This window comes from Oryzias latipes, chromosome 18, assembly GCF_002234675.1.
Source record: "Oryzias latipes chromosome 18, ASM223467v1".
In the NCBI taxonomy this organism is placed as follows: Eukaryota; Metazoa; Chordata; class Actinopteri; order Beloniformes; family Adrianichthyidae; genus Oryzias; species Oryzias latipes.
Window position 1 is genome coordinate 23,824,935 of NC_019876.2, and position 70,944 is coordinate 23,895,878.

The following is a 70,944-nucleotide window of genomic DNA, read 5'->3' on the forward strand; positions in this document are numbered from 1 at the left end:
GAAAATTCCATCCATCTTCCTCCGTTTATCCGGGACCTGGTCGCGAGGGCAGCAGTCTAAGCAGAGATGCTCCGATCCGCCTGTCAATCTCACGCTCTTGTCTTCCCTCACTCGTGAACAACACCCCCAGATATTTAAACTCCTCCACCTGGGGTAAGGATACTCCACCCACCAAGAGATGGCAAGCTACCTTTCTCCGGTCAAGAACCATGGCCTTGGATTTAGCGGTGCTGACCCTCATCCCAGCCGCTTCACACTCGGCCGCAAACCGCCCCAATGCACGCTGGAGGTCCTGGCTCGATGAAGCCAACAGGACAACATCATCTGCAAAAAGCAGAGAGGAAATCCTGTGGTCCCCAAACCAGATCCCTTCCGGCCCCTGACTGCGCCTAGAAATTCTGTCCATAAAAACTATGAACAGAACCGGTGATAAAGGGGGGCCCTGCTGGAGTCCAACGTGGACCGGGAACAGGTCTGACTTACTGCCGGCTATGCGAACCAAGCTCCTACTCCGGTCATACAGAGACCGGACAGCCCTTAGTAAGGCTCCCCAGACCCCATACTCCCAGAGCACCCCCCACAGGATACCACGAGGGGAGGTGTCGAACGCCTTCTCCAAATCCACAAAACGCATATGGACTCGATGAGCGAACTCCCACAATCCCTCCAGCACCCTAGATAGGGTGTAGAGCTGGTCCACTGTTTCACGACCAGGACGGAAACCCCACTGTTGTTCCTGAATCCGAGGTTCAACTATCGGACGGACTCTCCTCTCCAGTACCCTGGCATAGACATGCTGCAGAGACATGTCAGCCAAGACACTCCCACAGCATCCAGAGACTTGAGGTACTCAGGGTGGACCTCATCCACTCCCGGGGCCCTGCCACGAGGAGCTCATTGACTACCTCGGTGACTTCAGCCCGGGTAATAGACAGGCTCACCTCAAAGTCCTCATTCTCTGCTTCTTCAAAAGAAGGCGTGTCAGTGGGATTGAGGAGATCCTCAAAGTATTCCTTCCACCGCCTGACAATGTCCCCAGTCGAGGTAAACAGCCCCCCACCTGCACTTAAAACTGTGCCTGTGGAAAACTGCTTTCCCCTCCTGAGGCGCCGGACGGTTTGCCAGAATTTCTTCAAGGCCATCCGATAGTCCTTCTCCATGGCCTCACTGAACTCCTCCCAGACCCGAGTTTTTGATTCTGCAACGGTCCGGGCCGGAGCTCGCTTAGACTACCGATACCTGTCAGCTGCCTCTGGAGTCCCACAAGCCAGACAGACCTGGTAAACCACATTTAGAGAACTGTCCCCCACCCGAAGGCGGAGGGATATGACCCTCTCGTCCACCGAGGTGAACTCCAACACTTGCCGGCTAAGCTGGGGGCTCATGAGTAAGCCCACACCAGCCCGCCGCCTCTCACCTTGAGCAACTCCAGAGTGGTAGAGAGTCCAACCCCTCTCTAAGGACTGAGTTTAGAGCCCAGGCTATGTGTGGAGGTGAGCTAGACGGTATCTTTCAACCTCTCGCACCAGCCCAGGCTCCTTCCCTCCCAGAGAGGTGAAATTCCATGTCCCAAAAGCCAAGTTCCATGACCGGGGTTTGGGCCGCCGAGGCACCTGCCTTCGACTGCCACCCAAACCACAATGGTGGGCCCACGGGAAAGTTGTCCCACGTCGCTCCTTCGGGCTGTGCCCGACTGGGGCCCGTGGGAAAAGCCCCGGTCACCAGGCGTTCACCTGCGAGCCCCAACCCTGGGCCTGGCTCCAGAGTGGGGCCCCGGTGACGCCAATCCGGGCGACGTAATCGGGTCCTTGTTTTTACTCGTCATCAGGGGGTTCTGAATTGCACTTTGTCTGTCTCGTCACCCAGGACCTGTCTGCCATGGGTGACCCTACCAGGGGCTTAGGCCCCAGACAGCTTAGCTCCTGGGCTCACTCGAGCTCTCAAACTCCCCCACCACGTTAAGGTGGCGGTTCACAAGGGAGTGGAAAATTGTCTCATGGAATGTCACAGAGTTTTATGCTAAACTAAAGGAATGTGAAATGCCAACTAAAGGAATGTGAAATGCCAACTAGAGAACTGTGAAATGCAAAGTTAAAGGAATGTGAAATGCAAAGTTAAAGGAATGTGAAAGCAAAACAAAGTATTTGAAAGTAAAAAAAAGGGAAAATAAATATCAATACTACTGCAAGAGTTGTCTGACTGAAAATGCAGAAATAGAAAATGTTTCTGCACTGAGACCATGTGACTCTTCACATCCCAGAAGCTGATCTTAGTGGTTTAGAAGAATGAAGATATTTGCTGTTAGAAGAGAGGACACGGATGAACAAAGAGCAGAACTACTATCAGTTAGTCCACACTGTGAGTATTCTAGACTTACCAGAATGAGAACATTTTCATTTCTTGGTGACTGAAAGAAGTTCACTGCTTTGTGGACAATCTGGACATGAAGATTTCTCTGCAGCACATTTGAAAAAGACATGAAATTGTCTGATAGGTGCAGCTGCATTTGAGATCATCTGCAGAGGTTTGATTGTTCAGGCTGGTGTTCCTGTTCCAATAGTCAATCCCAGTTCATGACAAGTGTCTGCAAAGGATTCAGCTTTGGTTTCAGAAAACTACTTTGATTGTTTTAGAAGCAAATTTTTAATTTGCTTTTTTTCTCAAATTGAATTTAAACATCATTAATAGCAATGATGATTAAATGTCAGTCAATTATAATTAAAAAAACATTAAAGGTAAGATTTTTATGTTAAAATTTCCATAGAAACAACTTTTTTCTTGTCTTTATTACATTAGTTAAAATAATTTTTGTCTTCCTTCTCAGTCAAGGACGTTGTGACAGTTGTGTTATGGTTGTCTTGACGAAGGAAACTAGAAGTTAGTGAGTCTTTTCCATTCAATATTTACAGAAAACATCATGTTTTGTTAGTTTCTCACAGTTCTTTGCTTTTCCTGAAACACACTTTCGTTTTTCTCTTTTCCATCAGGATTTTCTCATCAGTGTGATTTGATTGTGAGGATGGGACACACTCTGCTCTGTAAACTGGAGTTCATCTGTGAGTTTTTCAAAGGACTTTTGCTGTTTTCATCACATTCATCAGGAAAAATGTCAAACCAAAGAAAAACTATTTTTGAACTAAATTGTTAGAATTTCATGTTTCAACTGCAGCTGTTTTCTCCACAGGATTCAGCTGAACTCTATCAGGGATCATGATGAACAGTTTTCTTTAGAAAGAAATCATTTTTCTTGGTTTATTTACTAAAACTTTGACATTATTGTTAGAGAAACCATTGACTTAATGTCACATTCATTGACAGTTTTAGTTTCATTTCTTTCTATTGTTGAAATATTGTATCAGTTTCTGAATCTCTGATGTTTCCATCTTTCATGTACAGTAGTGCTGTATTCACTCCTCCACAGTGGACACACTGAAGGTGACACTTTTGGACTTTTTGATGTTTCTTTTCATAATTTTTACATTCATGTCAGTTTGATGCATCATTTTAAGACAAAACACCTGATTGATTTTAAAATGTTCATGTTTGCTTTTGTTGATGTTTATTTTCTTTAAATGAAAGTTTTTAGTAAAGTTTGTGTTTGTTCTAGGCGCTGTGTTGACCTTTGAACCCAAATGGTCAACTTTTTTTGTTGGAGAATCTTTAACCTTCAAATGTGACATGGAGGAAGGAAGAACAGATGACTGGAAATACACATTGAAGAGAAGTGATTGGACACCTTATTCTGACGTCACACAACAAGATTTCCAATTATATCCTCTGAATAACAGTCACAGTGGTGATTATCAGTGCTGTGGTCTCAAGAATGGTTCAGATTATACAAAGTGCAGCAACAGAGTCTCTATACGTGTATCAGGTAATTTCTTAGTGTGTTTTTGACATGACTCATTTTATGAGAGAATTCATATTTAAGAATTTATTCATGTTGAAGAAACTAAAGCATTTATTTAAAATTTATGTTTATCTATTATCATGTTTTATGTGTATAAACTCTACTTATGCAACATTATTGTCATAATTATTAAGTTTAAATGTGTTTTTCAAACATTGCAGACAGAGCCAGAGCCACACTGACAGCAGCAACAACAACTGTGTCAGTAGGAGACAGAGTGACACTGATCTGCTCTGTGGAGAAATCTGCTGGTTGGAAATATGAGTGGTTCAGAAGAACCTCACACACCTCTGAAGACACAATCAATGATGGACTAAATGGAAACATCAGAGTCTCACAAGGAGGAATCTACAGATGCAGAGGATTTAGAGGAGAACCAGCCGTCTACTCTGATCCAAGTGATGAAGTCACCATTCAAATAACCTGTGAGGGATTTCACTTTATTGAAAGCTTTTCATAATCATTGATTTGAACATTAAAAATGTGTTTTATTGTTTTTAAATCTGATGGAAACAGTTTCCAACAAAGTCAGTGTAACCCAAAAACCCAGCTGGTCTCAGATCTTCAGAGGAGAGAGGATCACTCTGACATGTGAGGTTCAGGAAGGTGAAGGAGTTCAGTGGGAGTATGAATGGAGAACACCTCAGTCACAGACATTCAGGACAAAGCAGAAAGACTGGACTATCACAGCTTCCATCAGTGGAGACTACAGCTGTAAGAGCACACCCACAGATGATTCATATTCTGCTACAAACTGGAGTGAAGCTTTAAGGTTGTCTGTTTCAGGTGAGAGTTTTATTCTAAGTTGAATATAAAGATTTTTTTCTAACTTTACCAAAAATTAGAACTTGAAGCCAAAAGTGTAATCTTTATCAACTTGTGAAATGTTACGTACCTTTTCTATAAACAAAAATAAACTGTAAAAATACATCAACACTGATGTGAAAAGTATAATTAGTCAAATACAGACGTTTGCTCAAATATTTTTTTAGAAATCACAATGTTATAATCATGGATTGGAACAGAGAAAATAGAGTTATAAACATTAAAACAAGATTGTTGCCAGAATAATAATTACTAAATTATTTATTTACAGAAATGTTTCATTTTACAACCAAGGATAATATTTTTTTGGGTTGTGGCTTAAAACCACACAAAGTTATAGAAAAACAAGAAACACATCTGTAAACAACAAAACTCACCTCCATCAGCTGTTCATTCCTTCATTCCTTTTTAAAAAGAGAAGTCATGTTAGACACAAGAAAATCTTTTTATGATCTATTATCTCCACAAAGTGTCATGGTGGCCTGTCAGACTCCTCCCCCTCCCAGCTTTGCTCCAGACTCACAGCTGTGACTCATCAGCTCATCACCTGCACCTGCTATTTAAGGACACTCGCCTCAAGCATCCTTCGCCAGTCCGTTAAACCTGATGGTCTGCCTTTACCACGAGAGTCACCCGAGTCCTCATCCGCCGCGAGCAGAAGCTGAATCCCTCACGCTCCTCAAGAACTCCAGCCACGCCACCGTCAAGAACTCCAGCCACGCCACCGTCAAGAACTCCAGCCACGCCTCCGTCAAGAACTCCAGCCACATCGCAGTCAAAAGACTCCATTCACGCCACTGCCGTGAGCTCCGTTCACGTCACTGTAAGATCTCCGTGTTCACCTTGGTCTACAAGCTGCTGTCAAGCTGCACGCCGTTCTCCCCTCCTGGATCCGCTGGCTTCTTCAAAATAAAATCAGTTAACTTACGTTTTCAACTACCTGCCTCTTCCTTCCGGGTTGCAGCATCTGGGTCCGCCTTGATCTGATCATGACACAAAAGTTTTATCTGAACACAATCTAAACTGCTGGTTGATCAACAGCTTTTGTCATTGAGACTAAAAGACTTTTTACAAAGAAACACCTGAAGACTTCAATAGTTCTATGTAAAACAGGAAGTTCAAGAACACAAACACACAACATTGTGTTCAAAAATGGAAAACTGAGACACAGCTGTCACATTCTGAAGCTCTTCTGGCAGTGATGGCTGGTCAATAAGGACACTCACAGTTATTAAAATACAAGCAACAAGAAACTCTGAATTTATTCTATCAACCTCTTTGAGATGGAAACATGTGATGAGTTTTTCTCTATATTGTTAGTAAAGGCATCAAAATGACAGGAATTATTTTAGACAATTACAGTAAACAAACATGGTTATTTTAAAGATGGTCACATATTTTATTTATCATATTTTAACTTGAAAGTATTTTAATTTTATCATGATTTTAATTGTAAATGTCATTTAATATGATTAAAATCTGTTTGTTTTGTTTTGAAATCTATTCCAGATCCTCCAAAGGCTCAGATAAGTAGAAGTGGAGGAACTCTGACCTGTTCTGTGAATCCATCATCATCTGGTTGGAGTTATTATTTTTACAGAGTAGAGAAAAACCAGGAAGTGCTGACACTGCAAAATACTGATTTCTATTCTAATAGAGAAATCAGAGTTTCACAGGGAGGAGTCTACAGATGCAGAGGAGGAAGAGGAGAACCAGTTTATCACACAGAGTTCAGTGATCCAGTCACCATTGTTGGTGAGTTTCTTTGTGTTTTCTTTCTTCATTATTGAAATAATCAGCATGAAAACTTCCAGACCTTTAAGAAGTTCAGACATTCACATTTATTAGTCATTGAAGTCACTCACTGTTCATCTGAGGAGCTTCTTCACTTCTGACTGCTGGTGAGGAAGTTGTCTTTCTTTCTGTTCTGACCATCTCCAAGCTTTGACACAAACGTTAAATAACTAGACGTCATGGCCGCATTTACACTGCATGGTTCAAGTGACCCAATTCTGATTTTTTCCTCTCATGTGGCACTGATCGGATATGAACGGTGAACGTGTGAGCAGGAAAAAAAACGCATGGATTCCGATTATCTCAGATCGGATTCAGGCTTCATTCATATGTGGTAATAAATCGGATACGTGCATTTGCGTGTGCCATGTAAGCAGACAAATCGGATATTCCCCAGTAAATGCGAGTCGTACGTCAGTGACGTCAACTTAGGACACCACCAACTGAGATCACATGACTTATTAAAGTGCTTTTGTGCGCTGATTTTGCTGTCAGCCTGTTACCTTTCAGCCTCAGGCTTCAGACCGTAGTCGGAAACCGCTGTTGTTCCCGGTCCGGTCGAGACGCAAACGGTAACTAATCAAGCTGGACACCGTTGCTATGGAACAGGCTAGAAGCCGTTTATTTCTTTGCTTGTGTTGCTGAGTGGGGGCGTGTATGATGGGGACCGCGCGTGCTGTTTGTGTGTAAGGAGAGGAGAGGGGTGTGAGCGCGGAGCGGGAGAGTGTCGAAGAATCGAAATAAAAAGAAGGTGTCTCCCCCAAAAGAACTATTTTGGAATCTTTCTTAACCCAAAAATCGTGTTGTCGGAAGATGATCTAAGCAGGTCGTCAAAAAAATCAGACATAGTCAGAAAATCGGATATGGGCATCAAGACCTGCAGTGTAAATGCAGCCCATGTGATCAGATGCAAAGGTCAAAGATCCAGTTTGGATCAGGATGGTGGACTAATGTCTCATTATTTAAAGAGAGTCTTCATGTGGTTTAGTGCTGATGAGTCTGGTTACTGCTCTGTTATTGTGTCAGTTGTGAATGGGAGCCCAGATTCCTGAGAAAAGATGTCAAAGATGATAGAGGACAGAAAGTGGGTCACACACCCCCCCCCCCCCCCCCCCCCCGTTTCTCCATTTGGACATAGATTTTTATTTATTTATTTAAGGATGCCCATTAGTCTTAACCAAAGGTAAGACTACTGTTCCTGGTGTCCGCATGAAAAGAATACATGCATTGATACACAAAATCATCAAAATACATACATTAAAAAAACAAATACAGAGGAAATTAATAAATAGCGACTTGTCGTAATTTCAGGCAGGCACTAGGCAGTGTTTTACAGGTTACTCCCCTGGGCGGTTCATTCAATTAACTCACCTGCTCAGCGTCCTATTTAAGCCCGGGTGCGCAGTTGTTCATTCTCTTTCTTACCTTCAGCGCTCATTCTTCGCCCCTCCCTCCTCCCCGGCTTCCACCTGTGGGCTCCGTTAAGGGGGTTTTTGTTACCCGAATGTTTTATGGAATCTCATGGAATTGAACGGAGCCTTATGCCAAACAAAAAAGATATGAATGCCAACTTAAAGAATGTGGAAAATTAAGTATGTGAAATAAGTATTTCTTACTGCAAGAGTTGTCTGACTGAAATTATAAATAAAACTCAAAAATAATACAATCTCTTTTATTAAAACAAATGACAATTGTATAGTGAATTACGTTATAAAATTTCGATTTTTTTTTTTTCAGATTAACTTTAAAAATCTTTTGGCATTCTTGTACTTTGATTTCTGAAGGCAGCATGTTCCAGTATGTAATTGACCTACATGACAGTTTTTTTATGGCACTGGTTCATGGTAGAGGGAGAGTAAAAGTAACAGAAGCTTTTCTAGTGTAAAATTATGTATTATATTGTTGGACAACAGCTGCAAAAATAAACTAAAGGGTTTGTGCTGGGTCCAGATTTTATGCAGAAACACAATCAGACTACATGCAAACCTGTCCTGAACCTTCATGCATGAAAGACACGGATGCATCCAGTCTGTATTAGTCCTAAAAGGACAACCCAGAGCTAATCTTGCAGCCCTGTTCTGCACTTTCTGAAGTCTTTCAAGGTCATCTTTGTTTGCATTTGACCCAATAGCAGAGCAGTAATCTAAGTGACACATGACTAAAGTCTTTGATCTCTCTCCTTCATAAGTTGATTTAGATCAACATCCAACCAAGGAGCTTGACTAGATCTCACAGTTACTTTCCTTATTGGTGCATGTTTATCACATTTGGCTGAAAATAATTTATAAACATCTCTAGAAATGATTCTGCATGTGTGTGACATAGTACTTTGTACCATTGCACTCTCACCATTTAACTATAATGTTGTTTATTTTCATAGTTTTTGCATTAATATCAGTTTAAATAGCATTTTTAGACAAAACCTTTTGATTGTATTTTTTTATTAGTAAAAGAAGTTCTCTGTTTTTGTTGTTTCTTTACATGGTAAAATCAGGTTTTTTAATTAAATTGTGTGTTTGTGTTTGTCCTAGATGCTGTGTTGACCTTTGAACCCGAATGGTCAACTATTTTTACTGGAGAATTTTTAACCTTCAAATGTGACATGAAGGAAGGAAGAACCGATGACTGGAAATACACATTGAAGAGAAGTGATTGGACACTTTATTCTGACGTCACACAACAAGATTTCAAAATAACTTTTCACAATAAAAGTCACAGTGGTGATCATCAGTGCTGTGGTCTCAGGAAGGGTTCAGATTATAAAAAGTGCAGCAACAGAGTTTCTATACGTGTATCAGGTAATTTCTTACTGTGTTTTTGACATGACTCATTTTACTAATAATGTCCTATTTTTTGTATTATTATTATTAAAGGTAAATGTTTTTGTTAAACACCAGCAGACAGAACCAGAGCCACACTGACATCAGGAACAACAACTGTGTTAGATGTTGGCCTCTGTTTAGACAGATAAATACATCTATTTCTGAACTCCACAGCACACAAACCAAAGGCTGAACTGAAGATCACAAAGTCTCCAGTAGGGGGCAGAGTGACCCTGAGCTGTTCAGTGAAGCCTTCATCATCTGGTTGGAGTTTCTTTTGGTTCAGAGGAGAGAAACCCTCCAAACTGCTGAGAACACAAGATGCTGATTTCCTCTCAAATGGACAAATCAGAGTCTCACAGGGAGGAGTCTACAGATGCAGAGGAGGAAGAGGAGAACCAGTTTATCACACAGAGTTCAGTGATCCAGTGACCATTGGTGAGTTTAACCCTTGTGTTATCTAAGATGACCCCACCCTTACATTGACGTGTTCTCCCTACCATGACAAAGGTGGACAAAGGTGGAAAGATTTTATGTAATCCATGGAAACCAGTGAAGATCACAAAGCATTGAAGAAATATGGTTCAGAGCACTGTCTAGTGGGTCTAGATGACCCAACTCCCAATGTTAAAGTGTCTAGGAAAGCACAAGGGTTAAACAGGTTTTAATGGAGCACAAAATATGAAAATATAAACTCTGTAAAGTTTATTATTTTTAACTATATCTATAAAACTGTTCAGTTTTGGAACAGCACAACATTTTCTTTACTTTTAACTACAAAAGTCACTGAAAAAAATTTGTCTTCTAAAAAGGCCAAAATGAACCTTGCTGTAAATGTAAACACATAAAACTAACAAAAGGATGTTGGTGTGACACTGTGTGCTTGATTTGAAAACAGCAACAATTGTTCTCATCTTTAATGATTAAGCTACGGTTTCATTTTATATGGTTTTGATTGGCATATTTGAAAATACACAGCATGGAGGGGTACTGGTAACCATAGCAACTAAGTGACAGGAACAATTTGTGATGCAAAACCAACATAACTGTGGAAAAGACAGAATTAAAAATATTGAGTCCGTTTCAGCTAAAGAGCATTGCTGTGTTTCTGTTGCAGTTCCTGCAAAAATCAAAGTGTTGCACGCTGACAGAGTTGGTCCATCATCTGTAAAAGTGAAATATTGACAATAAATGATCTCTGTTGAAGAGAAGCTGCTGATCATTTCTTCCAATAGTGTAGTTTGTCATAGAGGCTCTGTCATAGAGCAGCAGAAGTCACAGCAGAGCAGCAGAGAGTCAAAACAATCATGAAGAAAGTGAAAAATCTCCTGCTTCATTTCTGTCTGACAGCAGAGTTATCAGAGTTCTGTCAACCTGTGGAGCTTCTTCTATCAGAACCAAAGGTGTCACATGACAGAGTTTGCTCAGAAACACAACAAAGTCACTAAAAACAACACTATTTCTCCCCCAGAACCTGTCCTGAGAGTGTCTCCATGGTGGTTGAGTCCTGGAGCCTCAGTGACTCTGAGCTGTGAGGTTGAACATGTGTCTGCAGGATGGAGCTTCTACTGGTATAAAGCTGTTCCTGATCTATCACACAAGTCTGGCTCTTACAGCTATGAGCTGCTGCCTGCTAGCTCCAATGGGACTGCAGACAACTCCTACATCATTCATGGACAGACACACACAGCAGGATATGTGTGCAGAGCTGGAAGAGGAGAGCCACACTTCTACACTCTTTACAGTCAACCTCACTTTGTCTGGTCTGGAGGTCAGACTTCTGATTGTTGATTCATTTCTGTCAACACTGAATGATTTCTCTTCACATTTCTAATGCTGTCAGATTCTGCTCTTTAGTTTGCTTGTTTCCACTTATTGCTAACAGTCAACTGTCATTCAAAATGTTGTAAACCAATGTTTCTTTTTCATTTGCATAGAGCCATTCTAACTCCAAGCCTTTGAATGAAAATCCATTGAAACACATTTGTTTTTGTGTCTCTTTGCTCTCCAAATGAAGCTAAAGTGTGCTGATCTTCATCCTGTTTGTTTTCAGATCTTCATCCATCAGCGTCTCTCTCAGTGAGTCCTGACAGAGTCCAACACTTCACCTCTGACTCTGTCTCACTGAGCTGTGAGGGAAACTCTGCTGAGTGGAGAGTCAGCAGGTTTCTGCTTCCTGACTTCCTGTCATTCTGTTCTGACTGGGGAACAATGAATGGATCAACATGTCATGTTCAGAAGATCCAGTCCAGTAATGCAGTGTACTGGTGTGAGTCTGGATCAGCATTCAGCAACGCAGTCAACATCACTGGACACTGTGAGTGGAAACATGTTTGGATTCCTATTTTTAGCTTGACTTTCATCATTGGATTGATTTGAAACACATGCAGAAGTTGAAGATGGATTTAGATGATCAACTGGATGTCAAAGCAGAATGAAGCAGACGTCAAACATGTTGGGATCATATGTGATGAAGATGAATGTTGATGTTTCCAGATGATGATGAGCTTCTCCTGCTGAGTCCTGTCCATCCTGGGACTGAGGGACATTCTGTTACTCTTGGCTGCAAGTTGAGGACAGAAAATCTTCTTTCTAAAGTGTTTTTCTATCAAAATGACACAATCATCCAAAGTGAGAGCAGAGTGGAGATGATCATCCCTGCAGTGTCAAAGTCTCATGAAGGCTTCTACAAGTGTCAATCCTCAGGAAAAGAATCACCACAGAGCTGGTTGGCAGTAACATGTCAGCAAATCTCTATTGATTCATTGTAAATCCTTTAGGTGATAATATTTACGTATATTTGAATTAAACATGTTTTTTTACAGCTACATCCAGACTTGACAGCTCCTCATTTCCTGTCTTGGTTGTTGGACCAGTTTGTGTCTTTTTACTGATGATTTTCCCACTGATGTTTTATTTCTGCAAAAAGTCAAAAGGTGAGAAATGTTCCTTTAAAATCCCATTGTTGACAATATGATTGATACTGTTTTGCAATGATGCTGTTGACTTTAGAAACATGTGATGTTGTCATTTACAGATTCAAGCTCCATCAGGTTGGTACTTTTCAGATTTTATTGATTGATGTCTGTGTTTATTTAGTTATTGATTTCTTTCATCTCAGCAGGTCTGATGAACAAAATCCGAATTATGTTCCAGATGAAAATGATGCTCAACACAACACATATGCCTCTCTGCTCCATGGTCAGCTTGAAATCTTACTTCTTATTTTTCATGAAGAAATCATTGAATGAACATGTTTGAAAAGTTTGTATGAAATTTCTAATTTCATTTTCTTCTGGTTTGTATTTGAAGGTGATTTTGCTCTTTATGAGTCACTCAGAGGCCCTGAAGACCCAGAAAATAATCCAGATTATGGCAACATAGGTAATCTGAGGGGATTTTTGGTTGATGTGAAACAAATTATCATAACAAAAATACTTGTGCATTATTTCAACAGTATTGCAATAGTTCAGTTTGTTTAAGGATGGAAAGTGACTTTAGAAAATCTGTCAGCATGAAACATTTGAAAAATGAAAACATGTTCCTGCACCAAAATATGTGGTGAGAAAGTCATGTGACCTGAAATAATGATGCAGATGTCAATAATCCTGTGTAGAAATGGAAATATGTTTTCTTGCATGTAAATTCTGCTGCATCACATCAGCTGATCTGTGAAACATTTCTGAGAAAAGTCAGAGATTTTTCCAACAGAACAGAAGAATGAGACTAATGCTGGTGTTCTGTGGAACCATTGATGGTCATATTTTGCAGCATTCTAAGGGAAACACATGTCAGGTGTTCTGTTGTTGCAGCTGCAGGACCTTCAATGTTTAATTCTTTACTTTTCCTTCCTCACAATGAAAAGTCAGTGAAGAAGAAGATTTTTGATTTTTGAAACGTCAATTCAACCAGGAATCAACAGAACACAGTCACATAAAGAGTGAAGAGGCCTGAAAGACTAAAAAATCATGAGAAAGTGTCTCCCTTAGGTCACAAAAAGGGCAGTGGTTGAGAACAAAGATAAAGCAGTTCCAAATAACAGCCCCATGTCAGATCCTCCATTGGAGGTCACCAGTTCTCTTCAGTTTAGGAGCTTTTTAAAGAACTCTCCACTGCGGTCCATCCTCCCCTCCACTCAGTTTTTCAGTCCATGCACTGGAAAGGCGGTTTAGTCCTGTTCAAAGCCTTCACTCGGTTAATATACAACGTCCTCCTGTCTGCACAGTGAAGACAGCTGTTCCAGGGTCAGAACTACAGAGCTGCAAAATGAAGGTCAACTGAAGTCCAGGGGTGGTTTCATCCCAAATCTCCAACCAAACATCAAAGGCTCCTTTAGGAGCCAAAACAGAGAGGGACAGGTTTTTATTTATTTCACACTCAAACGGTGCAGAGACTTAAAAACACTCTCATAAAAAGAAGGTAACCTACATAAATCTAAAAGCTTAGTGTCCATCAAAAACAGAGAATCATCCAGCCTCAGACCACTCACATGTTCAAGACAGCATTTTGTTGTCTGCTATCAATTCACAACAATTTAAATAAAGAAATACTTAAAAATGTAGTTTTAATGTAGTTCTCCTGGTTGGGTTGGGGCAGCACTCTCTCTCCCCCCATGCCTCCCTGCTCTCTGGCTCTGGGGGCCTCGTGGCGGTCCTGCTGGCCCTGGCCTGGGTGGCGGTGTGGTCACCCCGGGGGGCGGTTGTTCCCTGCCTGTTCCCGTGTGGCGTTGGGGGAATTCCGGCTACCGCTGCTGCTGCGGCGGGGGTCTGGGTGTGGGGGTGGCTGGGCGCTCCTCCTCCTTCTTTACACATTCCACCATCCATTTTAGAAGAACATAAACACTCACCTGAGCACAGGTGTTAGCTCACCTTTGCACTAATATTTGGCTTGATTGAATGAAATATTTCACACTAGTTGGCTTGAAGGCATAAGTATGTGTGTGTGAACAATATCTGTCTTGTGTACATGTTGACATGTGGACATTTTTGCAGCTAACAGGTGTGAATGAATGAACATGTTTGAAAAGTTTGTATGAAATTTCTAATTTCACTTTCTTCTGGTTTGTGTTTGAAGGTGATTTTGCTCTTTATGAGTCATTCAGAGGCCCTGAAGACCCAGAAAATAATCCAGATCATGTCAACATAGGTAATCTGAGGGGATTTTTTGGATGATGTGAAACAAATAATCATAAATAAGCATTAATGGATTATTTCTATTGCAATAGTTCAGTTTGGCTAAGGTCAGAAAGTGACTTTAGAAAATCCGTTAGCATGAGACATTTGAAAAATGAAAACAAGTTTCTGCAGTCAGCATTCAGTGCTGATTGATGCAAACTTGTTTTCTAATCCACCTGTGGATTAAGATCTGCTGTCACTGCACGCACATCCAGCTATGCTTTTCTACAGTCAGTCAAATGAAAATCAAGGCTGTTGTTTCAGTTCATTTTCTACTTAAAGGACATTTTAGGAAAAGAAAAATCTAAAAATATATGATGGGAAAGTCATGTGACCTGAAAGAATGATGCAGATGTCAATAATTCTATGTAGAAATGGAAATATGTTTACTTGCATATGAATTCTGCTGCATCATATCTATGGAAGCGATTCTGTAGCATAAATAAAAAGCAAAGTCAAAACCTGAAATGCTTTTTCATTTTCAAAATGAAGCTGCATTTTTAGACTCAAAAATAAAATGAAAAAGCAATCCACCAAAATGCTTTTTCATTTCCTTCCTCAACACTGCTTATTCTGTCACTTAATTAAAATGATAATGAAAATGGTATTTGACATTTCATTTTCAAGACGTTCTCTGGTAAATGTGTAGCAAAATTCATTTAGAAATGTCTAATTTGGGGGCCTGGGCTTGCTCCAGGGGGCCGGCGCTTTCTGGATCCTCTCTCTCTGTGTTGGGTGGGTGGTGCTGGGCCGGGGGTGTCGGCGCCTCCGGGGATGGGGCCCCTATGCTGGGGGGCCGGGCCCCTATGCTGGGGGGGGGGGGGGGGGGGGGGGGCTGGGGGATGGCAGTTTGACCACCGGGGGACAGTCTACCAGCTGTCCCCAACTTACCCCCTTCCTAATATAACCTCATATTAGGGTGAGGGGGTGGGGGGGCTTTGCCTGCGATGCTTCTTTGGGGGGAGGGGGGCAGTGGTCCCCCCCTCCCATGGTTGCCGTATGGAGTGGGCCCCCCCTCTTTTGGTTTTATTTGCACCTTAGACATGTGGGGCCCTTGGTAGGGGGGGTGCTTGGACATCACTGCCAGCAAGCAGCAGATGTCCTCCCAGCACCCTACCTGCCAATTTTAACCGCACCTTAGACATTTAGGGCCCTTGGTGGGGAGGGTGAGGGGACATCAATGTGAGTAATCAGGAGATGTCCCCTCAGTGCCCTACCCGCCAATTTTAACTACAACCCCCTTAGTACACACACCCTTCCCCCCTCAAAATATACATTCCCACACAAACACACACACATGCACACACACACCCTCACAAACACACATACATGCACACACGTTTTGCAAGGAAGGTGGGACCTAGGAACATCTGTCCCCTACCCCTTCCCTGGTGGGGGGTACGGGGCCCTTGGCAACGGCGGCCATGTCCCCTGGGTGCCGGTTTCCTGGGCGCGGCGGTGCTCTCTCCGCGCGCGGGGGGGGCTCACATTACACCTGAGCCAGGTCCTTGCCCCTGGGTGCTGGGCTCCGCCAAATCTCCGACTGTGGTCGAGCCTGGTCGGGCCAAGTTTGCAACACCCCTGGTGGGCCCCCTTTCTCCCTGGAGCGCTCCCCTCCTGGGCGGGGCCGCTGGCCCCTGCCTTGCTCCTCCCTGGACCAACCATGGGCCGGGTGGGTGGCTGCCTGGAGTGCAGAGCGGGTCTCCCTTGGGGGGTCCTGGCTTGTACCTGGGGTCGGGGCGGGGGGATGCCCGGAATTCCTGGGTGGTGATGGGGTGCTCGTCTGGGGCTGTGGGCGCCTTTCTCCGGTGGGGCCCTGCGTTGGGCTCTCCCGGCGTGGCGGGGGGCTGCTTTCATGGTTGGGCTGGGGTGGCGCTTTAATCTGAAATGTATAATTTGACATTTAAAATGGATTGATAGAAATGCTTTTTAATTTTCAAAATGAAGCTGCATTTTTTGACTCAAAATTAAAATGAAAAAGCAATACTTTAAAATGCTTTTTCATTTTATACTTCAACACAGCTTTTTCTGTCACTTAATTAAAATGCTAATGAAAATTGTATTTGACATTTTATTTTCAAAAAAGGTCCCTGGTAAATGTGTAGCAAAATTCATTTAGCAGAGACTTAAAAACACACTCATAAAAAGAAGGTAACCTACGTAAATCTAAAAGTTTAGTGTCAATCAAAAACAGAGAATCATCCAGCCTCAGACCAGTCACATGTTCAAGACAGCATTTTGTTGTCTGCTATCAATTCACAACAATTTAAATAAACAAATACTTAGAAATGTTGTTTTAAAGTAGTTCTCCTGGTTGGGCTGGGGCAGGACGCTCTCTCCCCCCATGCCTCCCTATTCTCTGGCTCTGGGGGCCCCCGTGGCGGTCCTGCTGGCCCTGGCCTGGGTGGCGGGCGTGGTCCCCCCGGGGGCGGTTGTTCTCTGGGGGATTCTGGCTGCGGCACCTGCTGCGGCGGGGGTCTTGGCGTGGGGATGGCTGGTCACTCCTCCTCCTTCTTTTCACATTCCATCATCCATTTTAGAAGAACATAAACACTCACCTGAGCACAGGTTCTCATCTGTTTGCCCAGCTGTTGGACAGGACAAGTTAAAAAAATGTAGTTTTAATCTGAATTTTCTTTATAACTGTCCTCTATCATGAGAAAAATGCTACAACAACATTTTAAAACACCAAGAAGAAGAAAATGCCTCTCTGCTCCATGGTCATCTTGAAATCTGACATCTGATTTTTCATGAAGAAATCATTGAATGAACATGTTTGAAAAGTTTGTATGAAATTTCTAATTTCATTTTCTTCTGGTTTGTATTTAAAGGTGATTTTGCTCTTTATGAGTCACTCAGATGCCCTGAAGACCCAGAAAATAATCCAGATATGTTGATGCCAACATAGGTAATCTTAGAGGATTTTTTGGTTGATGTGAAACAAATAATCATGAATAAACGCTAATGGATTATTTCTATTGCAACAGTTCAGTTTGTTTGAGCTCAGTTTGTTTGTGTTATTTCACAACACTCAAACGGTGCAGAGACTTGAGTCAATGTCTCTGTCATCAACAGGAGCTGAAGAAGAATGAGGAAAACTGGGCTGTCTGCTTTTCTATCCTGGAACTCCAAGAGCGCCACCTGGATTTAGACTTCTTTAAAGATAAGACTCCTGAGGAACTCAGCTTCTGACTCTTTCTGCAGCTGCTGAACACGACTCACAAACTGTACAAAACTTCTTTACATTTGAAAGAATTTCTAAGTTTTATTTGAATCCACACAAGTATTTGTTTCATGGACAGACACAACAACAATCACAGATGTACATGAACACACACAGCTGTTTGGATTTTTGTCTTTTGTCATTTGATTTTGTAATAACTATCAATACTGCAGCCATCTTCTTCTCTTAGGGTGTATTCAGACTGAAAAAGTCTGTTGGTCTGGACCGAGTCCACTTAATTTGGTCTGGATCCAGTCCTGCACCTTCCTTTTGGTCTGGATTCACACTGCCTTTAACCGGACATTTCTATTTTGGACCAAAGCTTGTAAACAAAAGCACTTGACTGAAGATCTCTTCGTTGTGTTTGTTTGTGTTCATTGGATCATAAAAATGAATTTCAAATTAAATAATTCTGTAATGTTTTCATACATTTTGACATTTTAAATGTTAATTGTTTCAAACACAATGCTTGCAGCTTTCTAGCATCTGTCTGTGTTGCATTCTGGGATCAGTGTTTAGCATCACAGTAACAACAATCAATAGTCACACAAACTGCAGCTCAATCAGCACAGAACTTCACATTTTAAAATAACCTCCAAAATCAGGGAAATTTACACAGATTTTCAAATTAAAAGTCCCTAAAAAGGTGCAACTATCGCATGTATGTTGTTGGAAATATGCTTGATGATGCAAGTTCTCCACTTGAGTGAACATGGTAAATTAGAATATTATAAACTCCTGGTTCTCTTTATAACAATAGAATAATGATACTATAACAAAGATAAACTGTATAATGTTATTTTAATCTCTATGGTTCCTCTGCTGTATAATAAATAACATGATATGTGAGCAGTGTTCAGGAGTGTGGCTGTCTGTCTTCCAGCTGTCAGCGCCACCATGTGGTCAAATTCTAGCAGTGTCTCCTTGTTTTTCCATTGTTGCAGTGCTGCTGTGTTGGTGTGTTGACAGAGTTTTTGTCTTTTTATTTGCAGGTATTAAACTGTCCTGTAGATCGTGTGTTGCTGTCCTCATTTGCAGCACGTTGAGATCATTTGACCTCTGAACATTTGAATTAAACTGAATAGACAGAATCTGCAGAGAGAAATCTAGAGGCTGATAGTTCCATTATATTTATATATGAATTGGACTGATGATTCCTGATGTCACCCCAAGGATTCTGACAGGTGTAAATGAAGCCTGCAGGGGTGTGGCCATGTTAACAATGAACAATTAGACAGGACAAAGTAAGGTGAGAGCTGATGTGAATTTCAAAATAAAAGCACAGTTGGCCTGAAGGTGGCGCCAAAGAAAACATTTTCCTTTCTTGGGGAGCTGGATTAATGTTCATCTTTTCTGCTTTCTTTCATCTGATGAGGCGCTGTGTGGACGATCAGGTGGTTTATGGTGGTCGTGTCTCATTTAGGACTTTTGAGTCTGAGGATGAGATGCTGCCTCAGCAGCTGATTCAGGAGAAGAGACAGAAATGAAGCTCTTCCTCTGAGGAAGAACAACTTGTTTTTACTGGAGAGGAAAATAGAAATGCAGCTGAAATCTGCAGACTTCAAGGTTTACTCTGACGGTCTAACCTGGTTTAAGTCCAGAACTGAACCTCTAAGAAAACAGGTTTTAGGGTTTGACCCATTCTGACAGACAAACTCTGTTTTTTTCTGAGTGAATCTTTGTTGGAAGTTTGCACATTAACTTCTTTGAAGGATTTTTCTGTCAGTTACAAAGTTTTTAGTGTAAATGTTGATTGAAAGAAGAAAAAAATGTTTAATACAGAAAACACATGTAAATGAACATGGCTCACAGTGAAAACTGAATAATGTTACAGATAAAAATCCCAGAATGACAAGAACAGAAATGATGAAAACAATCAAAAATTCAAGAGTAACAAAAGTTTTATTGATATAAAAATGTTCAAATAAGACTCAGTTAACATATACAGTATATATATTTATATGTTTATAATCACATAATTTTACATGAAAAGTGTATATATTTTTATATTTCAAATTTGATAAAAGAAATCGTGAAAAACTGTTAGAAGAACTTTACCATCTTTCTAAAGCCCAGAGTATCAAGAGAGAAAACTATAGTTTTCTTTGAAGTCGTCTGTTATTAATGTTAATTTTTATAATCTGTTAGCATTTTAAAGACCCACTCTGAGGAAAACTGTGTTTATGGTGTTTTTTTACATGTTTTTACAGCATTTCTCTCACGATGGAGGATATTTGGGTAGATTAAGTATAAAATTGCATTTCTTATTTTAATATTTGTGAATGAGGAGCAGATGACAAAGACCCTTGTAGGTGTGATGTAGGTGCTACAATCTGTGGTCCACTAGCTCCCTGCTCTGCTCCATTCTGATGCATCACTTGTAGACGACTAGATCCATGAACGTCTTTGTTTTCCTCGTCTGAGCTGGAATCTGGATCAAAACTGTACGGCTGGATAATTCCAGTATTGCTCGCCATTGTTGTTGCACCAATAAAGTTAGATTGAGGAGCTGTAAGCTAGCTGGAGAGAGTGTAAGCAGAGAATGATGGGAAATGGGGGCAGGCTTACTCCGTGCAGACCGTTTATACACAACTCAGAGGTGAATTTCTAATGAACTCCTGCTGATCTGCACAAACTATGTTCTCGAAAACGAAACAGGTTTATTGATTTTGGCTAAAAACTGCAAAATCATAATTTAAAGACCACTGGGAATTAAAAGATGATCAGAGTGGGACTTTAAGCTGAAATTGTTCAGTTAGTAAAGTCAAACACATTTTACATTATAAGAACTTCAAAAGTTTAAAAGTACATCAGAAGCTTAAAAAAAGTAATTATGGAGAAGAATAGTCTCAAAGTCTGACCATATAAGGACTCAGACTCCTTCTGCAGCGTTCAGTTCAACAACAGAACAAGTCCAGTTGTTTCCTGATGGTTCTGGTGGAAGTAAGACTCTGTCTGAAAGTCCAGACTGACCTGGATCTGGACGTCCAGGATCTTAAAGGACAGAAAAGTCTGAAGCTCCATGTTGTTCATGATCAGCCTTGATAGAGCAGACTGTGTGAACCAGAGACATCAGCTGATCCTGGACTGCAGCTGCAGACTTGGTTGATGTTGGAAAAACTAACAATCCAGAGAAAATCTCCGCAAATTCAATTCATCCCTGAGTTCCTTTAGGATTATATGTTAGGCAGCTGCAGGAAAGTTGTTAAGATCATATATGAAATAAAAAAAACTGAAGAAAAATACTAAAATAAGACCAAAAGAGAGGCAAACATTTGGAGCCCAGCAAACGTGCAGCTGTCCTAGCAGCGCCACCTACAGGTGAGACGTTTGTTCATCACATTGATGGATGCTGCTGGCTCTGTGGATCTACAAGAAAAGCCAAAATGCAGAGTTACTCAGCAGCTGAGGGTGGAGCATGGTCTTGATGCAGAACCTACATCAACAAATTCAAGTTTCTATCATTTCTATCAGATTTGATCTCTAGAGAATCAGATGGAAACTTACCAAGTGTTTGTCCTCATTGAACTTCAGAGTAAAGCATCTCATCAGCTGAATGAGACCATTTTCCTGTCAGAAAATCAAATCAAATATTAAGTAGAAACTGGAAAACAACAAAGACAGTTGTGTTCATTTCACATTGTGACAAGTGAATGACTTTAAAACATTGACTTGAATGAATCCTGCAGTTTCCTTTCCAGCAGTTTTCAGTCAGTGAAGTTACAAAGATGAAGATTTGACTTACCTTTGTTTTTCTTCATGATCTGTGCATACAGCTGACTGCCATCTAAAAGCAAACAACATCCAACATGACAGAAGCTGACAGCCTGACAGTCATTTGGAAAGGCAGCTGCATGGATGGAGAAGATGTTTCCATGTAGTGGCAGATCTTACCTGCAGACGCTCCTGTCTTCACATCAGAGTAAACTGTCTCCTCTGCTGCTTTCTGTCTCTTTTCTGTCAGAAAACATTGGATTTGACTCAACTGGTTCATAAATCTATCTTGAAGCTTTTTCTTTGGTTAAATGTTGAATAAATGCTTTGATTTTTTCACTTTTCTTAGTGACGGTTTTAAGCTTGATTGAAGAATATGTAACCTTCCTGGATTCACCTGAAACATCAAGTATTAATATTTTTATATTTGGATCATTTCTGCTTTCATCTAAAATTCTACAATAAAAAGATGTTTTCTTTTCTTTGTTTTTTATTTGTCTGATAGAGAAAATCTGTCATTTTTGTTCCACAGAATAATAATTTAGATGTAAATGAACAGATAAATGTTCTTAATCTTGACCGATTCTTTCATTTTACCTTTGTTTTCATCTTCTGGATCAGTTTGAATCTCCTCAGGACCTTTGTGTGATTCAAACAGAGAAGAACCACCTTAAAAAGGAATTTCACAAAGACAGAATCAACCTCTTCTAAACCAACAGGAACAAAATGTTTCCATCAGTTTCCAGATCAGACATCAAGAGATGAAACTGTTCTGTTCAGTTCATTTGTTCTAAAGTCAAACTTCTAGAATAAATCCAGATCAGTCAAAGTTTAGACTAACCATGGAGGAGCATGGAGTCATTTCTGTGCTGAGCTTCTCTGTGGTCTGCAGCAGAGCTCTGGTTGTTGTCCTGAGAGCTGCTGGAAGAAAGAAATAGAAAGATTAGAATGATTGAAAACATCATCTCCAAGAAAATCATCTGTCACACTTTAAACATAAAAACACAGAGCTGCACAAACCTGATGATGTCTGACTCTGGAAAAGAGAAAAATCTGTTATTGATTAACATGAGATTATTATGAATATTATCTAATAATAATAATATTTCTCACCTCTTGATCTTTTGTAGAGAAACCACATCATGAATAGAAAAATGACCAAAACTACAGAAGTTAGAGCAACAACCAAGACAGGAAATGAGGAGCTGTCAGGTCTGGATGTAGCTGTAAAAAAACATGTTTTATTCAAATATATGTAAATATTATCACCTAAAGGATTTCCAATGAATCAATAGAGATTTGCTGACATGTTACTGCCAACCAGCTCTGTGGTGATTCTTTTCCTGAGGATTGACACTTGTAGAAGCCTTCATGAGACTTTGACACTGCAGGGATGATCATCTCCACTCTGCTCTCACTTTGGATGATTGTGTCATTTTGATAGAAAAACACTTTAGAAAGAAGATTTTCTGTCCTCAACTTGCAGCCAAGAGTAACAGAATGTCCCTCAGTCACAGGATGGACAGGACTCAGCAGGAGAAGCTCATCATCATCTGGAAACATCAACATTCATCTTCATCACATATGATCCCAACATGTTTGACGTCTGCTTCATTCTGCTTTGACATCCAGTTGATCATCTAAATCCATCTTCAACTTCTGCATGTGTTTCAAATCAATCCAATGATGAAAGTCAAGCTAAAAATAGGAATCCAAACATGTTTCCACTCACAGTGTCCAGTGATGTTGACTGCGTTGCTGAATGCTGATCCAGACTCACACCAGTACACTGCATTACTGGACTGGATCTTCTGAACATGACATGTTGATCCATTCATTGTTCCCCAGTCAGAACAGAATGACAGGAAGTCAGGAAGCAGAAACCTGCTGACTCTCCACTCAGCAGAGTTTCCCTCACAGCTCAGTGAGACAGAGTCAGAGGTGAAGTGTTGGACTCTGTCAGGACTCACTGAGAGAGACGCTGATGGATGAAGATCTGAAAACAAACAGGATGAAGATCAGCACACTTTAGCTTCATTTGGAGAGCAAAGAGACACAAAAACAAATGTGTTTCAATGGATTTTCATTCAATGGCTTGGAGTTAGAATGGCTCTATGCAAATGAAAAAGAAACATTTGTTTCCAACATTTTGAATGACAGTTGACTGTTAGCAATAAGTGGAAACAAGCAAACTAAAGAGCAGAATCTGACAGCATTAGAAATGTGAAGAGAAATCATTCAGTGTTGACATAAATGAATCAACAATCAGAAGTCTGACCTCCAGACCAGACAAAGTGAGGTTGACTGTAAAGAGTGTAGAAGTGTGGCTCTCCTCTTCCAGCTCTGCACACATATCCTGCTGTGTGTGTCTGTCCATGAATGATGTAGGAGTTGTCTGCAGTCCCATTGGAGCTAGCAGGCAGCAGCTCATAGCTGTAAGAGCCAGACTTGTGTGATAGATCAGGAACAGCTTTATACCAGTAGAAGCTCCATCCTGCAGACACATGTTCAACCTCACAGCTCAGAGTCACTGAGGCTCCAGGACTCAACCACCATGGAGACACTCTCAGGACAGGTTCTGGGGGAGAAATAGTGTTGTTTTTAGTGACTTTGTTGTGTTTCTGACCAAACTCTTTCATGTGACACCTTTGGTTCTGATAGAAGAAGCTCCACAGGTTGACAGAACTCTGATAACTCTGCTGTCAGACAGAAATGAAGCAGGAGATTTTTCACTTTCTTCATGATTGTTTTGACCTCTGTGCTGCTCTGCTGTGACTTCTGCTGCTCTATGACAGAGCCTCTATGACAAACTACACTATTAGAAGAAATGATCAGCAGCTTCTCTTCAACGGAGATCATTTATTGTCAAAATTTCACTTTTACAGCTGATGGACCAACTCTGTCTAGACAGTGATCTGAACCTTTTTTCTTCAATGATTTGTGATCTTCACTGGTGTCCGTGGATTACACGAAATATTTCCACCTTTGTCATGGTTGGGAGAACACGTCAATGTAAGGGTGGGGTCATCTAAGATAACACAAGGGTTAAACTCACCAATGGTGACTGGATCACTGAACTCTGTATGATAAACTGGTTCTCCTCTTCCTCCTCTGCATCTGTAGACTCCTCCCTGTGAGACTCTGATTTGTCCATTTGAGAGGAAATCAGCATCTTGTGTTCTCAGCAGTTTGGAGGGTTTCTCTCCTCTGAACCAGAAGAAACTCCAACCAGATGATGAAGGCTTCACTGAACAACTCAGGGTCACTCTGCCCCCTACTGGAGACTTTGTGATCTTCAGTTCAGCCTTTGGTTTGTGTGCTGTGGAGTTCAAATTAGATGTATTTATCCGTCTAAACAGAGGCTAACATCTAACACAGTTGTTGTTGCTGCTGTCAGTGTGGCTCTGGGTCTTTCTTCTGGTATTTAACAAAAACATTTACTTTTAATAATAATAATACCAAAAATAAGACATTATTAGTAAAATGAGTCATGTCAAAAACACACATCACACACAAACACATCAAACTATTGAAGTGTTCAGGTGTATTTTTGTGAAAAGTCTTTTTTCAGTTTCAGTGATATTTACTCCTCAATATAATTTCTCTCATAAAATGAGTCATGTCAAAAACACACTAAGAAATTACCTGATACACGTATAGAGACTCTGTTGCTGCACTTTTTATAATCTGAAGCCTTCCTGAGACCACAGCACTGATAATCACCACTGTAACTTTTATCCAGCAGATTTATTTTGAAATCTTGTTGTGTGACGTCAGAATAAAGTGTCCAATCACTTCTCTTCAATGTGTATTTCCAGTCATCGGTTCTTCCTTCCTTCATGTCACATTTGAAGGTTAAAGATTCTTTAGGAAAAATAGTTGACCATTTGGGTTCAAAGGTCAATTCAGCATCTAGAACAAACACAAACACACAATTGAATTAAAAAACTCAATTTTACCATGTAAAGAAACAACAGAGAACATCTTTTACTAATAAAAGAATACAATCAACATGTTTTGTCTATAAATGCTATTTAAACTGACATTAATGTAAAAACTATGAGAAGAAACAACATTATAGTTAAATGGTGAGAGTGCAATGGTACAAAGTACTATGTCACACACATGCAGAATCATTTCTAGAGATGTTTATAAATTATTTTCAGCCATATGTGATAAACATGCACCAATAAGGAAAGTAACTGTGAGATCTAGTAAAGCTCCTTGGTTGGATGTTGATCTAAATCAACTTATGAAAGAGAGAGGATCAAAGACTTTGGTCATGTGTCACTCAGATTACTGCTCTGCTATTTGGTCAAATGCAAACAAAGATGAGCTTGAAAGACTTCAGAAAGTTCAGAACAGGGCTGCAAGATTAGCTCTGGGTTGTCCTTTTAGCACTAATACAGACTGGATGCATCCGTGTATTTCATGCATGAACGTTCAGGACAGGTTTGCATGTAGTCTGATTTTGTTTCTGCATAAAATCTGGACTCTGCACAAACCCTTTAGCTTATTTTTGCAGCTGTTGCAAAATATAAGATATCATTTAACACTAGAAAAGCTTCTGTTACTTTTACTCTCCCTATACCATGAACCAGTGCCCTAAAAAAACTGTCATGAAGGTCAATTACATACTGGAACATGCTGCCTTCAGAAATCAAAGTAGAAAAATGCCAAAAGAGTTTTAAAGCTAATCTTAAAAAATCGAAGTTTTATAACATAATTTCGCTGCACAATTGTCATTTGTTTTAATAAAATAGATTCTCATATTTTTGTTTTTTGAGATTTATTTTGAATATATAATTTCCTCTGTATTTGTTTTTTCATGTATGTATTTTGCTGATTTTGTGTATCCTCAAAAAAAGGAAATTACCAGCCAATTAACTTTACAGAAATGTAACTTGTCATTTCAACCAGAAAATTGTATGTTTGTAAATCATACGTGAAGGAATCATGTCGATTGTACATAAAAATAATCAATTTAGCAGTAACTAAATTCAATCATGTTGATCCAACATGATACCATTAAATTGGATTATATTAGTAATCCCAAGGCATTGTGGGATACCATTTTCTTTGTCTATCTGGGCAGATTGGTGATTAAGTGTGAGTTTTTGTCCATGTGTTTTGTTGTCTAGCTGTTTTACTCCCTTTTAACTAGTAATTTAAAGTGTTATGTTTATTTTGGGAGAGGATGATAATCAACCCCCTTGTGCAGTAAAACACCAGTGATCCAATATGAAAGACAGAGATATTTACACATGAACTCCTATCCTGAAATGCGGGACATTGCTGGTTAATTCATCTATTTGATATGAAAATTACAAGGCCCATAGGTTGAACTTTAGAAAAGTGTGTCAATTTCAGGTGTTTAAACAAAACTAAAGAAAATATAACAAACAAGTTAAGTTAGATCCACATATTATATTGAGTTGGGTAGACATACAAATTTAAGTTCAATAAACTTAAACAATTACATGTTACCAATTGTAGTGATTCATTTAAATTAGATCAACTTTTTTCTTATTAGAGTGAGCAACAATATTAAGTTAAAGTTTAGTACAACTGTAGTGTTTAAATTGAATCAACTTAAATTTATTAGGTTGAACATTAAGTTGACCCAACCTAAGTACATTAAGTAGGACCAATATGATTCATTTTTGTTCAAGTAAAGCTTTCTAATCAGGTGGAAAACCTTTTAATAATTTTTTTATGTTCATTCAATGTGAAAGGTTTTTGAGTGATTCCTTTAATGCGGACGCCAGGAAGAGTAGTCTTACCTTTGGTTAAGACTAATGGGGATCCTTAAATAAATAAATAAAAATCTATGTCCACATGGATAAACATGGGGGGGGGGGGGGGGTGACCCACTTTCTGTCCTCTGTCATCTTTGACATCTTTTCTCAGGAATCTGGGCTCCCATTCACAACTGACACAATAACAGAGCAGTAACCAGACTCATCAGCACTAAACCACATGAAGACTCTCTTTGAATAATGGGACATTAGTCCACCATCCTGATCCAAACTGGATCTTTGACGTTTGCATCTGATCACATGACGTCTAGTTATTTAACGTCTGTGTCAAAGCTTGGAGATGGTCAGAACAGAAAGAAAGAGAACTTCCTCACCAGCAGTCAGAAGTGAAGAAGCTCCTCAGATGAACAGTGAGTGACTTCAATGACTAATAAATGTGAATGTCTGAACTTCTTAAAGGTCTGGAAGTTTTCATTCTGATTATTTCAATAATGAAGAAAGAAAACACAAAGAAACTCACCAACAATGGTGACTGGATCACTGAACTCTGTGTGATAAACTGGTTCTCCTCTTCCTCCTCTGCATCTGTAGACTCCTCCCTGTGAAACTCTGATTTCTCTATTAGAATGGAAATCAGTATTTTGCACTGTCAGCACTTCCTGGTTTTTCTCTCCTCTGTAAAAATAATAACTCCAACCAGATGATGATGGATTCACAGAACAGGTCAGAGTTCCTCCATTTCTACTTATCTGAGCCTTTGGAGGATCTGGAATAGATTTCAAAACAATAAAAGAAACAGATTCTATTAATATTAAAACACATTTACAAGAAAAATCATGATAAACTTTAAATTGATGATTTCTTGTTAAAACATAAGAAATAAAATATGTGACCATCTTCTTAGATAGAAACATGTTTGTTTACTTTTATTGTCTAAAAGGATTCCTGTCATGTATTTTGATGCCTTTAATAACAATATAGAGAAAAACTCATAGCATGTTTCCATCTTAACCGCGACACCGCGCCCCCTGGTGGTTCATCACCGCATTTATCAAAAATTCGACACTGTCACAGGTCTAGTTTTATATGGAAGCGAATCTGTAGCATAAATAAAAAGCAAAGTCAAAACCAGAAATGTTTTTTCATTTTCAAAATGAAGCTGCATTCTTTGACTCAAAATTAAAATGAAAAAGCAATACTTCAAAATGCTTTTTCATTTCCTTCCTCAACCCAGCTTTTTCTGTCACTTAATTAAAATGATAAAGAAAATGGTATTTGACATTTCATTTTCAAAAAGGTCCTTGCTAAATGTGTAGTAAAATTCATTTAGAAATGTTTAATTTGACAATTAAAATGGATTAATAGAAATGCTTTTTAATTTTCAAAATGTAACTGCATCAAATGACTCAAAATTCAAATGAAAAAGCAATATTTCAAAATGCTTTTTCATTTTATACTTAAAACCGCTTATTCTGTGTCATAATTAAAACAAAAATGTAAAGAGGGGATTGCATTTGGATTTTCAAATCCACCATGGGAAACTTGTTGCAATAAGTTCCTGGGGGTGCACATCTCCGATGACCTGTCTTGGAATCAAAACACTGCATCACTGTGTGGTACGGAGCCTGCAACGCGTCCTGCCGGAAGACTCTGCAGCACATTGTGAAAACAGCTGAGAAGATCGTTGGTGTCCCTCTTACTGGCCTCTCGGACATTTACGGCTCCCGCCTCACCCGCAAAGCCATCAGGATTGCAGGGGACCCCTCCCACCCATCCCAGAGACACTTTAACCTGCTGCCATCAGGGAGGAGGCTGCAAAGTCTGCAGGCCAGAACCGGCAGACTAAAAGACAGTTTCCTCCATCAGGCGATAAGGACACTCAACTCCCTCCCTGCCCTCCCCCCTCTGGCCCCTCCACTCCAACCTACAAGCTCACATTGAAAACTTTCACAACAGTTCAGATCACCACCTTCACCAAAGACTGCCATCAATGACTCATCCACTTACTGTTCTCAGCACTGTTGTCACTTTAAACTGCCACTTTAACCATCTCATTGCTCTCTGCACTGTTTAGACTACTGTTATTCTTCTTCTTATTGCTGTCTTTTTATCTATTTTTTAAGTCGTTTATTTATTTATTATTTTATATGCTGCTTGCACTGTGGGGTGAGAGGAAAGCAATGTCATCTGTGCTGTATGTCTTTATGGATGCAGCATATTTGACAATAAAGCCGACTTTGACTTTGACTTTCTTAAAAGCATTAGCAGAGGGGAGGCGGGGCGATGACGTCACTGCTTTCTCCGTGAGTCCGTCTGCTAAGAGCCACAGACAGACCAGGAGCAGACTGTGTTAGCGGCAGAGAAGACTGCTTTGAGTTGGTTGTGAACTTCTGATGAGTTTCCACAGCTTCTCAGGACTACATAACAGCATGTCCGCCGTCTGCGGTCCTCCTCCTGACGCACCGCGGACAAGCTTTGTTCTTCGATCAGCCAGCTGCCATCGCATAGCGGAGCGCAAAGCTCCTGATCATGATCGCTGAAGGCGGAAATGCTGCTACGATCTGAGAAACCATCATATGAATTTGTGTTTCCAGTGGTGTCCAGAACAAAATAAAGGATGATGTAATTCCCACATATTTACAAATTTATCGGCAGCTTCGTGCTGAATTTGCTGTTTGATTTATTAAGATCCAGGAATCCAGGTTTGAGCAGTTCAGGTCCAGCGGTTTGTGAACAGGACCCGGTTTTAGGTGATCTTAATGTGAAAAATGCAGCAGAATGTTCCTTTAGTGCCCTCGCGAATCAGAAGCTGTGAATCGTAAGCCAACTTTAGCGTCGTCTGACCGCACGGATTTAAAAACATATGATCGAGCAGAGCAGGCCGTAAAATATTAGCATAACTGTAATAAAAGCACATTATGAAGATAGTCTCCTGCAGTTTAGCGCTGAGTGAGTGTTTTTGGTCCAACCAGCAACGTTTAGCATGGGGAAATCTGCTGTCTGTTGATGGAGCTCCAGCTGTCATCAAACAGTAAATTCACCGCGAAGCTGCAAATAAATATGTAAATATGTGGGAATTACATCATCCTTTATTTTGTTCTGGACACCACTGGAAACACAAATTCATATGATGGTTTCTCAGATCGCAGCAGCATTTTCGCCTTCAGCGATCATCGGGAGCTTCGTGCTCCGCTGTGCGAAGGCAGCTGGCGGTCCGAAGAACAAAGCTTGTCCGCGATGCGTCAGGAGGAGGACCGCAGAAGGCGGACATGCAGCTACTTAGTCCTGAGAAGCTGTGGAAACTCATCAGAAGTTCACAACCATCACAAAACCCTCGTCTCTGCCACTAACACAGTCTGCTCCTGGTGCGTGTGTGTGCGTCAGTCAGTCGAAATGAATATTGTGACAAGGTGCGCGGGGTGAATGTTAAAATGCAAATGCAATCCCCTCTTTGCATTTTCGTTTTAATTATGACACAGAATAAGCGGTTTTAAGTATAAAATGAAAAAGCATTTTGAAATATTGCTTTTTCATTTGAATTTTGAGTCATTTGATGCAGCTTCATTTTGAAAATTAAAAAGCATATCTATTAATCCATTTTAAATGTCGTTTTAAACATTTCTAAATGAATTATGCTACACATTTACCAGAGAACTGTTAGAAAATGAAATGTCAAATACCATTTTCGTTTTAATTTTAATTAAGTGACAGAATAAGTTGTGTTGAGGAAGAAAATGAAAAAGCATTTTGGTGGATTGCTTTTTCATTTTAATTTTGAGTCAAAAAATGCAGCTTCATTTTGAAAATGAAAAAGCATTTCTGTTAATCCATTTTAATTGTCAAATTAGACATTTCTAAATGAATTATGCTACACATTTACCAGTGACCCTTTTGAAAATGAAATGTCAAATACCATTTTCTTTATCATTTTAATTAAGTGACAGAAAAAGCTGGGTTGAGGAAGGAAATGAAAAAGCATTTTGAAATATTGCTTTTTCATTTTAATTTTGAGTCAAAGAATGCAGCTTCATTTTGAAAAGGAAAAAGCATTTCTGGTTTTGACTTTGCTTTTTATTTATGCTACAGAATCGCTTCCATAGTTTTAAGCCAAAACCCAGTAAACTTATTCTCCTTGGTTGTAAAATGAACAATTTCTGTACATAAATTATTTAGTAATAATTATTCTGACAACAATCTTTTTTTATGTTTCTAACTGGATTTTCTCTGTTTTTTAAATCCATGATTGTAAAATTGTGATTTTAAAATAAAATCCTGTCAAAAATATACTTTTTAAATCAGTGTTGATGTATTTTTAAATCATTTTATTTTTTGTTTATAGAAAAGTTAAGAAACATTTTACAAGTTCTAATTTTTGGTAAAAGTAGAAGAAAAAAACTTTACATTCAACTAAGTATGAAATTCTTACCTAAAACAGACAACCTTAAAGCTTTACTCCACTTTGTTGCAGAATATGAATCATCTGTGGGTCTGCTCTTACAGCTGTAGTCTCCACTGATGGAAGCTGTGATAGTCCAGTCTTTCTGCTTTGTCCTAAATGTCTGTGACTGAGGTCTTCTCCATTCATACTCCCACTGAACTCCTTCACCTCCCTGAACCTCACATGTCAGAGTGATCGTCTCTCCTCTGAAGATCTGAGACCAGCTGGGTTTTTGGGTTACACTGACTTTGTTGGAAACTGTTTCCATCAGATTTAAAAACATTAAAACACATTTTAATGTTAAAATCAATGATTGTGAAAAGCTTTCAACAAAGTGAAATCACTCACAGGTTATTTGAATGGTGACTTCATCACTTGGATCAGAGTAGACGGCTGGTTCTCCTCTAAATCCTCTGCATCTGTAGATTCCTCCTTGTGAAACTCTGATGTTTCCATTTAGTCCATCGTTCATTCTGTATTCAGAGGTGTGTGAGGTTCTTCTGAACCACTCATATTTCCAACCAGCAGATTTCTCCACAGAGCAGATCAGTGTCACTCTGTCTCCTACTGACACAGTTGTTGTTGCTGCTGTCAGTGTGGCTCTGGCTCTGTCTGCAATGTTTGACATTTCAATATAACAATTATGAGAATCATGCTGCATCAGTGGCATTCATTAAATACATTTTTAAATATAAATTCTCTCATAAAACGAGTCATGTCAAAAACACACTAAGAAATTACCTGATACACGTATAGAGACTCTGTTGCTGCACTTTTTATAATCTGAATCCTTCCTGAGACCACAGCACTGATAATCACCACTGTGACTTTTATCCAGCAGATTTATTTTGAAATCTTGTTGTGTGACGTCAGAATAAGGTGTCCAATCACTTTTCTTTAATGTGTATTTCCAGTCATCTGTTCTTCCTTCCTCCATGTCACATTTGAAGGTTAAAGATTCTCCAACAAAGAAAGATGACCATTTGGGTTCAAAGGTCAATTCAGCATCTAGAACAAACACAAAACCACAATTTACAAAAAACTTTTTTAAATGAAGATAAACACCAACAAAACCAAACATTAACATTTTAAAATCAATCAGGTTTTTTGTCCAAAAATGCTACTTAAACTGACATGAATGTAAAAACTCTGAAAAGAAACATCAAAAAGTCCAAAAGTGTCACCTTCAGTGTGTCCACTGTGGAGGAGTGAATACAGCACTACTGTACATGAAAGATGGAAACATCAGAGATTCAGGAACTGATACAATATTTCAACAATAGAAAGAAATGAAACTAAAACTGTCAATGAATGTGACATTAAGTCAATGGTTTCTCTAACAATAATGTCAAGGTTTTAGTAAATAAACAAAGAAAAATGATTTCTTTCTAAAGAAAACTGTTCATCATAATCCCTGATAGAGTTCAGCTGAATCCTGTGGAGAAAACAGCTGCATGCAGTTGAAACATGAAATTCTAACAATTTAGTTCAAACATAGATTTTTCCTGATGAATGTGATGAAAACAGCAAAAGTTCTTGTGAAAAACTCACAGATGAACTCCAGTTTACAGAGCAGAGTGTGTCCCATCCTCACAATCAAATCACACTGATGAGAAAATCCTGATGGAAAAGAGAAAAATGAAAGTGTGCTTCAGGAAAAGCAAAGAACTGTGAGAAACTAAAAAAACATGATGTTTTCTGTAAAGATTGAATGGAAAAGACTCACTAACTTCTAGTTTCCTTCTTTAAGACAACAATAACACAACTGTCACAACGTCCTCGACTGAGAAGGAAGACAAAAAGTATTTCAACTGATTTAATAAAGACAAGAAAAATGTTATTTCAATAAAAATTTAACTCCAAAAATCTTAATAATGGTTTTTAATTATGAGTGAATGACATTTAATCATTATTAGCAAAAAAAAAAAAAACATTAGATTTTAGGAAAAGCAAAGTAAAGATTTGCTTCTAAAACAATCAAAGTACTTTTCTTCAAATGTGCTGCAGAGAAATCTTCAAGTCCAGATTGTCCACAAAGCAGTGAACTTCTTTCAGTCACCAAGAAATGAAAATGTTCTCATTCTGGTAAGTCTAGAATACTCACAGTGTGGACTGACTGATAGTAGTTCTGCTCTTTGTTCATCCGTGTCCTCTCTTCTAACAGCAAATGTCTTCATTCTTCTAAACCACTAAGATCAGCTTCTGGGATGTGAAGAGTCACATGGTCTCAGTGCAGAAACATTTTCTATTTCTGCATTTTATGGTCACTTCCTGGTTGAAGTGTTAACATCACATCATTCACACCAGATGAAGAAGAAAATATAAAAACTGCTGCAGCATGAAGTCATAAGATGATGAACTTTGTCTATTTTCATCATTTTGGTCTTGCATCTTGTAGAGAATTTTTCTTGCTGAAAGACTGGAAATGTCCATTGCCTCAGATCAAGTCCTGAACTCAGACTGGATTCTGTATTGTTCTGTATTTAGACTGCCGTGAAGCAGACTCTAATGTTTCAAACTAAATCTTATAAACAAAACTTATTTTCCTTTTATCTTTTTTCCTCAGAGGTCGCCACAGTTATTCAGCTTCCTCCATCTAACTCTGTCTTCTGGATTCTCTCCTCTAACACCAGCTACTTTCATGTCTTCATGTCATCCATAAACCTCCTCTTTAGTCTTTCTCTAGACCTGTTGCCTGGCAGTTCTAGACTCAGCATCCTTCTATCTATATATTCCCTGTCACTCCTCTGGATACGTCCAAAACATCCAAAGTATCTTCATCTCTTCTACCTCCAGCTCTGCTTCCTGTCTTTTCCTCAGTGTCTCCATGCAGAACAACATGGCTGGTCTCACCACAGTTTTGTAAACCTTTCCTGTCATTTGAGCTGAAACTCTTCCATCACACATCACACTTTTCTCCACTCATTCCAACCTGCCTGCATTCGTTTCTTCACTTTTTTTCACACTCTCCATTACTCTGGACTGTTGACCCTAGATACATAAAATATTCCACCTTTTTATCTCACTCTTTTCCTTTCCAAGGCAAACCTCCACCTCTAGCTTCTCCTCCGACCGTTCCCTGCTCTCAATACAAATCACATCGAGAGCATCATCATTGATTTGGGTTCCACTTTAATAATCTGTTTCAGATCCATCAGAGCAGCTTCTCTATTGAACAAAAGATGAAATTGTGAAATGAAAATCACTTTTCTGGACAACAATCAAATGCTTTATCATTCAGAATATTCAGAACATGAAGACTCTCATTCATCCAGGTTGATTCCATCATAGTAGTAGGTTGAACAGGGCTGACTTAATATCGGCTATGCAAACCAAGGAACTACGGAAGAGAACTGTGACCTCCAATGGAGGATCTTACATGGTGCTGTTGCTTTGAATTCTCTGTTCTCAGTCCCGTTGTTTCTGACCGCTGCCCTTTCTAGCCATAAAGAGAACGTTTTTTTTATGTTTTTAGTACATATGAGGGGCTTTCAAACGATCGGAATAACAGTGTTTGCTATTTTTAATGTGATTTTTTTCCCCCTTAGTTTTACTTATGTCTGAGTACGGTGGCCGAGAATTTGAGCAAAGAAAAAAGCAACTACAAACAAAATTTTTTACTGCAAACAAAAAGTGATCACAGCCAAAAAATGTTCCTGCAAACAAAAGAAAGCTAGAACAGAAGTGAATCCACAACAGTTTATCGGGTATTGTTTTGCCGACAGCTCTCTGTCTGCTCGCTTGTTACAGCCGCAGACAGAGATCCGCTGAAGGATTAGAAAGCTGCCTGCTTCTGTCTTCTCCGCTTGTCCCCTGCCCAAATATGTGGTGTGTTTTTGGCCGAGTCTATGGCGTTTCATCTCTGCCATAAAGTGAAAGGGTGTAAAGACAACTGAGCGGGCGTATTCAGGAACTGAGTGAGGAGCCTTTCAACCGCGCAGGTGCAATTCTAACCGAGCGACTCCGCATTTTACAACTGCAGGCGTGAAATCCTAACTGAGCGGTGATCCTGCTCGCTCACTTCACCTTTGCATGCTCGCCTGGGTTTGCGCGCAGTGTTAAGGGGGTGTGTTTGTGACTTGGGGGCAGGAACCTTTCTGGTTGATCTGATCTGCTAAGATTTGCTTGTCAAATCCAGCAAAGCAGCGGGGTGGGTCTTTCTTTTAGGGGCTTTAATAGAAAGAAACAGCGGCCGTAATGTGGATTAATGGGATTAAAACGGTAACAAACGCAGTGATTTTCACATGAGAAAAATTTACAGCACAAAAAACCTCGCTGCACTTTCTTACCTTGGTCTTGGGTCATTGGTTAACGTTTTAATCCACGTTACATCAACGTTTTTTTTTTTATGAATTTCTAGCATAAAGGGGTGGAGAACAAGTTTGACACAAAGATCCGACATTTTTAACTGTGATAGTCAAAGAGCCACACCACACACTGACCTGCACACACACACAACACACAATTAAAGCCATATTATTTTATAACACACAATACAACAACACTGGACTATACCGTGCCGTTTCAGTTATCGGTGTGTTTTTTTTTTCTGTATTTAAAGTTACAATATACAGTTACAACATGCATTTTGGTGTGTGTTTTAAAAAGGCAGCGAGCGCAAAACTGAGTCAGTTGTGATTTTTTTTTCAGCCATCAATCAGCATCCAAAAATCCACCAAAGTCCTCATCTTCTGTATCTGGAACAGCTGGGCTACATTCCTATCAAACACGGCAGCTTCCCTTTCCTCATCGTCAGAGTCCGTCTCGTTGCAGTGCGGCTCCAAAGAACAAGCAGACAAGTCAGCCCAAACTCAAGTTCTGCAGTCCAGAAGTGTGGCATAACTCGCCCGTTTCTGCTTGCCAGTAAAGGAGCGGAGGATGGACAGTTTTTCATTGTCATCTGCTGGAAGTTTCTGCACTCGAGTCGATCTTCCACCACAGGCAACCTCCTGTTCCACGGAAACTCTGCTGCTGATGCGTATTCTTGTCTTGTCGGAGTTGGTTTTCCAGCGTCCTCACTAGCGAACCATGGATTCATTATTTTAAATTTTCTGGCAGCTGATGTTTGGTAAAGTTGGAAAGATCTTCACAGATTCAGACTTCCGGCTCCAAAGAAAAGTTTAGGGATTTTTTCCTTTCCTGATTTTCATCACTAATCAACTGATTCTTGCATCCACAGTGTTGGCCATGGTGAAAACAAAGCATGACAGTAATAAATATGCTGTAACAACATACTTTTTCCAAGCAGCACATAGCTTTTATGTTGCAGGAAAGGTGAAGAACAGACCCCTCCTGAGACCTCATAAATCTTTACACAGAAAACCCCCTCTGCTTCATTGGGTGAGTGACAAGAGGAGCATTTCTCAGTTCTCTGGCTTCACAGGAAGGAGCTGAGTTAGGAGTGACTGACCCTCGAGTCACCTCCTCTAATCAAATGAAGACATGACCCCCCCCCCCCCCCCCTCCCCAGCAGCAGTTCGAAATGGCATCTGTGGCGCTCAGGACAACTGGGCCCGACTGCCCACAACAAGGTACCCAACAGCAGAATGCACAGACCAGGGTAAGAGGGCGTGGCGGTAATGAACAGTACCCACGACCACTCCAAGCCCCTCCTCCACTGTAGCGAGGACCACAGGAGTGGCAAGTCGGACAATACCATTTGTTGATGCAGGAGCCATGGTCTCTTTCCAAGCTCAGAGGTAACCCCATGATGGGTTTAGTGGACACTGGTGCAACATGTTCCTCTATAAACTGTCAGTTACCTCCATCTGCTCTGACAAATGAACATATGACTCCTCAAAACCTGCAAAAGACCATCCGACTGAGTTTTGACCAGATGGTGGAACATTCATTTGTGCATTCACCACACACGCCTGTGAATCTGTTGGGACGGGACATTCTTGTCAAAACAGGAGCCAGCATTCTTTCAGATCGGATGCCACACACCACAGCCAACCCCCACTGCTGACATCGGCTGGATCCAGAGGCCCCTGACAACCCAGGTGTGTTCCATGAATTTCAGGTATGGAAGCCATGAATCCTGTCCTTGAAGCCATATTTTTCTGCCTCTGATGACCTGAACTGCACACTCTATTCTGACTGACAGGATGATCAACTGTATCAGGAAGCATTTTATCAGGTAGCAGGCCACATGTGGCATTTAAAATCCACTTACATATACATTGGTCCTGAGGGTGTGACGGTTTCATTGTTCATTCACACACTCACAATTGCAATGGCACCGGATGTAAGACACAGCTGTATCTCACATACATTTAGCACTCCCCCTGGTCATGAGGCTCGGCAACTCGGACCCATGACTAAAAGGGACGTTAACAACACAAACTGTCAAAATTGTGCTTTTTCAGGTGTTCAACTTTCTCCCTCAATAAAAATTTACAGGTTAACCTTGCCTCCAACGACTAACTCCTCAGTTCTAGAGAATGTCTGCATTGTCAGACATCACAGAGAAGACGGAAGACGGATCATGAAGATGCAGAGGCGATGTTAAGAACGCTCCCTGACGCTTCATGCTCCACAGGTTAATTTGATGTTGGTTCATCCTCCACTGTTCCCACGGTGGAGATTCAGGTAACTGCAGGAGTGAAAGTTTTCAGACCACAGTACTGGTGGTGAAGGATGCAGATGAAGGGATGGAGGAAATTCTGACTGGTTTATGGAACTCTGGTGTCATTGAGCATTTGCTTTCTTCATGGTGTACTCTTTTGAGACCAGTTTTAAAAGCAGATGGTAAAACTTATCACATGGCACAAGATTTAAGGGCTGTTAATGACGTCACCATTACGCTAGTCTTACCCATCCCTGACCCATATTGCATGCTGTCAACTTTAACCCCACAATGTGTGTTGTTCACTGCCATTGATTTAGCAAATGTTTTCTTTTGCATTCCATTACATGAAAATAGCAGATATCTATTCGCATGTCAGTACAAAGGTGTTAATAAAATTGTCCTGGCATTTTCAATCAATGTCTGCAATTTCTCCTGTAGAATGTTGTCATACCAGAGGGTTGTGTTTTGTTGCTGTATGGTGATGACCTCCTGCTAGCAGCTCCAACTCCTGAAGCCTGCCTGCAAGCAATGAAAGATCTTCTGTTGAAGTTGTATGATTTGAGTTTTACAGTGTCTGTCGGCAGAACTGTTTCCAGCACAGGATCTTCAATGTCTATGGAGCATAGAATGTCTAATTTTTTTTTTTTTTTTTTTTTTTTTTTTTTATACACTGTATTTTATCCCACGAAGGGAAATTCTTTCTCCGCATTTGACCCATCCCCTTGGGGAGCGGTGAGCTGCAGCCGAAACCGCGCTCGGGAGGCAGTAGCGTTAAGGGTCTTGCCTAAGGACCCTCACTGGGTGATGTTAACTGCTCGCCATTGATATGGTAATTGCCCCCAGTACCATTGCTCATTCCCCTCCGGGAATCGAACCCTGGTTTCCTGCATGGTAGCTTCCCACCTTACCAACCGAGCTACCCAGCCGCTCAATTAATAATTTGCAGCATAAACATCTCGAGATGGTTTGGACATGTTGATTTTCTTGGGTCTTTGTGGTTATAGTAGATATTTCTTCTTTGTTTTGTGGAACGCACTGCCTCTTTGAGGTCAATGATTAATGACAAGGGTGCGACTGACCTCATGGCTGCAAGGCAACAATAATAAGTTGTATCATTTCTTCACGTTGAGATCTTGCCTTTCACAGGAACGTGGACGGGACGCCTGTTCACCTTACCGGTGCACCAAACTGTTTGTTGTTTTTATGTTTTACTTTACATTTATTTCGTTTTATGTGTTTGTGCCTTATCTCTATTTAAATCTACAATGTTTCCCTCCACTAGTGGCCTGGGGTTTTCCCAGTCCAAGAGAGGGGGGTGGACAAAAGATGTCTTAATAATGAAAAGAGGGACAATGTGAAGGACATTGTTTTATTATTATCATAGTTTAAATGTATTTGTCTAGAAAGAATGTTTAAATGGTAACTCAAATTGACCATTTTAACTTTTTAGAGCTTTGTGTGTCTGTTCATCTTGTTCTCTCATCCACAGCAAGGATGAGTGGGTTTTACGACATTGTCCTAAGGTGATAAGGAATACTGGTGGAGTTAGAATAGAATCCACCAAATGGATCATTAGACGACAGCCCCTAATAAAATTTTCTCTTTGTCTTGAATTTGTTTCCCCCCACTCCTCTGCCCGGATACGGAGGAGTGGACTTTCATGATTGGACTGACTGAAACAGGCGGGCTCCTCTGTCAGCCAATCCGAGCGGCCAGAGGTGGATATTCGGCCGCAATGTTAGGTCAGAGTTCGCGACAAAATGGCCGCTAAGCCGTAGGTCGTGTGGCCGTCCCATAATGATTTCAAAACTTCTTTGGGATATCCACAACACGTGTGTTTTGGTTTCGTAACTGTACTTTGAAGTACATTTTATTTTGGTCACTTTTATTGAGTGTTCAGCTCAGGGCCCCAAGAGAGTTAGGGGCCCCAGGCTATCACCTACCTTTTCCCAATAGTAGGTCCCCCTGATGTTGAGTCTACTAGGTCAGTGGTCCCCAACCTTTTTGTCACCGCGGACCGGTACAAGGCAAGACACTTTTCCCGCGGACCTGTGTGTGTATGGGGTGGGGGGGCGGGGGTTGAGGTGCAACGCAAGACACGTTTACCGTGGACCGGGGGTGGTATTTTCTCTTTAGTAATAATAATAACAATAATAATAATAATGTTTTTTTTGCTCATTTTGGTTGTTTGGTTTTAATTTTAGCGGGGTGTATGTATCAGGTGAAGTTTGGTGTTGCGACTTTGACGTGCGTTAAGTGTGTCTGGTCACTTTTCAAAATAAAAAAATAAAAAGTTTTTTTCGAAAAAACAATAAAATGGAAATTATTTTTTCTTTCTGTGCGTCTCGGTGCCAAAATTTCCCGGTGGTTGGGGACCAGTGTACTAGGTCATAGGAAGAAAGATCTGCGAAAGCGTTCCTTCCTGCAGCGTGGTTTTAAAGTCTCTGACTGACTGAGCTACTCACTGCGCCCCACGGTCTGAGCATGAGGATGAGGATGATGAGGATGATGATGATGAAGAGGATTATCCATGAAGAATTCCATTTGCAGTGACATCCTACTCTCACCCTCCACAGTCAGAGACTGTAGGGGACATCCCAGAACAGAGCCAGATAGAGTGTCCATCCTCCTATTAGTGAATCCTCCCCCCACTAACACTCCATAGAAGAGGGCAGATGCAATAACGTCATCTTGAACAACTTTTCAAGAGTCCTGCAAACTCTGGAGGACCCCAGTTTCCTTAGCCTCTCCTGGGATGCCGTGTTGTCTTTTTGGCGAAAAAGCGGCAGGACCATCACTGTTCAAACCATCTCAGGCACAAGATGTTTGCGCATTGGAGGCAACTTTTTGGCTAGATTCATGATGTGTATCTGCCAAAGCCATTCTGGGGAAACCATACACCCATTTTCAGAGATGCTGGCATGATCGTGTAAACGATGCACCAGCAGACCTCATCAGAATGCCTCAGACCACAAGTGAATGAATAAATGAAGGTTTATTTCTATAGGACTTTACAATTCCTTTAGGAGTACCAAAGTGCTTCTCTATTATAAATAAATAAATAAATAAGTAAATAAATAAATAAATAAATGTGCTTGTACATGAAACATCTCATGGATGCACTGGGACGCATCCTCAGCATCCTACAGGCTCATAGAATGTTTTCCAGCCTCTTTCCCTGCACCCCTCAACCAGTTCCTGGTACTTAGCGCGTTTCCTCTCGTTCGCTTCCTCCATACGCTCTTCCCAGGGCACCGTGAGTTCCAGCATGATCAGATGTTTTGAAGTCTCAGAGATTAATAACAGAGATTTGTTTTCTCACAATGTGCTGAGGGAACCTTAGCTGTTTTTCTAGGTCAACCTGCAGCTGCCAGTCCAAGGCTTTGTGGAGGAGGCCTGTCGGTAATTGTTTTTGCGCCTGAGGTTTCTCCCCAGCTTTGATGAAGGGTACTGCCTTCTTTGGAGCGCGCTGGTTTTTGCTGGCTTTTATGGCTGAGGCTAAACTCTCAGCAAGTGTTTTAAGCACCTGGTCATGGCGCCAGCGGTAGCGACCATCAGCCAGAGCCCTTGGGCAGCTGCTAAGGAGATGTTCTAATGAGCCACTCCCAGGGCAAAGAACGCAGGATGGTGTTTTACTCTTTCCCCAGACATGGAGGTTTGCTGGGCAGGACATCATAGACAGCTTGTACCAGGAAACGGACCCGATGGAAGTCTGCCTGCAAGATCCCTGCCCACCTAGTCCATGATCCCTGCTGCCGAAGACCCGTCAACCTGCTCGCTCGCTCTTCCTCCACACCTGCTCGGACCTCTTCCTGGAATAGACGGTGTCTTTCCTTGCCATGGGCCTGGCTGACCACAGTCTTTGGGAGGTAGCCCAAACTCGCTCTAAATAAATAAAAAAATAAATAAATAAATAAAGGGAAGTGATTGATGTTTCATCGTTAGTCTTCCATCATATCAACTGTTTCAACAAGGTTCAATGTTGCAACCTCACCACTCTAGGTGGTTTTAGTGTAAAATAGGCTCAACAGATGAACATGCTTTTCATATCTTAAACAGGAATTTTGTAAATAATTTTGTATAAATGTGTTTCTTAATCTACATAAACCCAGGTAAGTAAAGCCCTAATCACAACTGTCATTTGGCAGGAATGTTAAGCATGGACATGTGGAGTACCAAAATATGTGTGTGTAAATGTATAAGTGCACTGGGGTGGAGTTTTTAAAAGGTGTTTTTAAATTGGCAGGTAGGGCACTATTTGTCAGGGAAACCAACTCACAACTGCAGAGGATGTGAACAGATAGTCTGGCTCTTGAAGTCAAAGCAGGTAATGGGGTGGGGGAGGATATTAGACTCACCACCGTCAATGAACCTGGTGTGGGGAGGGTTCACCGAGGGGGGCGCTATTGCAACTAGAGATCACTTGTTTGACCCGTGACTTATGGAATATAGGATTGACCCGTAATGGTCTCTGGAGGCAGTCGCACTGCCACAAGGTTAACAACTATGGAAATGGGAAATGAAGCCACAAAGTGGGGTTCCAATTTGCTGTTTTTGAGCCACAGGGGATCCTTGACCTATAGCATACTGCAGAGCGGCAGACCCCTCTTGTCAGTGTACCTCTTCTAGCCAATGCTCAGCAGTTTCTGTCAGGTGATCCTCCATGCCCTGTGAAAGCTTCAAAACAAGGACATGGGAGAAGGTGCAGTAATCCCCCCGTATTTGCGGGAGTTACGTTCCTCAGCCCCCCGCGAATTACGAAAATCTGCGAATAATTGACGCTGTTTTAAAACTCCCAAAGCCTTATGTTAGCTTTACTCATTAATACAGTAAGAATCTTGTAATGTATAGTAATGACAAAGTACATTTTAATTTTTACATAGTAATGTTTATTAACAGTAATAAAAAATGTGAAATATTGTAATATGGAAATGATTACTGTACATGTATTACAGTGTTATTAACTGTCGCCATTCCTCGTCTCTTCCCACTTCAGGAGTCGGGAGATGGTGTCGTATCTTCTCCGGGCGTGTTATACTTTTTTTTTTATGTTCGTTATGAACATAGTTATAGGCAGCCGGCACCGTTGTTTTTTTCATACTGGTGAAGAGGTATTTGTACGTTGACATAGCAGAATCAATTGCATTTGAGAACTGTAGCGCACGAACCATGTAAGGGTCCCACGATTTAACGTTCTCCTGCAGTTGTTTTGCTGCTTGCATGAGATCAGCCAACCGTTCAAGAGTTAGACCTTCATCCTGTTCATCCTCTTGTGATGGGCCTTCCTGGTCCTCTGTTCCGTTTTCACTGGCGGACTGCGTCAGCTCTGCCAAACCTTGATCAGTCAGAGGCTGCGAGTGGGCGTCAACCAGTTCATTGAACTCTTCGTGGGTGACGTCATCAAAGCCGTCACCGTCTTAAACGCATCTTAAACGAATCTTAAACGCGTAAACAAAAAACTTTACAGTACAGTACAGAGTAAATTGTTTTTCAAAATTCGCGGAATGAGAGCTGTGCTGCGTCTCACGCTTGTGATGTCACGTCATCTGCGGCCACCCGCGAATGGGCGGGGTGCGAATATTAAACGACGAATGGGCGGGGGATTACTGTACGTTCCTTCTCCTGGGGTCCAAACAAAGGGCGACTGATAACCATAAACCACCTGAAAGAGTGACAACCCTGTGACAGAGGAAGGATATGGCATTATGTGCGTTATCTGCCCATACTACATTCCAGGCCCAAGATGAAGCCCACAGAGCAGCTGCAGGGACGTCTTTAGCAGCTGGTTAAGTCTATTCATTTGTCCATTAAACTGTGGATGGAAACCAAAAGATAGATTGACATTAATCCCAAGTAGCTATCAAAATAATGAATTGCAGATCGCGGTCGGACACAATGTCCCTTTTTGAAATTTTTGAAGTTGTTACGCCCCCTTTTTGAGTCTAGGGGTACCTAGGAGGCAGTACATAAAAAGTAATTGTTTTGGCTACCAATTTGAATTAACAAAAACACCAAACGAATGTCTCCATACAAATTTAACAAATGTATTTACAAATAAATAAATATCAACAAGAACTAAAAGTGAAGCAAAAAGGCTTCAGGGTGAACCAAGGCCAAAATAACAAACAAAAATCCCACTTGAGAAACAGTCTCCAACAGTCAAAACTGTAGTGAGTCACTGAGATGGGGGTGATGAGTCACTAGAGTGTTTGAAGACCTTCAGGAGACATTTTTTTTTATTTTTTTTTTTTTTAACTTGTCCTGTCCAACAGCTGGGAAGACAGATGAGAGCTGAGGGCCTCTTGTGTTGGACATATTTTACTTTAACAAGAGGGGTTATTAATCTTCAGAAAAACCAAAGGTATGTCTGGATAAACCCCTTTTGTAATTGAGGCCAAACTTTATTAATTTCAATCATGTTTGAAAATCTTTGGTGTTGGACCGGACGGAAAAGGAAAGAGGGGAAGAAGAGAGAGGGATGTTAGAGAGGGGGGGGGGGGGGGTGATAGTGAGAGGTAGTAAGCAACCAGTAAGCAGACAGGTTTACTGGTTGTTTATCATTACGGTAAGGTTCAAATGTAGTACAAAAAGGGCGGGGCCTGTCCACACACACGAAATGTCACCAACATACCTGCCAGCTGCAAAAATGTCCACATGTCAACATGTACACAAAACAGATAGTGTTCACTCACGCATACCTATGCCTTTCAACCAACTAGTGTGAAATATTTCATTCATTCAGTCATGCAAACTATTAGTGCAAAGGTGAGCTAACACCTGTGCTCATGTGAGTGTTTATGTTCTTCTAAAATGAATGGTTGAATGTGAAAAGAAGGAGGAGGAGCGCCCAGCCACCCCCAAACCCAGACCCATGCCGCAGCAGCAGCGGGAGCCGGAACCCCCCAACGCCACACAGCAGCAGGCAGGGGACAACCGCCCCCCGGGCGACCAAATCCGCCACCCAGGCCAGGACCAGCAGGACCGCCGCGGGGCCCCCAGAGCCAGAGAGCAGGGAAGCACAGGGGAAAGAGAGCGGCGCCCCAGCCCAACCAGGAGAGCAGCCCCCCCGCCGCGCCGGAAGAGCCCAACGCAGGGCCCCACCCGAGAAGGGCACCCACAGCCCCAGACGAGCACCCCATCACCACCCAGGAGTTCCAGGCATCCCCCCGCCCCAACCCCAGGTACGAGGCAGGACCCCCCAAGGGAGACCCACTCCGCACTCCAGGCAGCCACCCACCCGGCCCACGGTGGGCCCAGGGAGGAGCAAGGCAGGGGCCAGCCACCCCCACCCCGGAGGGGAGCACCCCGGGGAAAAAGGGGGGCCCACAAGGGGTGTTGTAAACATGGCCCGACCAGGCTCGGCCACTGTTGGAAGTTTGGCGGGGCCCAGCGTCCAGGGGCAAGGACCAGAACCCACCCCCAGGGACACGGACAACCCCCGGCTCAGATGTAATGTGAACACCCCCCCCCCCCCCCACCGAGCGGAGAGAGCACCGCCAGGTAAGGGGTAGGGGACAGATGGTCCTAGGTCCCACCTTCCTTGCAAAATGTGCGTGTATGTGTGTTTGTGAGGGTGTGTGTGTGCATGTGTGTGTATTTTATGTTGGAAAGTATAATTTGAGAGGGGAGGGGTGTGTGTACTAAGAGGGGTGCAGTTAAAATTGGCGGGTAGGGCACTGAGGGGACATCTCCTGATTACTCACAGTGATGTCCCCTCACCCTCCCCACCAAGGGGCCCTAAATGTCTAAGGTGCGGTTAAAATTGGCAGGTAGGGTGCTAGGACCTTCAGGAGATATTTGACTTCTGTCATTGTTAATCAGGGTTACATTACAAAGTATTGAAGTAAAGTTTTGTTACTGACCGGAAACGTATTTTTGCACCATTCTATAAATGATTTTTAAATCATGCAATTTTATTTCCTGGATAGTTTTTTTTTTTTACATTCTGTCTTAAACAGTTAAAATGTATCTAACACTCTTACAAGATCAGAAGATAATCGCAGTGGGATTTTTGGAAATGATCTCCACGTAACACTTTTGAAATCATTCTTGATGAAACAGTTTTCACACATATGACAAATACTTTTTTACCGCGACATTATGTAAATGTCACTGGTTAAAAAAAGAACTGTGAAGGAGCTGTAGAAGCAGAAGCAGTGTTATCTACGGGAAAATGAGTTACCTACAAGCAGGTCTTTTTTTGTATCGCCTTTCTCACTTACCTCAGCATCTGGGGGTTTTTCAGGTTTTGCTGTAGAAACGATGTTAGCTGACACTATTTTAGGCAGAGTGTTTGGCCTTTCTAAACTCAGCCTTCCTAATAAACTTAAGCAAACAGCAAAGCCAGAATTGATTTAAAATGTAAAATATATTTTCTCTGCTGCATGGTTGTGTGGTGGTTAGCACTCTTGCTTAACAGTGACAAAGTTCAAGTCCTGACTAGGTCCCTTCAATGTTTGCAAGTTCTCATTGTGCTTTTGTGGTTTTTCTCTGAGCACCTGTTCTTCTCCTCACAGTCCAAAACATGACTAATGTGTTGACCAGTGGTGACATGAAGCCTCTGCAGAGTCTCTCTTGGTTTCATGGTTCCTTTCTTGAGGCTTCAAATGAACATGAGAGACTCCTGCTGGTCTCTCATAATAAAACCAAAAATGTTTCAAAGCTTTATTGCATTTAAAGCAGGCTTTGTTTGGACTTTAATATTTCCTTTACATATAAACAAAATGGCCTATTTAGTATGTTGGAACACGTTACAATGATGGTGATTATTTACTTTGAAGAAGTGAATTATTTATAGAAGGGAGTTGAAATGTGCAGTAAAGTTGTTGACCAAAAAAACGTGTTGAAAACATAAATAGTAGTTTGGATTTATGAAAAGTTGTATTCTTAAAACAAAAAAAAAAATAATAAGGATTTTTTTGTGTGTATTTTTTGTCAAACATCAAGATCCTTTCTTTTTAGTGTTGAACGGATATTTTCTGTCGTGATCCAAATGTTTTTGCTGAGTCATGATTCCTCTTTCTATCATTGACCAAAAATGGCATGATGACCAACAGTTTTGTTCAGAAATGCAGAAACAAATGATTTATGAACATATTCAACAACTAATGAATCCTAACATCTATTTATTTTTAAATGTGACTGAAGTTGTCTGACTGCCCTCATGTGTCAGACAATTCTTTAAACCTGATGTAGACATAAAGTTGACATGTAGTGTCAACATACACACGTTACACGAGTCAAGAGGTGGAGTACAGGGTGTTGCAGCTGGGAGGGGCCATCAACAACACCTACCTATTGTGAAAATAATGAAAATGTAGATAAAGGAAAAATGGTTAAAAGTTATCTTTTGAAATATAAACTGCAGTTCAAAGGTTTGGGGTCACTAAGAAATGCTTCTGTTTTTGAAAGAAAAGCCCTGTTTTTTCTTTTATGAAGATAACTTTAAACTAATCAGCAAAACACTCTATACTACAGAGCCCTCCAGGCACCAGTGGTTTAAAAAAGAAATCTTACAAACCGTCTGTACGTACTGTTGCGCAATCATGGGTGCACGGATATTGCATGTCTCTGAGCAGAGCAGCCAGACTCAAATTATTCGTGTTTGAAGGCAGGGGAGGGTGCTTTGTTACGGTGTGCCCAAGAGGAGGCTTCGGACCGCAGTCCATCCGCCTGTTCTGCGTGAGCGGGCTGCTGAAGAACCGTGTCTCTGGTGCAAGCAGATGATGGGCTTTGGGACTGGAGGAGGCAGCTTTTGAATGAACAGTCCTGACAAAAGGCTACACAATCATTTGAATTTGTGTTTCCAGTCGTGTCCAAACCAAATAAAGGCTGATGTTCCTCCAGTTAAAGTTCATCCACGGCTAAATGTTGTTAGCACATATTAACCTAATCCTAACCCTTCTTCCGCGTCAGTTTGGCCAAGAAAAACACACTGGCTGCCCGGATTTAAAAAACTATAAACTAACATGCACTTAATAATGATCATAACAATAATAAAAGCCCGTTCAGAAAATCATCTTGCTCTAAGTCAGAGCTTTGTTTACAATGGAACTTCCAATTTCTTCTTCTATGGTTGTACCGTAGTTTGTCCAGACCAATCACTATCTAACACGTCATTGGATTAAAATACAGCCAATCAAATGTGTGTGTGACTTCATCATTAGCTGCACAATATTAATGTAATAATTGATCAAAAAATAACTATTCTAGCTGCAGATGTTGGTTTTTGGTGTATTATCTACATGGTGACTGGAGGTCCATTTCTTGCAACCATCACTCCAGTGTTCTAATGGTACAATGTGTTTGCTCATAGTGTCAGAAATGCTAACAGATGATTAGAAAACCCCTTGTTAGCACAGCTAAAAACAGTTTGGGTGGTTAGAGCTGCTATACAACGTAACTTCCTTTGAGTAAGTTAAGTATCTCCAGAATCACATTTGTGGTCAATTAAATGCGCAAAATAGCCACAAAAGAGAACTTTCATGTGAAACTAGACAGTTTGTTGTTCTTAGAGATGAAGGCTATTCCATGAGAAAAATTGCCAAGAAGCTGAAGATGTCTTTCAACCGTCAATGTTGACACTGGTGTTTTACGGGTACTATTTCATGAAGCTGCCAGTTGAGTCTTATTGTCTTGGGCTGACAATGATTTGCACTGAGAGGGTAAATTACTTAACTGAAAGAGGGGTGGGTCGCAACTACACCCATCTGCTGTAGTCCTTCGCTTTCCCTCTCCACTTACCAGTTTCATTGTCCAGTGGTCCCACTTTGCTGTCCCAGTCATGTGGCCGAGCCCAGACTCTACGATGTCCAATTCCTGGGGCTGGCATGATTCAAGCACCACCACCTCTGCCGCCACCGCCGCTCCACAACACCACGCATGTGGCTCGCATCGCTGGTACTCCAACAGCAGCAGCACTTGTGTTGTCTTGCTTTTTCCTGGTCCAAGTCCAGCTGTTCATCCTCTTTAAACTCCAACCTACCTTGATCACACACATCTGCGACTGATCAGCACCTTTGCCAAGAGCCATTCAAGGGCGCTTGGAGTTTTAGGTTGCACAACCAGGACCAATAAAAAAGATTAAAAAAACATAAATGGTACAGGAAATTAGGAAAATCACCCCTTTACAGTTACTCTTCAGGTTTATTGTAAACCCTTGTTTTTCTTTCTAGTTCTTTATGAAATTTAGATTTTGTAGTCTCTGCAAAAGAAAGAATGCAATATATTTTTTACATGACATTAATTTCTTAAAACTTTCAAATAAGGAAACGTTTCAGACTGAAACAAAAGAGCCAATTTTCAGAAATTAAAATAATGTTTTATGCTTGAAGTCCTCAATGTCTGGTTTGAGGACTGAATCTAAACTAAACTGACTTTTAATTTCTATGTGAAGTCACATCTAATTAACTTTCATTGGATGTTACAAACACAAACATAAAACCAAACTACAAACAGCAAAAGTTTTAATGCCTACCAGGTTTTAAAGACTATGGATGCACTGAAACTTTGTGTTCTCTATAGTTTTCTTTTCACTCCTGTCTGTCCTCAGAGTCCATAATTAAAGTCCCCATTCTGACTTCCACCTAGTTTTAATTGATTCCAACCAATTCTGCACAGTTTTAGTGAACTGCAGTTTAAAGGCCACCAACAATGTCCACTACAAGTTGATTGTTGGGAATCAAACCTATGATGGCTCCAGTCTGCAGCACAACATCAGGAAGCAGGGAGAAGGGCAGAAGTTCATATGCACAGCCTCCAACTATGTCAGTAATAGAACAGGATCCATAACTGTCACGTGTCCGGACTATTTAACTGGAGGTACGTTCACACACTATTGATGAACAGCAGGTATTGTTCATGTTTCCAATTATGACTTTTTGGATTGATCAAAATCAGGATTCTGTTCAATTTAAACAGCACTTTGGATCAGAACACAGTTGTATCAGACTGCAGTTGTCTGGACTCTATAATGCCAATGAGTCTCTAATGCTATGTTCACACCGGGAATGTGATGCACCTTCCTGAACACACATTTAGGTCATGGTGTTCACACTGGACTACCCGATACTAGAGCATGTTTGCCATCTATAGTTGGAAGAGGCTTGGTGTGAAATGTTCAAGTGATGTAAATCTGTGGAATCTTGCTCCAGGCTTGTTCTTTCACAGCTCTATTCTGGTAACTTGGTGTCATTTAATTCTGGCTGGACCCAAACCGCAAATTATAATTGCTACTTCATGATCACTTTTCAAAAGCCGCCACCAGTGTGTAAATGTGTGAATGGGTCTGTGACTGTAAAGCACTTTAGAACTTCGAAGAAGATAGAAAAGTGTTAAATAAGTATACGCCATTTATCATTTTTACCAATTCTTTGGAACATGAGCGACTAAAAGGATGAAAATGGACAAAGTTCATCATCTCATGACTTCATGCTGCAGCAGTTTTTTATATTTTCTTCTTCATCTGGTGTGAATGATGTGATGTTAACACTTCAACCAGGAAGTGACCATAAAATGCAAAAAATAGAAAATGTTTCTGCACTGAGACCATGTGACTCTTCACATCCCAGAAGCTGATCTTAGTGGTTTAGAAGAATGAAGACATTTGCTGTTAGAAGAGAGGACACGGATGAACAAAGAGCAGAACTACTATCAGTCAGTCCACACTGTGAGTATTCTAGACTTACCAGAATCAGAACATTTTCATTTCTTGGTGACTGAAAGAAGTTCACTGCTTTGTGGACAATCTGGACTTGAAGATTTCTCTGCAGCACATTTGAAAAAGACATGAAATTGTCTGATAGGTGCAGCTGCATTTGAGATCATCTGCAGAGGTTTGATTGTTCAGGCTGGTGTTCCTGTTCCAATAATCAATCCCAGTTCATGGCAAGTGTCTGCAAAGGATTCAGCTTTGGTTTCAGAAAAGTACTTTGATTGTTTTAGAATAAAATCTTTACTTTACTTTTTCTAAAATTACATGTTTTTGGCTGGTAATGATGTTTAAATGTCATTTAATCATAAATAAAAAACCATGAAGTATATCAAGATTTCTTTATACAAATGAAATGTATTAAATTAGCTCATTCCTTCTCAGTCGAGAACATTGTGACAGTTGTGTTATTGTTGTCTTGACGAAGGAAACTGAAAGTTAATGAGTCTTTTCCATTCAATATTTACAGAAAACATCATGTTTTTTTTAGTTTCTCACAGTTCTTTGCTTTTCCTGAAACACACTTTCATTTTTCTCTTTTTCATCAGGATTTTCTCATCAGTGTGATTAGATTGTGAGGATGGGACACACTCTGCTCTGTAAACTGGAGTTCATCTGTGAGTTTTTCACAAGAACTTTTGCTGTTTTCATCACATTCATCAGGAAACATGTCAAACCAAAGAAGAACTATGTTTGAACTAAATTGTTAGAATTTCATGTTTCAACTGCAGCTGTTTTCTCCACAGGATTCAGCTGAACTCTATCAGGGATCATGATGAACAGTTTTCTTTAGAAAGAAATCATTTTTCTTTGTTTATTCACTAAAACTTTGACATTATTGTTAGAGAAACCATTGACTTAATGTCACATTCATTGACAGTTTTAGTTTCATTTCTTTCTATTGTTGAAATATTGTATCAGTTTCTGAATCTCTGATGTTTCCATCTTTCATGTACAGTAGTGCTGTATTCACTCCTCCACAGTGGACACACTCAAGGTGACACTTTTGGACTTTTTGATGTATCTTTTCATAGTTTTTTTATTTAAAGTCAGTTTAAGTAGCATTTTTAGACAAAAACCTGATTATATTTTTTCTTTTTTGTTAGTGTTTGTTTACATTGTGAAATCAATTTTTTTTCAGTAAATTGTGTGTTTGTGTTTGTTCTAGATGCTGAATTGACCTTTGAACCCAAATGGTCAACTTTTTTTATTGGAGAATCTTTAACCTTCAAATGTGACATGGAGGAAGGAAGAACAGATGACTGGAAATACACATTGAAGAGAAATGATTGGACACTTTATTCTGACGTCACACAACAAGATTTCAAAATAAATCTGCTAGATAAAAGTCACAGTGGTGTTTATCAGTGCTGTGGTTTCTGGAAGGGTTTATATTTTAAAGAGAAAGAGTGCAGCAACAGAGTCTATATACATGTATCAGGTAATTTCTTAGTGTGTTTTTGACACAACTCATTTTATGTGAGAATTTATATTTAAGAATTTTATTCATGTTGAACAAACTAAACCATCAATTTAAAATGTTTTTACATTTCTAAATGTATAAACTCTAGTTATAGATATTACTGATGCAACATTATTCTCATAATTATTAAGTGTAATTGTGTTTGTCAAACATTGCAGACAGAGCCAGAGCCACACTGACAGCAGCAACAACAACTGTGTCAGTAGGAGACAGAGTGACACTGATCTGCTCTGTGGAGAAATCTGCTGGTTGGAAATATGAGTGGTTCAGAAGAACCTCACACACCTCTGAAGACACAATCAATGATGGACTAAATGGAAACATCAGAGTCTCACAAGGAGGAATCTACAGATGCAGAGGATTTAGAGGAGAACCAGCCGTCTACTCTGATCCAAGTGATGAAGTCACCATTCAAATAACCTGTGAGGGATTTTACTTTATTGAAAGCTTTTCACAATCATTGATTTGAACATTAAAAATGTGTTTTATTGTTTTAAATCTGATGGAAACAGTTTCCAACAAAGTCAGTGTAACCCAAAAACCCAGCTGGTCTCAGATCTTCAGAGGAGAGAGGATCACTCTGACATGTGAGGTTCAGGGAGGTGAAGGAGTTCAGTGGGAGTATGAATGGAGAACACCTCAGTCACAGACATTCAGGACAAAGCAGAAAGACTGGACTATCACAGCTTCCATCAGTGGAGACTACAGCTGTAAGAGCAGACCCACAGATGATTCATATTCTGCAACAAAGTGGAGTGAAGCTTTAAGGTTGTCTGTTTTAGGTAAGAATTTTAGTTTTAGCAGAATGTAATGATTTTTTTTCTTCTATCTTTAACAGAGTTAGAACTTGAAGTCAAAAGTGTGATCTTTGTAAACTTGTAAAAATTTTACTTACCTTTTCTGTAAACAAAAAGTAAACTGATGTAAAAACACATCAACACTGATGTTAAAAAGAATATTTTAGTCAAAAACAGACTTTTACTCAAGTATTAAATAACAATTACAATGTTTTAATCATGGATTGGAACAGAGAAAATCAAGTTACAAGTAGTAAAAAACAAGATTGTTACCAGATTAATAATAGGAGAATAAGTTTATTGGGTTGTGGTTTAAAACCACACAAAGTCATAGAAAAACAAAAAAACTCACACCTGTAAACAACAAAACTCACCTCCATCAGCTGTTCATTCCTTCACTCCTTTTTAAAAAGAGAAGTCAGGTTAGACAAAAGAAAATGCTTTTATGATCAATTATCTCCACAAAGGTTTTATCTGAACACAATCTAAACCACTGGTTGATCAACAGCTTTTGTCATTGAGACTAAAAAAGACTTTTTCCAGAGAAACACCTGAAGACTTCAATAGTTTGATGTAAAACAGGAAGTTTAAGAACACAAACACACAACATTGTGTTCAGAAATGGAAAACTGAGACACAGCTGTCACATTCTGAAGCTCTTCTGGCAGTGATGGCTGGTCAATAAGGACACTCACAGTTATTAATATACAAGAAACAAGAAACTGAATTTATTCTATAAACCTCTTTGAGATGGAAACATGTTAAGAGTTTTTCTCTATATTGTTATTAAAGGCATCAAAATAGATGACAGGAATCTTTATAAATAATTAAAGTAAACAAACATGGTTCTATTTAAGAAGATGGTCACATATTTTATTTCTTATGCTTTCAACATGAAATCCTCAATTTTATTTGCATGTATTTATTTATTTAATATAGGGAAGGGCCAGTTTAGCTCGTGCTGGTTTGCAGCGCCTTCCGTCCGTGAGACCAGGGTGCGATTCCGGGCTGCTCCCTATTTCCTTCTCTGCTGCTGTGCCGGTCCCAAGCCCAGTTGGATTGAGAGGGTTGCGCCAGGAAGGGCATCCGGCGTAAAACATTGCCAAGTTAACCATGCAACTCATCCTTGTGGGAGGGTTGTTTCACTGTGGCGACCCCTGTTGGAAGAAGCCGAAAGTGAAAGAAGATTTATTTAATATAGGGACAGCGCATATTAATTAACTTTTCTGTCAATATGCCAGAGTTAGCCAAAGGGCTATTTTTCATCTGCAGTCCCCGGGTAGATGTTAAAAATCACCCTAAAAGAGCAAAATAAAATTACATATTTACATAACATTACATACATATATTTAACAATGTAATCAATAAAATTAGCAGTTAACCTAAAAACAAATTGGTGATAAAACAATCCAAAATCAGACAAATTTAAGAACATATGCACACATAAAAGACAAGACAGTAGCAAGGATCGGTGAGAGGAGGTTTACTCAGTGTTGACAGCTCTGATTGTCAATGAGCCATTTCTTTAATTGTGTCTTGAATAACGTCAAGTTCTGCTGTGATATGCTATCCGGATGTTAAAGTTTTAAGTTAGAGATTTAAACTTTTTCATGATTTTTCTTGTAAATGTGTTTTTAAATGAATAGAATCTGTTTCTTTTATTGTTTTGAAATCTATTCCAGATACTCCAAAGGCTCAGATAAGTAGAATTGGAGGAACTCTGACCTGTTCTGTGAATCCATCATCATCTGGTTGGAGTTATTATTTTTACAGAGAGAAAAACCAGGAAGTGCTGACAGTGCAAAATACTGATTTCCATTCTAATAGAGACATCAGAGTTTCACAGGGAGGAGTCTACAGATGCAGAGGAGGAAGAGGAGAACCAGTTTATTACACAGAGTTCAGTGATCCAGTCACCATTGTTGGTGAGTTTCTTTGTGTTTTCTTTCTTCATTATCAGAATCAGAATCAGAAGTACTCTATTGATCCCACACATGGGAAATTTGTCCGTTACCATAGCAACTGACAGCAGAGGGAAAGAAAAAAAAGACCATGAAAAGACAGAAAATGTAGCATGAATGCAAGCAACAAGGTGGTTTAATTTAAAAAGTTATTTACAGAACAGTGCAGGTAAAAAGATGTGCAAAAAAAAAAGTGCAACGGTCATCTGTTGCATTGTGAGTTATTGTACAGGGTTATTGTAATGGGTATGAAGGATTTCTGGTACTGGGCAGTTTTGGAGCAGAGCTTTCTAAGCCTTTTAGAGAAGGAGCTCCGCCGTTTGTCCAGAACAGGGTGGAGAAATGGTCTGGGTTGTCCATGATTGGACGTTCAGTAACCTCCTCTCTATCACTGTTCCAAACTCAACCTGCGAAAGTGTACGCTCAGTGGCAGGGTCAAAGCAGCCGAGCAGACCCACCAAGGCTAGAAACTGAACAGTACCGGAAAAGTATATGGGAGAAAGAGACAGCACATAACAGCAATGCCCAGTGGCTGGTCTCTGAGAAAAGAACATAGCAACCTACCTGAACAGAATCCAGTAACCATCACAGTGGCAGACATCCAATAAAGAGTCTCAGGTATGAAGAACTGGACAGCACCGGGCCCTGACATGTTACATGCCTACTGGCTAAAGAGGCTCACCACACTCCACCAGCGCCTGGCAGCACAAATGAATCAGCTGCTAAGAGATGGGACTCACCCCGAATGGCTAACAGAAGGGCGAACGATCCTGATTCAGAAAGATCCCTCAAAGGGTGCAGTCCCATCCAACTACCGGCCAATAACCTGTCTCTCCACAACATGGAAGCTCATGTCAGGCATCATTGCAACCAAAATAAGTAGGCACATGGATCAATACATGAGCAACAGACAGAAAGGCATTGCTAGAGACTTCTGCTAGTTCCAGCTAACAATCTAGCTGCTGCGTTCTGAACAAGCTGGAGACTTCTTAAGGAACTCTTAGGACGCGCTGCTAACAAAGAGTTACAGTAATCCGGCGTAAACGTAACAAATGCATGGATGAGTTTTTCATCATCTCTCTTAAAAAGTATATTTCTGATCTTAGCTATATCCCGCAGGTGAAAAAAAGGTGTTCCACAAACCTGAGATATGTCAGCCCTAAATGATAAATACTGGTTAAATAAAACGCCAAGGATTATAATTGTGGAATTAGGGGCTATACTTATGCCACCCAGGGAGACTATCTGATCAGACAGAGCATCTCTGAGATTTTTAAGACCGAGTATAATGACATCTGTTTTTTCTGGGTTCAGGATGAGGTAATTAATCGTCATCCAGGTCTTGATGTCTCTGATGCAGGCATTCAGTTTCTCTATATTGTCATTCTGGTCGGGTTTAATGGATAAACACAACTGTGCATCGTCAGAATAACAATCAAAACTAATGCTGTGTTTCCTAATTATGTTTCCAAAGGGAAGCATGTAGATTATAAACAGAATCGGTCTTAAAACGGAGCCCTGTGGGACTCCATAGTTAACTGGAGTGCACTGAGAGGACTGTCCATTTACATTAACGAACTGGTACCTATCGGATAAATAGGATTCAAACCACTGGAAAGCAGATGCTCTGATCCCTATGCTCTAATCTATGGAATGAAATACTGTGGTAAATGGTGTCAAAGGCTGCACTTGATACTGAAGGATTCTTAATTCTGTCTGATAAAAGTTATGAACCGGATAATGATAAATTATGTAATGAAAATGGTACGGTAGAACAGGGGTGGGTTTTTATAAATTTGCTTCCTTCCACTCTTTAATATTTAATTTAATGTCTAATTATCCTCAGTTTGATACGTCTTTGTATGAATGCAAAACTGCTGCTTGTATTGTTTTGTACATTATTATTGCTTTGATTGCTTGAAATTAACCATTTCAAATCAAATCAAATCAAAATATATGACATATGGCCTAAACTATTAATTTAACCGCAATCGTTTAAAGTCTTACGTCGCTATTATCAATCCTACAAGGTTTGTCACAATTAATATTAATAAGTAACTCCTCCTCCAATTTCATCTTCCTCAACACTTTTAAATGCAAACTGGCAATCTTTATTAAAACTTTTAAAAACATGAACAGTCTCTGCGGCCCTGAGGCTCTCTGGGAGGCTGTTCCACAGGCGAGGTCCGTAAAAACTGAATGAGGCCTCGCCGTACGTTTTTGTTCTAACTTTTGGGATAACCAAAAGGCCTGTATCAGAGGACCTCAGGGTCCGCGAGGGCTCATACTTTAAAATCATGTCAGATAAATATGAAGGCCCGAGACCATAAAAACATTTGTAAACCAATAAAAGAACTTTAAAATCAATCCTGAATTGCACAGGGAGCCAATGCAGCGATCTTAAAACTGGTGTAATGTGTTCCCGCCCCCTGGTCCTCGTCAGAACGCGTGCTGCTGAATTTTGCAGCAGTTGAAGATTTGCTATTCTTGTTCTGGGAAGACCAGAGAGCAGGGCATTACAATAATCCAATCTGCTGGTAATAAAAGCATGCATTAGCACCTCTGTACTGGCAAGAGAGAGAAATGGGCGGACTCTGGATATATTTTTTAGATGATAAAATTCTGTTTTTGTGATGTTTTTAATTTTTGGGATAAAATTCAACTCAGAGTCAAAAATGACACCCAGGTTTCTCACACACTGAGAAGTTTTGTAATTCTTTAGTTTAGATAAAACTCTCTCTCTCTTGTCTTCAGAACCGATCACTAAAACCTCTGTTTTGTCCTGGTTTAGCTGTAGGAAGTTCTCCGCCATCCATGACTCAATGTCTAAAATGCATTTTAAGAGTGTGTTGACCGACTCTTCATCATCAGGAGACATAGCGATGTAGAGTTGAGTGTCATCAGCATAGCTGTGGAAACAAACGCCATGCCTCCTGATGACGTCCCCCAGTGGCAACATATATAGATTAAAAAGTAGTGGACCTAAAATTGAACCTTGGGGGACCCCACAGTTGATGTCGAAGACCCTTAAGGAGCAAGTATCCATACTTACGTAAAAACTTCGATCTGTGAGATAGGAATAAAACCACTTTAGTACAGTACCGGAGATGCCCAAACCTCTCAGTCTGTTGAGTAAAATACTGTGATCTACAGTTTCGGACGCAGCACTGAGATCCAGTAGTACCAGAACTGAGAGTTTCTGACAATCCAGGTTACATCTAATATCATTTTCTATTTTAACAAGGGCTGTCTCTGTGCTGTGGTTTGTCCTAAAACCAGATTGATATTTTTCAAATATGTTATTTCTAATTAAAAACTCATTAAATTGGATTAAAACAGTTTTTTCAATCATTTTACTTAAAAATGGTAAGTTGGATACTGGACGATAATTGTTATAGTTGTTCGGATCTAAATTACTCTTCTTCAGAAGAGGCCTCACCACTGCCGTTTTAAAGGCAGCAGGGAAGACACCTGTCTGAAGAGAGTAATTTACTATATTTAAAAGCTCAAACTCAAAGAAGTCATAAAATGTTTTCAACAAATTGGGGGGATTGGGTCAAAAAGGCAGGTGGTTGGCTTTAACTGGGAGAAAACCTGGCCAAGTCCCACAGCATCAACCAGGACAAAACTTTCCAGTGTTTCCTCTGATAAATGCAATGCTATAGATTCATTAAAATCAACACATTTTTGAGTTAAGAGACTAGATCTAATAGCATTGATTTTACTCCTGAAGTGGTCTGCAAAACTCTCACATACAGCATCTGAGGCTGCTATGGAGGACCTTTGAGAGTCTCTTTTAGTTAAACTGTCTATTGTTTTAAAGAGAACTCTAGGATCGTTTTTGTTTTGTAAAATTAAGTTTGAGAAGTGGAGGGTTCTGGCTTTTTTTATTGCATGACTGTACATCATTTGCTGTTCTTTAAAAATTTTGCGATGTACAGTTAACTTCGTTTTTCTCCACTACCTCTCCGCTTTCCTGCAATCACGTTTCAAGGCTCTGATTGGTTCGTTCTTCCACGGTGCTGTAGCTTTAGTTTTCAACGTTTTAGTTTTAAGTGGAGCTACAGCATCAATGGCTGACTGTAGTTTGTTGTTAAAATGTTCAACCATAAAATCACATGATGCAGGTAAAATATGAGCGGGAGTTTGATGTAAAATATTGATAAAATTTGCAGCCACATCAGGAGTTATGTATCGTCTCCTAACAGTTCTCACTGGAGCTTCCTGTCGAGTAAAACTGGTGATATTAAAGAATATACAATAGTGATCTGACACAGCCATGTCAACAACAGAGCACACACTGCAGGACAGCCCATAGGTTATCACCAAGTCTAGAGTGCGCCCCCTGCTGTGAGTAGGCTGTGTGACATGCTGTGTGAAATCCATACAATGCAAGAGGTTGAGAAACTCCTTTGCATGAGCATCACTATTTTTATCAACATATAGGTTAAAATCACCAGTTATTAAAACTCTACTATATTTGGAGTGTATTACAGATAAAAATTCAGAAAATTCTTGAATAAAACAGGAGGGAGGCTTTGGTGGTCTGTAAACAGTAACACATAAAATAGATGGGCTGTTAAAAGAAAATGCATGATGCTCAAATGAGGAGTAGCTAAGTAGCGTGATTGTTTTGGTTGCAAATGAGCCGCGAGCAATCGATGCAGTGCCACCGCCTTTTTTATCTCCCCTGGTAGAAAATAAAAAGTTAAAATTTAGTGGGGAAGCTTCAGTGAGAACAACAGGAGCATCAGCACCCAGCCAGGTCTCTGTTAAAAGAAGGCAATCTAAATTGTTGTCTAAAATGAGCTCATTCATGATAAAATATTTGTTTAAAAGAGAGCGAATGTTTAAAACAGCAAAGTTTAAAACAGTGTGTGTGTGCAGATGGATTGATTTATCTTTTTTGTCCGGTAATGTGTGAATGTGATGAAGATATCTAATTGTGGATCTGGTGGGTCTGATCTGGGGATGTTTGTGAGATCTGCTTGTTATGTGAACTGGAATTTGTTGTGTGATAACCGTGGTTTTAACTGAGGATGGATGCCAGTGGTCCAGTCAGTCAGAGAGCAGTTTAACAGAGCGGAGTGTGAGTTCAATGTTCATGGACAGAAGTTGAGATCCTGTTTGGTTTGGATGGATGCCGTCTGGTTTAAAGAGATTTGGTCTATTGAAGAAGGTGCTGAAATTATCAACATATGGAATATTATTAGAAAGGCAGTGTCCTTTAAGCCAGATGTGAAGTTGTCGCAGACGGCTGAATTTAATGTCTCCAAAGCGGGGAGATGGAAGCGGACCGGAGATGATGCACTGTTTGTCCAGCTGCTTGATGGAGTGGATGAGAGTGATGAAGTCCTTCTTGAGGGTCTCAGATTGCTGAAACTTTAGGTCATTCACTCCTGCGTGGACTATTATTGTGTGTGTGGAGGGGTTACGAAGGGAGAGCTGGTGGGCAGAGTTGGTGATGTCTCGTACGAGGGCGCCTGGGTGACAGACGGTGCGGCTCCAGTCAACGCGAACATGCCTGACCATAGAGGTTCCCACGACGAAGGAGCCAGGGGGGTCCCCGCGGCCGCGAGATCTTGCCGCCGAAGTGAGCGGGCCCGTCGCTGCAGGAGAGCAAGCGGAAGTTAGCGTTACACCTGTTGCGCGAGCCGGGGAAGCGGCCGATGAGGGGGGCGAGCCGCCAGGAAGAGGAGAGGTGGCGGCGGTCACCGCAACACTTGCCGCGGGGGGAGACGCAGCGGACTTTGAACCTGACGCCCCGGTCGCGACCGCAGATGGAGAACCCGCATTGCTTACTGATCCCACGAGGACGTGGGTAACGTTCGGGCGGCGGCGGCTGTCAGGGCGTCTACTCACTGCGTCTCTCAGTAGCTGTCGGCGTTTAGCGGACGATGAACCTCCAGAGGCAGATGCCAGGCGGCTTTCTTTCTCGGGCCGAGAAGCAGCGACAGGGCGATGGTTTTCTCCGCTGAGTGGAGGAGCAGCTTCCAGAACGTCGTCAGATGTTGGAGCCGACAGAACATCATAGCAGTTGGAGAGAAGGAGCCCATCACGGTCCAGGGGTCTTTTCCTGCGGCACACCACCTCAGACCAAAGCGGTTTTGGTGTGGAGCTCGAGGAAGGCCGCGGCGAGGTGTCAGGATCCCAGTGAACCGTGTCTTCCACAGCCGCTTTCAGGGAAGCAATATGCATGGACTGTTGATGGGCCAGGTCCAGCAAAGAGTTCAACAGATCATTCTTTGACCTCAACTCATCAGAGAGTTTCTGGATGTCCTTTTTGAGGTTAGTGATCTGTGTGTCAGGGTTTGTTGGTGCAGTCACGGCAGTGGAGGTGGACGCAGACGTAGCGGCGGCAGCCATCTTGAGGATATCTGAGGATATCTTGAGGATACCTGACAGGTCAGGTGTTCTGTTGAGCTTTAAATCAGTTGCTTTAAATCAGGAGTCACCAACCCTGTGCCCACGGGTGCCCATGCGCCCGCGAGGACCCCTTGTGGCGCCCGCAGGGAATGCACCCAAATGTTTTTTGTTTTTTTTTATTGAAGCAAATATTCAACAAACAATCATGGCATGTCTGTCAATGACAACAATATCAATCTGAGATAAAGGTAGACAAAAAAAATATGAAAACAAATATAACTTAAAAAATAATCAATAAAAACAAGGGTCTATTAAAAAAGTTTTAATAGATCAAATAAATTACACAATGTCTGGGCATTCTTATGATTCATGTAATGTAAAGATTTAAAGATTACTTTGAGACGGTTGAGTAATCCATTAATGTGAGGTTTCACCTTTAGGAATTTACAAGTATGAATAAAATGCTTTGAAATTACTATCAGTACATTAATCAGAAAGTCCAGATTTTTGTGAATTAATTGTAATTGAATTTTAATTGTATTCCAATTTAAAGGGTTAATGATGATATTTTATGATTTGAGCCAATTATGAAAAGAATACCAAAACTTTTACATGAAAACATTCAAAGAAAAGATGTTCCACAGTTTCAACATCATTTCCACAAAAGACACAATCATCACTATCCCAGTTAAAGCGAGAATGTAAAAAATGATTGGAAGGGTAAATATTATTTAACGGGAATGCTCCAAAAATAGCACTGCTCATATAGCAAATGAATATAATGTGGTGATCTGGGGGTTAGCCCCGCCTTCAGCTTTTAAGACTCAAAGGAAGTGGGGAATTTTGGTTGTGTTAAATCGCTCCCCATAAATGAGGGAGCTGTGAGCCGAAGTGAGGTTAAGGCTGTTTGGCTGGTGGTGGGGGTGTTCAAAATAAACAGACAGATATGATTGTCTGCTAACTTATGTGAGTGTCAATCTCAACAAACCGGTGCTGTGCTTTGCATGGGGCACGGGTAGCAGGTTTGGACATGTCAAGGATAGTGAATTAAGACTCGGGTACAACCGTACTTGCCTGGATAGTAGAGGGTGGTGATTCAGTGCTTGCTATTAGTAATTGATGCACTTTAGTTCTGCTCTTGTGAAATATATGGCAGAGTATTGAACGGCCTTAAACATGCGAATCGGCGCACCCGCCTTTGAGAAAGAGGCGCGTATGTGTGTGAGGAGGAGAAGGGTGGGGGTAGTGGGCACAGGTTGCGAGGTAAAACGGCGCACGGAGACCATTGCGCAACACCTGGATCATCGGGGGCTTAAATTACTCAGCTCATTCTAATAATGTCATTCTTCACTAACTATTTTTAATACTCGTCTGTATTTTCCATATCCATTTATTTTTACGGTTGTTTAGTTGGTGATAATAACATATAAATAAAGACAGCAGGTAATGGAGGCAGGAAAACTGCTGCACTTTTTCCGACCATAAATAAACTACAGATCATTTTTTTATGAAAGTATTGAGGATTTTGGAGGATTTTTACTGTTGATGTTGCACAAAATTAGGAAAATGCCAAATATTTTTGGAGTAATCCCAGTGATGAATTCTGTAATTTAGTTTTTAATGTTTTATGTGACCTAAACACGATTTTCACAATAACAGGTTTTTAAATAATCAAATCCCTCTGATACGTTTCAAAAAGACACACACAGGACCCGAGACACACACAAAGGACTAGAGACACACACAGAACATCACACACTAAGCAGAAATGAACTTATTGCTAAAAATGATGCCAGGAGTTCAGCTCTAAAAAAAAAGACAAAAGAGCAAAGAAAACAGAATAATTTGATGAATTATTTCTAATTATTATTATTTCCTGGCTTTGTTTGTTCATATTTGTATCATTTTGACAGAATATATTTATTATTCTGAATTAATTTTCCTGTCTGTTTTTATTCACATGTATGTTTAAAAAGTTAAAGTTAAGTTAAAGTTTTAAAGGTTTAAAAGTTTATCTTCAGTGTGTTCAATAAATGTTTATCTTGTTTGGCTGCAACCTAAAGTGTGTTTTGGATTTAGGCCCCCACTTCAACTGAGTTTGACCCCCCCGTAATACGAGACCAGAAAATGCATGCATGTTTTTGTATAAAATGAGTGTAAAATAAAAATACGGCACACAAAAGGACGTCCTCAAATTGTGTGTGTTTTTTTGGGGGGTGGGGGGACTAGGAGGTTATTAGTGGTGCCCTTCATACCACTTAGTGCCCATGAAATAGCCCTCGGTCTCAAAAAGGTTGGTGACCCCTGCTTTAGATCAACATCCAACCAAGGGGCTTGACTAGATCTCTCAGTTACTTTCCTTATTGGTGCATGTTTATCACATATGGTTAAAAATAATTTATAAATCTCTCTAGAGCTGATTTTGCATGTGTGTGACATAGTACTTTGTACCATTGCACTCTCACCATTTCACTATGATGTTGTTTATTTTCATAGTTTTTACATTAATTTCAGTTTAATACATTATTTGTGGACAAAACACCTGATTGTATTTTTTAATTAAAAAAAGATGTTCTTTTTTGTTAGTGTTTGTTTAAATTGTAATACAAGTTTTTTAATTAAATTGTGTGTTTGTGTTTGTTCTAGATGCTGTGTTGACCTTTGAACCCAAATGGTCAACTTTTTTTATTGGAGAATATTTAACCTTCAAATGTGACATGAAGGAAGGTAGAACAGATGACTGGAAATACACATTAAAGAAAAGTGATTGGACACCTTATTCTGACGTCACACAACAAGATTTCAAAATAAATCTGCTGGATAAAAGTCACAGTGGTGATTATCAGTGCTGTGGTCTCAGGAAGGGTTCATATTATAAAAAGTGCAGCAACAGAGTCTCTATACGTGTATCAGGTAATTTCTTAGTGTGTTTTTGACATGACTCATTTTATATGAGAATTTATTCATGTTGAACAAACTAAAACATCTATTTAAAATGTATGTTTATCTATTATCATGTTTAAATGTATAAACTGCACTTATAGATATTACCGATATGATGTTTCTATAATTGTTATATTGAAATGTCAAACATTGCAGACAGAGCCAGAGCCACACTGACAGCAGCAACAACAACTGTGTCAGTAGGAGACAAAGAGACACTGATCTGCTCTGTGGAGAAATCTGCTGGTTGGAAATATGAGTGGTTCAGAAGAACCTCACACACCTCTGAAGACACAATCAATGATGGACTAAATGGAAACATCAGAGTCTCACAAGGAGGAATCTACAGATGCAGAGGATTTAGAGGAGAACCAGCCGTCTACTCTGATAAAAGTGATGAAGTCACCATTCAAATAACCTGTGAGTGATTTCACTTTATTGAAAGCTTTTCACAATCATTGATTTGAACATTAAAAATGTGTTTTATTGTTTTTAAATCTGATGGAAACAGTTTCCAACAAAGTCAGTGTAACCCAAAAACCCAGCTGGTCTCAGATCTTCAGAGGAGAGAGGATCACTCTGACATGTGAGGTTCAGGGAGGTGAAGGAGTTCAGTGGGAGTATGAATGGAGAACACCTCAGTCACAGACATTCAGGACAAAGCAGAAAGACTGGACTATCACAGCTTCCATCAGTGGAGACTACAGCTGTAAGAGCAGACCCACAGATGATTCATATTCTGCAACAAAGTGGAGTAAAGCTTTAAGGTTGTCTGTTTTAGGTAAATTAATTTTTTGTTTTTTAAATATGTTTCTTCAAACACAACAAAATATCTGTGTTTATAAGAAGGAATGAGGGAAATTCATCTATTGCTTTTTTATATAAGTTTGTTCAAACAACACATCAATATATCTGTGTTTTTAAGACTTAATTTAGGAAGTAAATAAACAAATGATTCTCAATTATTAATGTATGTTTTCTTGAGACTTTGATTTTAGATGTTGGCCTCTGTTTAGACAGATAAATTCATCTATTTTTGAACTCCACAGCACACAAACCAAAGGCTGAACTGAAAATCACAAAGTCTCCAGTAGGGGGCAGAGTGAACCTGAATTGTTCAGTGAAGCCTTCATCATCTGGTTGGAGTTTCTTCTGGTCCAGAGGAGAGAAACCCTCCAAACTGCTGACAAGAAAAGATGCTGATTTCCTCTCAAATGGACAAATCAGAGTCTCACAGGGAGGAGTCTACAGATGCAGAGGAGGTAGAGGAGAACCAGTTTATCACACAGAGTCCAGTGATCCAGTAAACAGTGAAGGTAAGTTTAAAAAGGTTTTAATGGAGCACAACATATGAAAAAAATGAATTAAAGTTTAAAATGTTGAAAAATATCTAAAAAGGGGCCGGTGCATTGTGGTTTGGGTGGCAGTCGAGGGCGGATGCCTGAGGAACCCAAACCCCTGTCATGGAACTTGGCTTTTGGGGCATGGAACGTCACCTCTCTGGGAGGGAAGGAGCCTGAGCTTGTGTGAGAGGTTGAGAGATACCGTCTAGATATGGTCGGGCTCACCTCCATACATAGCCTGGGCTCTGAAACTCAGTCCTTAGAGAGGGGTTGGACTCTGTACCACTCTGGAGTTGCTCAAGGTGAGAGGCGGCAGGCTGGTGTGGGCTTACTCGTTAGCCCCCAGATCAGCTGCCAAGTGTTGGAGTTAACCCCGGTGGGGGACAGGTCTCTAACTGTGGTTTCGGCTTATGGGCCGAACAGCAGTTTTGATTACCAGGCCTTACCGATGACTACCTTGTGGTGAGTTGGATTCGCTGGCGGGGAAAGAGGCTTGGAAGACCCAAACGTACTGTGAGAGTCTGCTGGGAACGTCTGGCTGAGCCTTCCGTTAGGGAAGTCTTTAACTCCCACATCCGGGAGAACTTCAAACAGGTACCGAGGGAGGTTGGGGACATTGATTCCGAGTGGACCATGTTTTCCACTCCCATTGTCTCTGCTGCTGCTCGGAGCTGTGGTCGCAAGGTCTCTAGTGCCTGTCGCGGCAGTAACCCCAGAACCCGGTGGTGGACACCGGAAGTAAGGGATGCCGTCAAGCTGAAGAAAGAATCCTACCAGGACTGGCTGGCTTGCGGGACTCCAGAGGCAGCTGACAGGTATCGGCAGTCTAAGCGAGCTGCGGCCCAAATTGTTGCGGAGGCAAAAACTCGGGCCTGGGAGGAGTTCGTTGAGGCCAGGGAGAAGGACTATCGGATGGCCTTGAAGAAATTCTGGCAAAGCATCCGGCGCCTCAGGAGGGGAAAGCAGTCCTCCACAGGCACTGTCTTCAGTGCAGGTGGGGGGCTGTTGACTTCGACTGGGGACATTGTTGGGCGGTGGAAGGAATACTTCGAGAATCTCCTCAATCCCACTGACACGCCTTCTTTTGAAGAAGCAGAGAACGAGGACTTTGGGGTGGGGGCTGTCTATTACCCGGGCTTAAGTCACTGAGGTAGTCAACGAGCTCCTCAGTGACAAGGTCCCTGGGAGAGGATGAAGTCCGTCCTGAGTACTTCAAGTCTCTGGATGCTGTAGGAGTGTCTTGGCTGACACGTCTCTGCAGCATAGCAAGGTAGTCGGGAACTGTACCACTGGACTGGCAGACAGGGGCGGTGGTTCCCCTCTTTAAGAAGGGGGACCGGAGGGTGTGTTCCAACTACAGGGGAATTACACTCCTCAGCCTCCCTGGGAAAGTCTTTGCCAGGGTGCTGGAGAGGATTGTCCGTCCGATAGTTGAACCTCGGATTCAGGAACAACAGTGCGGTTTCCGTCCTGGTCGTGGAACATTGGACCAGCTCTATACCCTATCTAGGGTGCTGGAGGGATTGTGGGACTTCGCTTACCCAGTCCATATGTGTTTTGTGGATTTGGAGAAGGCGTTCAACCGCGTTCCCTGTGTTATCCTGTGGAGGGTGCTCTGGGAGTATGGGGTCCGGGGAGCCTTACTGAGGGCTGTCCGGTCTCTGTATGACCGGAGTAGGAGCTTGGTTCGCATAGCCGGCAGTAATTCAGACCTGTTCCCGGTCCACGTTGGACTCCGGCAGGGCTGCCCTTTATAACCGGTTCAGTTCATAGTTTTTATGGACAGAATTTCTAGGCGCAGTCAGGGGCCGGAAGGGATCTGGTTTGGGGACCACAGGATCTCCTCTCTGCTTTTCGCAGATAATGTTGTCCTGTTGGCTTCATCGAGTCAAGACCTCCAGCGTGCATTGGGGGGGTTTGCAGCCGAGTGTGAAGCCGCTGGGATGAGGGTCAGCGCTGCTAAATCTGAGGCCATGGTTCTTTACCGGAGAAAGGTAGATTGCCATCTCTCGTGGGGTGGAGTCTTCCTGCCCCAGGTGGTGGAGTTTAAATATCTGGGGGTAGGGTTGTGCCGATGGACGATATCATCGTCCATCGTGATGGGTGACTGACATCCCGATGGAAAGACCACCATCGTGATGCCACGCCCCCGCCACGTTGCGCGTCGACACCATAAGCCGCGGTTACATGTACAAAATATCCTGATGGGATCAATGGTCGGATTAGAATCCAACCGTGTACATGGGCCCAGAAAAATGTTTTCAGAATATAAAAACGTTCACTAAGGTCACAATTTCGGTCGGAATAAATCATTCGCACACGCGCAGTATTCGCACATGCGCAGTTTGAAAACCGGAAGAGGATACAACTTCCGCCGAGCGGCTTTTTTTCCAAACTTTATTGAAGGTAACAATTCAATACAAAACGATAACAGCGCCGAGCGGCTATATACATTGACATGTCAGCTCGGTAAAATACGAGACGATCTTCTAAACGTGCTTTTAATAATGTTACGGTTATTATGAAACACATGTTCGCTCATCATTTGAATTTTAATCCGTGTGGTCAGTTCTTTTTCTGAACGTAGCCAGGATTAGCAGTATGCTAACACACGGGCTAACAACATTAGCTTTGGAGCTGCGGGACGGATCGCAGTCTTAAATCTCCCACACATACCGCTCATGTACCCCCCCCCCCCCCCCTTCCCATCAAACATAAAGCTGTAAATCCGCACTCCGCCGGTCCACTTCGCTAGTTAAGTGCGGGAGCGGACTACTTCTTTTCTATTTTGCTTGTTACTTTTTCTGTTAAAGTCACTTCCCTCAGTTTATACTGGATCATCGCGGATTAACCATTAGTTGGGAAATAAAATGAAAAAGCAAAATAACGAATAGCAGTTATATAAGAACGAAAAATGTAAAAATACCCCCCCCGACGATGTCATCGTCCATCCCGATGGTTGACAGCAAACATCGTCAACGGCCAAATTAGGGGACATCGCCCAACCCTATCTGGGGGTCTTGTTCACGAGTGAGGGAAGACTGGAGCGTGAGATTGACAGGCGGATCGGAGCGGCGTCCGTAGTTATGCGGTCGCTGTATCGGTCAGTTGTGGTGAAGAGAGAGCTGAGCCAAAAAGCAAAGCTCTCAATTTACCGGTCGATCTTCGTTCCAATACTCACCTATGGTCATGAGCTATGGGTCATGACTGAAAGATCGAGGTCCCGAATACAAGCGGCTGAAACGAGCTTCCTCCGTAGGGTGGCGGGGCGCTCCCTTAGAGATAGGGTAAGAAGCTCGGCCACCCGCTGAGAGCTCGGAGTAGAACCGCTTCTCCTCCACATCAAAAGGAGCCAGTTGAGGTGGCTCGGGCATCTAGTCCGGATGCCTCCTGGACGCCTCCCTGGAGAGGTGTTTCGGGCATGTCCCACTGGGCAGAGGCCCCGGGGAAGACCCAGGACACACTGGAGAGACTACATCTCTCGGCTGGCCTGGGAACGCCTTGGGGTCCCTCCAGAGGAGCTGGAGGAAGTGGCTGGGGCAAGGGAAGTCTGGGCATCTCTGCTCAGTCTGCTGCCCCCGCGACCCGGTTCCGGATAAGCGGAGGACAATGGATGGATGGAAAAATATCTATATAACTGTTAATTTTTGGTTCTAAAGCTCTTCACTCTTATTTTATAAGCAAAACGTTTTCTTTATTTTTAACTAGAAAGTCACTGGAACAAATTTGTCTTCTAAAAAGGCCAAAATGAGCCCTGCTGTAAATGTAAACACATAAAACTAACAAAAGGATGTTGGTGTGACACTGTGTGCTTGATTTGAAAACAGCTGTAAAATGTTTAAAAAAAACAATTGTTAATCTTTAATGGTTAACCTACTGTTTCCTTTTTATGGTTTTCATTGGCATATTTTAAAATAAACAGCAGGGAGAGGGACTGGTAATTATAGCAACTTAGTGACTGGAACAATTTGTGATGAAAAACCAACATAACTGTGGAATAGACAGAATTGAAAATATTGAGTCCATTTCAGCTAAAGAGCATTGCTGTGTTTCTGTTGCAGTTCCTGCAAAAATCAAAGTGTTGCACGCTGACAGAGTTGGTCCATCATCTGTAAAAGAGAAACATTGACAATAAATGATCTCTGTTGAAGAGAAGCTGCTGATCATTTCTTCTAATAGTGTAGTTTGTCATAGAGGCTCTGTCATAGAGCAGCAGAAGTCTCAGCAGAGCAGCAGAGAGGTCAAAACAATCATGAAGAAAGTGAAAAATCTCCTGCTTCATTTCTGTCTGACAGCAGAGTTATCAGAGTTCTGTCAACCTGTGGAGCTTCTTCTATCAGAACCAAAGGTGTCACATGAAAGAGTTTGGTCAAAAACACAACAAAGTCACTAAAAACAACACTATTTCTCCACCAGAGCCTGTCCTGAGAGTGTCTCCATGGTGGTTGAGTCCTGGAGCCTCAGTGACTCTGAGCTGTGAGGTTGAACATGTGTCTGCAGGATGGAGCTTCTACTGGTATAAAGCTATTCCTGATCTATCACACAAGTCTGGCTCTTACAGCTATGAGCTGCTGCCTGCTAGCTCCAATGGGACTGCAGACAACTCCTACATCATTCATGGACAGACACACACAGCAGGATATGTGTGCAGAGCTGGAAGAGGAGAGCCACACTTCTACACTCTTTACAGTCAGCCTCACTTTGTCTGGTCTGGAGGTCAGACTTCTGATTGTTGATTCATTTCTGTCAACACTGAATGATTTCTCTTCACATTTCTAATGCTGTCAGATTCTGCTCTTTAGTTTGCTTGTTTCCACTTATTGCTAACAGTCAAATGTCATTCAAAATGTTGTAAACAAATGTTTCTTTTTCATTTGCATAGAGCCATTCTAACTCCAAGCCATTGAATGAAAATCCATTGAAACACATTTGTTTTTGTGTCTCTTTGCTCTCCAAATGAAGCTAAAGTGTGCTGATCTTCATCCTGTTTGTTTTCAGATCTTCATCCATCAGCGTCTCTCTCAGTGAGTCCTGACAGAGTCCAACACTTCACCTCTGACTCTGTCTCACTGAGCTGTGAGGGAAACTCTGCTGAGTGGAGAGTCAGCAGGT

The 70,944-nt window shown here is 41.0% G+C and overlaps 3 protein-coding genes across 8 annotated transcripts in view; 2 read left to right on the top strand and 1 right to left on the bottom strand.

The window, feature by feature from the left end:
- The first annotated feature begins 2,830 nt into the window (after positions 1-2,830).
- LOC105358598 (Fc receptor-like protein 5) lies at positions 2,831-18,597 on the top strand. Of its 5 annotated transcripts, none has more exons than XM_023948901.1 (17): positions 2,831-2,877; positions 2,988-3,056; positions 3,397-3,435; positions 3,608-3,874; positions 4,072-4,335; positions 4,427-4,696; positions 6,245-6,490; positions 10,823-11,122; positions 11,405-11,668; positions 11,848-12,093; positions 12,177-12,287; positions 12,389-12,404; positions 12,473-12,552; positions 12,664-12,735; positions 14,425-14,496; positions 17,357-17,433; positions 17,601-18,597. In XM_023948901.1, the coding sequence occupies exons 1-16, from the start codon at positions 2,850-2,852 to the stop codon at positions 17,431-17,433; spliced, it is 2,421 nt and encodes an 806-aa protein (XP_023804669.1). In that variant the 5' UTR covers positions 2,831-2,849; the 3' UTR covers positions 17,601-18,597. The 5 variants fall into 5 exon arrangements, with proteins under 5 accessions (XP_023804669.1, XP_023804670.1, XP_023804671.1 ...); XM_023948902.1 differs by having other exon boundaries at positions 12,476-12,552; XM_023948903.1 differs by having other exon boundaries at positions 4,439-4,696.
- A 1,712-nt stretch (positions 18,598-20,309) lies between these two features.
- Positions 20,310-33,994, bottom strand: LOC110014103. Of its 2 annotated transcripts, XM_023948882.1 has the most exons (20): positions 33,764-33,994; positions 33,390-33,442; positions 33,211-33,279; positions 32,844-32,882; positions 32,401-32,667; positions 32,008-32,271; positions 31,648-31,917; positions 24,518-24,781; positions 23,741-24,040; positions 23,195-23,458; positions 22,770-23,015; positions 22,576-22,686; positions 22,483-22,498; positions 22,304-22,383; positions 22,060-22,131; positions 21,803-21,859; positions 21,643-21,705; positions 21,494-21,535; positions 21,256-21,318; positions 20,310-21,117 (listed from the first exon to the last, which is right to left on the bottom strand). In XM_023948882.1, exons 3-19 carry the CDS (start codon positions 33,245-33,247, stop codon positions 21,269-21,271), a joined length of 2,442 nt encoding a protein of 813 aa, XP_023804650.1. In that variant the 5' UTR covers positions 33,248-33,279; positions 33,390-33,442; positions 33,764-33,994; the 3' UTR covers positions 20,310-21,117; positions 21,256-21,268. The 2 variants fall into 2 exon arrangements, with proteins under 2 accessions (XP_023804650.1, XP_023804651.1); XM_023948883.1 differs by lacking the exons at positions 32,401-32,667; positions 33,390-33,442 and having other exon boundaries at positions 20,312-21,117.
- Positions 33,995-51,476: 17,482 nt separating this feature from the next.
- LOC105358432 overlaps positions 51,477-70,944 on the top strand; it is a 23,866-nt gene continuing 4,398 nt past the window's right edge. Inside the window, exons 1-12 of the mRNA XM_023948873.1 lie at positions 51,477-51,556; positions 51,898-51,936; positions 52,108-52,380; positions 52,581-52,844; positions 52,935-53,204; positions 54,902-55,144; positions 64,193-64,459; positions 64,646-64,909; positions 65,001-65,270; positions 65,539-65,805; positions 70,249-70,548; positions 70,831-70,944. The exon at positions 70,831-70,944 is cut by the window's right edge and continues 150 nt beyond it. Coding sequence (XP_023804641.1) covers positions 51,520-51,556; positions 51,898-51,936; positions 52,108-52,380; positions 52,581-52,844; positions 52,935-53,204; positions 54,902-55,144; positions 64,193-64,459; positions 64,646-64,909; positions 65,001-65,270; positions 65,539-65,805; positions 70,249-70,548; positions 70,831-70,944 — 2,608 coding nt within the window. The 5' untranslated portion in view covers positions 51,477-51,519. The remainder of the gene's footprint in view (positions 51,557-51,897; positions 51,937-52,107; positions 52,381-52,580; positions 52,845-52,934; positions 53,205-54,901; positions 55,145-64,192; positions 64,460-64,645; positions 64,910-65,000; positions 65,271-65,538; positions 65,806-70,248; positions 70,549-70,830) is intronic.

Coding starts and splice junctions, on each gene's coding strand:
- LOC110014103 (XM_023948882.1), bottom strand. CDS start 33,247: ATGGGACACACTCTGCTCTGTAAACTGGAGTTCATCT. Junction 32,272..32,400: donor AGTCTCTATACGTGTATCAG/GTAATTTCTTAG, acceptor CAAACATTGCAG/ACAGAGCCAGAGCCACACTG. Junction 21,319..21,493: donor GATCATGAAGAAAAACAAAG/GTAAGTCAAATC, acceptor ATTTTCTGACAG/GAAAATGGTCTCATTCAGCT.
- LOC105358598 (XM_023948901.1), top strand. CDS start 2,850: ATGGTTGTCTTGACGAAGGAAACTAGAA. Junction 2,878..2,987: donor CTTGACGAAGGAAACTAGAA/GTTAGTGAGTCT, acceptor CTTTTCCATCAG/GATTTTCTCATCAGTGTGAT. Junction 3,436..3,607: donor CCACAGTGGACACACTGAAG/GTGACACTTTTG, acceptor TGTTTGTTCTAG/GCGCTGTGTTGACCTTTGAA.